The sequence below is a fragment of the Quercus suber genome, unplaced genomic scaffold (genome assembly GCF_002906115.3).
Source record: "Quercus suber isolate HL8 unplaced genomic scaffold, Cork oak 2.0 scaffold_9, whole genome shotgun sequence".
Lineage (NCBI taxonomy): Eukaryota > Viridiplantae > Streptophyta > Magnoliopsida > Fagales > Fagaceae > Quercus > Quercus suber.
The window spans coordinates 2,270,948-2,343,036 of record NW_027069475.1 but is presented as its reverse complement, the minus strand read 5'-3'; the positions used below and the strand labels follow the sequence as shown (position 1 = coordinate 2,343,036).

Below are 72,089 nucleotides of genomic sequence, written 5' to 3'. Positions count from 1 at the left end.
AGCCTGAGTACCAACCCTTGGGATCTGAAGATCGGCTTCGGATGAATAAGGGTCCCCCAGGTCACCAGAGGGGTCCTCGGACTGATCGGCTCGGTCAAATGCCCCAAATTCGTCCTCAGACAAGCTTAGTTCGACCACTTCTCCCCCCTTCTTCAAACTCTTTTCCTCGGCCTTTGCAACTTGATGGGACGAGGAAGAACCTGCCAACGAGATGCCCTCCGGAATAGAAGTTCCTTCGGAAAATGAAAACCCGTCCTCTACCACAGTGATTTGCCTAAGCCGAGGGTCACGAGCCCTGATAACGTGCTTCGGGACCGGGAACGGCTTCTGGGCCGGGTCACGTCTGAGGATCTTATGGGCGCTTTGACTTGGTTATCGGCCTTGTTCAGAAAGAGCTCCGCCCTAAGAACGGCTTCCAAGTCCGCCTTGTTGACCAGGTGAAAATGACGTGCGAAGGCGTGTTGATCTGCAAAAATAGAAACAAAACTCCTATGGTCAATCAAACGAAAAAGATATACGACAAAGAAAAAAGAAAAGAAGTTAGGCCATCTCCTTCTTCGAATACCCTACTTGGCTTTCCCTCTACTGTTGGGCAGTGGAGACCGTCGTGCCACTCCCTAGACATAATGAGAAAATCTTGAGTCAGCCCTTTACTAGAATCGGGGAGGCACTGGATAAGCCGAACCCTATTGTCCCTCGTTTTCATATAGTACGACTTACCCTTCAGGTGCTGAAGATTGTAGTACCAGTTCACATCATGGTGGGTTAACCTCAACCTCATCTTCTCATTTAAGGCGTCTACGCACCCTAGTATCCTAAACATGTTAACGACGCACTGGGTAGGAGCTAGCCGAAAATGCTTAAGGTAACCACTCGTCACTGACCCCATAGGGATTCTCATGCCTCCTTCTACGAAGGAGACTATGGGAATCACAACTTCGCCCTCGTTCCTACTAATGTACCACTCTCCCTCCTGGCAATACCTTAAGCTGACGTTACGAGGTATCCCGTAATCAGCGATGAACTTCTCTATCATCTCTTCAGACTCAACTAATTTCTTAAATTTACCCATCCCTAGCAATGACTTAAAGACTCGAAAGAAAGTGCGAAGGAGAAAAAGGAATCAAAGAAGAGTTTGTGCAACAGAGAGAAGGAGACTTACAAAAACGGGGAGATTCTCCTCGGACAGGCTCTTTATGCTGGAAAGGGGTGCGGGTCAATGTAGAGATTGGACTAGATTCAGAGTATGTACGCCGAAGTTTATGAGTGCACAAATAAGGAGGCTAAGTGGTTCAAACGAGTATTTATATCCCCAATTAAAATTGACCAGGCAGAATTTCCCGCCCATAAAGGCAGCAAATCCCCACCGATGGATTGCCATCACACCGTTGGATGTGGGGAGCATGAAGCCGCAAAAATTTAATGCAAACGCGCGCCGAATATCGAGGCGCCAGAAACGTACATTGGGCAGGTGAAAAGACTCCAATGCTGACGTCGACCGAGGTTGGGCGAATCATAAAAAAGACCCAGGGATATTAAAACCCTTCTTCTCGTCTGAGGATACGGGTAGCAGGATTTTGAGGGGCTATTGTGGGGCCTGAAAGTCTAGTAGCCTCGGCCCATTTTACATCCGGCCCAAGGCCCATGCCTAGGATGGAGAACCGCTCGAGGATGTTGTATAAAGGCCTGAGCTGTAAGGACCCCTGCCAAGGATGACCCTATCCTCGGCAGACCGAGACCAACACCAAGTGGGGGAACAAGCCCAGGACAGGTTGTCACCTCCACAATAAATGCGCTTACCTAACCCTCTGACCGCACTAATGAAGATGTGACTCCTGGACAGGGCAACCTTGGCTACTGCAAATCACATGAGTACTGATAATGCAGCTGATGGGACTGACGATCAGAAGGAAAGCGTGTGGATGATCAACAGGTGGAAGAAAGAAATGGTGAAAAGAGGACTATATAAGGGGAACCAACTGAATAGTTAAGGGAGAGGGAAAAAAGGAGAAAAGGAAGAGACCTCTGTCAAGCTCCTTGGATCGATGCCGAGGAGAGACCTTAAGAAGTAACTTTGGCGCGCCAACCTTCAACAGGTGTAAATCCTGTTTTGGGCGTTATCCGTTTGTTAGGACCTAGTTCTTGAACCCACTCTCTAAAAATGTATTGTTTGGGCTTATTGGATCATTCTCCTTCCTATTTTCGGGGGCCTTTCCAAACTGAGTCTTTACATTTATATTGAGCGTGAATTTTGAAAATCTAACCGTTGGATTGCATGTTCTTATTACATCCTTAATGCTTACAAAATTTCAAGAAAATTAAAGATCAATTGCTATGTCATCAAATAAATGTTAAAATTTTAAGTTTTTGTAATATAAAATTGTATATAAAAAATAAGTTAATTGATTAAATAATAAATAATATCAAATTTGAACAAAATTTGATATGTATGTTAAGAACATAAGGAACATGAAATTCAACAATTAGATTTTCAAAATTCACACCAAAAAAATAAATATATGAGAAGTTTGAAGATAAACTTTACTCTTGTTAAAAGTAGGGGAGTCAAGTCTTATACTCCTGCAAAACGAGCCTTTGGTTCTATTATGCCACCATTAGATTGGGCACAAACATCCAAAAAAAAAAAAAAAAAAAAAGGAGAGGTAAGAGTTAGTGGATGTTTTAATATTATTAATTTAGAAAATTTTTTTGGAAAATTTTTTTTAAAAAAATTAATAAAATTTTTTGATAAATTTTTATATTTCTAATAAGAGTAGTGTTAAGATTTTTTAAAAATAGTTTATTAACCATTGGTTTAAAAGTATTAATATGACGCAAAAAAATTATATGTTATGTGAATGAAATGACATGGATTAGTCAATACTTCTCTTTTTGCAAAAAAGGTATAATAGAGTAGTTGCTCATTGCCATAAGGGAACTTATGTGATCCCAACTCTTGTAGACTTGCTGCCCAACTAGGACCAATCAAATCTAAGAGGTTTGGAATCCTATCCAAAATAGCCCGATGCCATATCCCAACAAAGGCCAAGTGAAGGAGCCAATTTAGTATATGCTTGGTATCAATTATAAGCTTAGCTTTTATACAACTTTTTAAAACCTCATTTTTTTTCATATGTTTTCAATTTTTCAAAGTACAAATATACTTTAATACACTTTAAACAAAAAATTAGATAAATTGTTCTCAAATGGACACTTAGTCGCTAATCAATTCAAGATTGTGATGAAATAGGCTTGACTTGCATCTTGTACTAGCTCTCCTTTCCTTTTTTATTTTATTTTATCTTTTTTGGGACATATGTGTTTCCCTTGCAAGCACAATAGACAAAATGGTACAATATCATATCTTCCCATCTTCTTACCAATCTTATCTCCTTGGGCCTTTGCAAGCTTTGGCTATGGATCAAGCCATTTTACTCACTTTCCAAAATAATGTTTTTTGAATGAACGATGGTCATATTGGTCATTTGCCATAGATTTTGAGGTTGTTCAGTCTTGTCAATGTTGGATCCTCATCCCCTCCCGTTCTACCACATAGACAATTCAAGGCATATGACTAGGTTTATTTCCTCATGTAAAAACAGAAACGCTGGTTTGGGTTTTTGACTTGGGCCCTTGTGGGCCTTTGTTGAGGGTCCACTTTGGAAAATTAATGTAGCAGAGAATTAGTATTGATGGCTTGATAATAGTATCGAGACTATAATCAAGATGGTGATTTGTTGATCAATAAGAACATTAATGGTTATAATTATAATATCATCTCACCATAAGCTTCACAGCTACCCTGAGGACTTGTTCCCCATAAATAATGCAATTGTTTCATCTTCACCTTTTAGCATTGCAGGATACTAACAAGCTCGACGTATAGCAAAAGCATGAAAGGGTTTGTATATTATTATAACTAGTCGCAAATTCTTGAATTTACAGGGAACTTCTTGAATATATAAGAAATTTTTTTGAAATCAACCAGATGAAAGTAAATAAACTGATTACAATTTATCATTATTTGAATCTTGGTCTACTATGTAAACACAATAGCCTAAGATTTTCACAGGATAGTTTTACCATTTACTCACCAATGAGGAGAGCCTCCTTAATTAATCTTTCAAAATTCTTGTATGATGCTCCTCCAATATCAGTTGCTTCCACTGCTTTTTTCTTCCATTCGTTAGCCTTTTGCCTCGCGGCCTTCCCCTTTTCCCCTTCCATCATTTCCTTAACAAGTACTTCAATCTCATCACGTTTAACATCCTCGTTAACCTCCACACCAATCTCCCAAGTGGTACAAGCATACCGACAATTTGTTTGTTGCTCAGCAAAGAAAGGCCAGCAAATAATAGGCACACCGGCACATACACTTTCTAACATTGAATTCCAACCACAATGTGTTAGGTAAACCCCTATAGATGGGTGTGCTAGCACTTTATCTTGGGGGCACCAACTTGTTAGCAATCCCCTATCCTTAGTCTCCTCAGAAAATCCTTCAGGCAATTTTATTAAATCTCCCATTACCACATCAGGCCTAACTATCCACAAAAAATTGTGCTTGCTATTTGCAAGTCCCCATGCAAATTCATTAAAATGTTGTTCTGTGATTGTGGTCATGCTGCCATAATTTACGTACACAACTGAGTTGGGTTCCCTTTTATCAAGCCATTGGAGACATTTTGAGTCTTCTTTCCATAAGCTTGAACTTATAGATATGAATTGGCTCTCTTGTAAATGCTGTTCTAGCAAGGAAAGTGGACCTATATTGTAAATTTGAGGGAATTTCACTGTAATTTCTTCTAGGACATCATGTTCTAACTCATCAAATGTGTTGAAGATGATCGCCGAAGAATTCAAGCAATTTCGTGCTTCTGATCCCGTATAGTCGAACAATATTTCAGTAATGTTAGTGGTTCTAACGAAGCTGGGGAGGTCCATAAACCTGATGTTTTTCATTCCTGGTATCCAACTAATTGGTGTCTCAAGAGTGCCATCATATTTAAAGCTTTCATCTGTAAACATTGAAAATACATTTTGCTTAAATTTTAGGAAAAGTTGTCACAGTGCAAGCTAAATATTTCAATTTTTACAATTAGAAATCATGTTAATATTGCATGTCCCAGACTCCCAAATACAAATTTTCACAATAGTAATCATGTTAATCACTTTTCATGTGTTTGAATGACTCATCACTCTTGGAGAAAAAGATAAATTTAGATCACATACAAAGTCAGAAATTACAATGCTCATTCTCATAAAGACATATTTGAGTGACTAGCAAATGGGACAAGGCTAGGTGTCCATGCGATTCCTTCATATGTCTGAGCTACAGTGCTACACAACAATTATCAGATGTTAGCTTGACAAAGAGTCTCATAACTGTGTTTTACTTTTACAATTCCCCAGCCTTTTTTTTAGACCAAAACTAGACTTCTTTTATTTTATTTCCGGCAATGAACTATTTATTTAGCGGCTATGTCTCGCCATCATATGATTTCTCATACAGCCCATAATATAAACTTTTTTCGCCCTTACAATTCACATAACCAGAAGAAATTGGGCCCAACACGATATGATGACATTGAAAAGTAACTTTACCAGATATGTGCTAAGTCAATAATTAACAAAAAGTTGGATTTTTTGGACGGTATTTTAACCCTAATAGGATTGCTTTTTGTCTTTCATTTTAAAACTTACCTAACCAAAAAAAAAAAAAAACAAAACAAAACTTACCCTATGTTTGGATGGACCTCCCCTCTTTCTGTCCCTTTGTTTCAAACAAACCATTAGTGTCGGTAAAAGCACTTCGAAACAAATTTTTTTTTTGGTCACCAGTGAAATGAATTTGATGCGATTGGAGTGAGTAGATATTAAAAATTTTATTTTGGGTGTATAATTTCATAGTTACATTAGGCATTGAACTACTAGACTTTTGACAATATAAGAAGAATTTACTATAAGTCTAAAGGCACAACAAATTTTACAATTATTAATGTGGTAAGTTGTGATTGATATACAATAAAAATAATATTAATTGTGATCACATGTGAAAATGATATTGCAATAATAACCATCTTATGAAATTTAAGTCTCTTATATTGACCAAGATCATCATTTTTTTTTTTTTTTTTTTGAGAAAAATATTGACCAAGACCTTAGTTTTATTGACTAACATATTAGAAAATATAACCAAAATATCCAATTAATTGATTAATAAATTATAGGAAAATCTTGATTGAGATCTCACTCTTGTTTGGCTATTGCAAAAACGTTGATAATTACTTTATAATTTTTATAAGAGTAAGTTTATTTTTTTAATTTATAATTACTTTAGGATTTGAAACTTAAGCATTTGCTTCATAATAATTGCTCAGGTCTTACTTTTAGGTTAAGACATTAGTTTTTTGTGTAGTTAAGGTTCAAATTCAGGTCCATTGTTCAACAACATGAGATTTCACCAATTGAGTAAAGTTTTTTATTTTTATTTTTTTATTTAATAATAATTTTACTATATGATTTTAATCTTAGGCATCTGATTCATGGTGATTGCTTTTAGCATCAAACTAAGATCCCAATTTTTCAAGGATATGAGACTTTACCAAATGATTTAATTGGAACAAACTTGTATTTCAATTCCTATGTAGACTTGCAACCAAAATAACAAAATATAGTAAAAGAAAAGTAAAAAAGAAGAAGAAGAAGAAAAGGACAGAGGCGCCATGTGTTTTAATTTGCAATCAAATTTATGCAGGTTACTTTGGTATTAGTGTCATCTCCATTTACGACCATACTTGTAGGTAGAATGGTATCTTGATCTCCCCAAATCTGGATGGATGATGTTTCTAGAAAAATGGGTTCGAGTTACAGGCTCAAAAACAAAATTATTTTTAACCATCTAAAAAAAGAGAGGATCATCTCCATTTGAAATAAATTCATTTAATGGTTTGAAGTAAATGACACAAGTGTAAAAGTGAAGACTAGTCAACCCGAAGGAAAATACCCGGTCTAACTTGAGTTTTTACTTGAAGTAAAAATGAGTTCAAATCAACTTACCTTAGGGTAAAATGGGGTGACCTGCTTTTTAATTTTAATTTTAATTTTTTCAAAAAAAAGAATGTATCAAATAGCCAAATGAGACAATTCACAATTGAAAATTCACAGTATTCACATCACATTCACAGTGTGATTTCTTTCGCAGGCTAGCCTAACAGTTTAGTACGCCACATCATTATTAAAAACAAACCTTAAATCTAAACCTAATAATTTGGAATGTTATTGTCTTTGTCTCTACTTCCCAGCCTCACTCTCATATCTCAAACCTCAAGTATGAAGATTTCCAGTATTAGATCTACTACTAATATTAAGTTGATTGAGGTGCAATTCATATAAAATATTTACTCATTCCTTTACCTAATATGTTATGTGTTATTCTTAAAGCTTTTTGTTTTCTGTTTTTGTTTTTGTTTTTGTTTTTTTTTTTTAAATTTAAAATTTAATTATCATTCTAGCTAATTTAACTTTATTACTGTTATTTTACATACGTACAATAGGAACATGTGCCCCCGAGTAGGTTAATAACTTGATGTGGTCCATCATCCATGACATTTAGTATTTTCTTTTGTTCTTTTATATATGGTAATGATACTATTAGTGAACTTTTTAGATTGTATAAAGTAAACTTAAGAATTTGTGCATTATTTAACTTTTATTTTTGAGCATTTTGTTAGTTGTTCTCTTATTTGTATTGACAGGAAAAAAGAAAAAAAAAAGAAAAAAGAAAAAAGAAAAAACAACAACAACGATATGATCATATGTTGTTATTATTATTATTTTACATGGGAAAAAATACGGCCTGGCCAATAATTTGATCAAACCATTAACCCATAACTCACTTGACCCGATCCACAACATATTTAAGATAACCCATTTTTAACTCGACCTAAGCTATGATCCATTTGTCAAGTCTATCAAATACCAAGCCATTTAAATGTGAAATGTGAAATTTATGAACGTGAGAAAGTTCATGTATCTTCTTTGGGCCATTCATACTTATAAAATATATGAAGAAATTAAAAAAAAAAAAAAAAAACTTAGAATCATAACTCATATATACTAAATTCAAATATTTTATACCACTTTTTATATTTCGCTTTATACTACACAAATTATAACTTGTCATGTATGTGGATTTTTTTTTTCTATTTTAAATTTTAGTTATTTTATAAAAAAAATATAAAATATAATACATGACAGATTATAATAAGTGAAGTAAAAATAATACAAATGATATGTATTCGTATTAATATACACTCATCACCGCCACAGTACCATGCAAGCCTGGGAAAAAAAAGTAGACACAGTAGTCAAGTACCTTTAAATGGAATAATGCCTCTTTTGATGAGTTCAGTGAAGTAGAGATATCCCATGAAGCCACAAGCAGAGGCAGTCCAAAATTGAACCTCCGAGATGCCTAATTCTTCACCAGCTTTAATAGCAAAACTCATGAAGCCATCAGAAATTATGCAAGTAACCAAAGGCACTTCAGACTCGGATGAGTTGAGCTTAAGCACTAGCTCTTTAAATGGGGCCAAACAATTCTTTCTTGTGGAATCACATAGTGCTGGGATATCTTGGGTTGCATCACGATCAGACGGTGGCAACCCGTCTGGTATTGTTTCAAATCGGAAATCAGGCAGGCCCTTTACGTAGTCAAGTCCTTTGGACCTGATTAAGCGTCTGTGGTTGAACTCAGTGTTAACAAAGGTTATATGAAAGCCCCTTGAGTGAACGAGCTTGGCTAGTCGCATCATGGGTGTTACATGGCCTTGTGATGGGTATGGGAGAAAAACTGCATGGGGTTTTGGGGTTTCTTCTGAACCCATGGAGACAATTTTTAAGCGTAGTATTCTCAAAAGAATCAAATACTTGGGTTTCAGAATTGTGATAGCTTTTCGAGCTTTGCGCCGTACTGCCATTTTATAGGCAAAATGCTTCAATATTAGCCGTTTGATGGGCGTACCATAATCAGAAGACCAGATGACACGAATATCTAATTTGGCCACATGCACCATATAGGATTGCGTACACAATTTGATTATTCAACAATGAGGCAAATTACCACTGCACCCTTAGCGTGATGAATATTCCATAAGAACAAAGTTTTTGTGGCTTATATACAATTATTGCAATGTTTGTTGGCCCACTCAAAAAGATGATTCAGGTACATTTTATGATTTTTCTCTTAAAATAATTCTAGACCACAAAAAGTTTTACCAATATTTTATTTTATTTTTCTGTTTTTAGTTTGGATGGAAGATTTTATAATAGAAGTTTTTGTTGAAAATACTAAAAGGTATTAGTTTAATTACAAGGCCCTTGGCACCCATAAGTTGTTATTATTAAATAAAAAAGTAATGTAAGTGGTAGATTCAAAATTCATATGAAAACTCTTTTTTTTTTTTTTTACTCATATGAAAAATTGTTGTTGTTGTTGTCGTCGTTGTTGTCAAAATGCTGAATAATTAAGTAACGGAAACATATTTCGTTTAATGGCTTATATACAATTATTGCAATGTCTGTTGACCCACTCAAAAAGATGGTTCAGGTACATTTTATGATTTTTCTCTTAAAATAATTCTAGACCACAAAAAGTTTTACCAATATTTTATTTTATTTTATTCTATTTTTTTGTTTTTAGTTTGGATGGGGGGTTTTAATATTAAAAGTTTTTGTTGAAAATACTAAAAGGTATTAGTTTAATTACAAGGCTCTTGACACCCACAAGTTGTTATTATTAAGTAAAAAAGTAATATACGTGATGGATTCAAAATTCATATGAAAATTCTTTTTCTTTTTTTTTTTTTCGATTTAACAGTTGTAAAAATTGTTACGACGGTAGCATTACCTCATTAATTAATGGAAGCATATTCCGTTTAATGGCTTATATACAATAATTGTAATGTCTGTTGGCCCACTCAAAAAAGGTACATTTTATGATTTTTCTCTTAAAATAATTCTAAATCACAACAAGTTTTACCAATATTTTATTTTATTTTATTTTTGTTTTTAGTTTGGATGGGGGATTTTAATATTAGAAGTTTTTGTTGAAAATACTAAAAGGTATTAGTTTAATTACAAGGCTCTTGGCACCCACAAGTTGTTATTATTAAGTAAAAAAGTAATGTAAGTGGTGGATTCAAAATTCATATGAAAACTTTTTTTTTTTTTTTTTGATTTAATTGTTGTAAAAATTGTTATGATGGTAGCATTATCTCATTAAGTAACGGAAGCATATTTCGTTTAATGGCTTATATACAATTATTGCAATGTCTGTTGGCCCATTAAAAAAGATGGTTCGGGTACATTTTATGATTTTTCTCTTAAAATAATTCTAGACCACAAAAAGTTTTACCAATATTTTATTTTATTTTATTCTATTTTTCTGTTTTTAGTTTGGATGGGGGATTTTAATATTAGAAGTTTTTGTTGAAAATACTAAAAGTTATTAGTTTAATTACAAGGCTCTTGGCACCCACAAGTTGTTATTATTAAGTAAAAAAGTAATATAAGTGGTGGATTCAAAATTCATATGAAAACTCTTTTTTTTTTCTTCGATTTAACTATTGTAAAAATTGTTATGACGGTAGTGTAGGGACTCAGTTTGGATTGACCCTGAGTTTGGATGGGTTTTCAGCCCAACAAGCCCAAACAATAAATTTATAGAGAGTGAGTTAAAGGTTTAGGCGCTGGCCGTCAATCACCATGCATGAACTTTCTTTTATAAAAAAAATACTAAGAGTTTCTTTACAAATGGGAGGATGCTCCTCGGCCCGTGGCCGAGGAGACCCTTTTCTTCTTTCTTTTTCCCCCCCTCTTACTTTACTTGCTTTTCTTATATAGTTTTCATCTGCCTATCTCCTTATTCCATCTGTTGATCATCCATTTGCCTTTCTTCTGGCCGTCCGTCCCATCAGAGGCCTTATCAGTACTCAAGTGGTTCACTCTGATCAACGTTGCCCTGCCAAGGGGTTATATCCCCATTAATGCGGCCAGAGGGGTTAGGTGAATGCATTAAGTGCGAATGTGACAGCTGGCTCTAGGCTTGTCCTCTCCCAAAAGTTATCTTTAGAATGCCGAGGACGAACAGGTTCTCGGCGTGGGCTACAAAAGAGGCTTTGTCTGACTTAGCCTTGGCTGGTCAGTCCTCCTCGGCGTTGGCCTTGGGCCTACTATGTGATGGGCTGTGGTTATCAGGCCCACGGGCCCCACAATAGCCCCTCAAAACCCTACTGCACGTTCCTTCGGACGGGGAGGAGGGTTTTGATACCTGCGGGCCCTCTAGACGAGCCGCCCCACTTCGGTTTGTGTTGATGCTGGCGGCTTTTTGACTGCCCGATACGCGTTTTTAGCGTTTCAAGACTTAATGGGTGCCCGCATTAAATTTTGGCGGCACCACGTTTCTCACTTTCAACGGCATGATCTTTTGCTTTTATGAGCAAGTGGTTACATTTGGGAAACCTAAGGGGGAGTATAAGTACCTGTTTGAACTGCCTGGTTTCATCATTTTTGCGCTTACAATTATTGACGCGTATGATTTGAATCTGGTTCGACTTGTACACTATCTGAAGAGTATCGTCATACTTCTGTAAGTCTTCTTTTTCTAGCGGCCCCAAATTTCCTTGATTTTACTCCTTCTTTTCTTCTTTTAGAACTTTTAGTTGTCTTTGGGGAATGGGTAAGTTTAAGAAGTTGGTCGAGTCCGACGAGATGATGAACAAATTCATTGTCGACTATGGAATACCCAATAATGTGAGTTTGAAGTACTGTGAAGAAGGGGAGTGGTATCTTAAGGGGAGAGAGGGTGAAGTCGTGATCCCGATAGTTGCTTTCGTAGAGGGAGGGATGAGAATCCCTATGAGGTCAGTGACCCTCAATTACGTTAGGCATTTTCGCCTGCCTCCTACTCAGTGTGCCGTGAATGTATTTAGGATATTAGGATGTGTAGATACCCTGAATGAGAAAATGGGGCTGAGACTAACTCACCACGATGTGAACTGGTGCTACAACCTTCACCACCTGAGGGGTAAGACGTACTATATGAAGACAAGGGACGATAGGGTTCGTCTCATCCAGTGTCTTCCTGATTCTAATAAGGGGTTGACCCAAGACTTCCTCATAGTGTCGGGGGAGTGGCACAACGGTTTTCACTGCCCAACAGTAGAGGGGGAGCCAGGTAGGGCATCCGAAGTAAAAGACAATCTAGGTTTCAGTATTTTCAAGTTTTATGACTGCATATTCAATTTGGTTAAGTAACCATAGGAGTTTCATTCTTCTTTTCGCAGATCCGCATGCCTTTGCACGTCATTTCCACCTTGTTAACAAAGCGGACTTACTGTTCTTAGGTCGGACCTTTTCCTGAACGAAACTGACAACCAGGTCAGAGTTGCTCATCAAATCCTCGGGTGCGACCCGGCTCAGAAATCATTCCCAGTCCCGAAGCATGTAATTAGAGCTCGTGATCCTCGGCTTACACAGATTACCGTGGTGGAGGACGGTTTTACATTTACTGAGGGATCTTATATACCTGAAGGCATTCCGCTATCAGTTCCCTCTTCATCTTAGCAAGTAACGGTAGCCGAGGCAGGATTATCTAAGAAGGCAAGGGAGGTGGTTGAACTGAGTTCCTCCGAGGACGAATATAGTGTGTTTGACCTAGCTGATCAGTCCGAGGATCCCCCTGGTGACCTGGGAGACCCTCATTCATCCGAAGCCGATCTCCAGTCCCTAAGAGTTGATACTCAAGCTGAGATGGGTCTAAAAAGACAGCCCCAAACCAATCTTCTTGACTTGCTCGAAGGCGGTTCCAAGAAGGGTGTACCAGAGGAGTCGCAGCCCTAGCCCCCAGCACCTCCGCCCTCGATTTTAACTATGCAAACCAGGTCGTCCTCTGCCCCCACAGTATCAGACCCTCAGACCGAGTCTCACGACCTGAAAAGGAAGAGACTTTCCAAGGGTAAGAAGCCAATGGATGGGAGCAAATCCCACTCCCCGTCCGAGGAGGGTGGGTTTCGCAGGCCTCCGAAGCAACTGAAACTCGGTGGTCAACAGAAGGGTAAGAAGGCCACCCAGCAGTCCGAGGCTCAAGCCTGGCTGCCCGCGGCCATGCTCCATGATCAGCCCCTGATGGATAACGCTTCGGTGCAGGAGTCTCAAGGAGCTGAGGGGGCTCTCGTAGCCGAGGCCCTGGAGAAATCTCTTCTTCTTCCCACTGACATGGCCGAGTTAGAGAAAATGAGTGGGTCAGAGGTTGTCCTCGACCTTAAGAAGTATCTAGGCATGGTGGGTCCTTTAGCACCTATTTACTTTATTCAAAGTTTGACGCTTAGTATCTTTCTTTCTCTTTACGGAGTTACTTGTTTTTATTGGCAGGCTATCCAGTCCCTTTTCAGGTTAGGCGAGGAGGTCGATGACCATAGCAATGCCTTAGCGCAAGAGCGCGACAAGTTCCTGGAGGCTGCCAATACTCTTAAGAGATCTGAGGCCGACCTAAAAAAGGCGACCGATGATCTGACAGAAATGACGAAGGCCAGGTATACTGCTGTCTCTGACCTAGCTGTGGCCAGGAAGCAAGCTGAGGATCAAACTAATCGCTTGCAAGACGTTGAGGGCCAATTACAAACTGTCAAAGAGAACATTACCTATGTGAAGGAACAGTTGACCAAGGCAATCCATGAAAAAGGTGTTGCCGAGTATGCCAGGGACGAGGCTGTGAGAGCCAAAGACGAGGCGGTATTTGTGAAAATAGACGCTGAGCGTTCTGTGGAAAAGGCAGAGGAGGATGCTTTCGCAGATGGGGTGGTAAGACTGAAGCCACTCTTCGGGCTCAAGTTCCTGCAGTGTGCAGGCATTACTGTTCTCAAACCTGGCATGAAGCCTTCAACCAAGCAGGGGTTGATATCTCATCTGATCTTAGAAGGGAGGACAGGGTATATTACCCTATTGCCATTCGTGAGGTTGCACCTGCTGCTCCTGAGGAGGGATCCTCATTACCATCGGTTGAAAGTCACGATAAGACCGCCGAGGATGCACCGTTAACTGACCAACCATCCGAGGAGGTTAAGCCCCAGAGAGCGTTGGGGGAAGTTGTAACCGAGGGTCAGGAAATACCTTAAGACGTGGCAAGTCCTCCGACAGACCTTTTGAAACCAAGCCCTTAGGCCTTGGCCCAAACCTTTTGATTTATTTATTGACTTAATTTGCCCACTGAATTGAGGGGACTAGTATATGATATAGGATAAATTTGTTTATTTTCTCTTTTATCTCATTTTGTTTCTTGCCTCAGTGGCGTTGTCAAAAATACTAACGTCTGTAAACTCCTAAGAACTAAATTATATGTCAATTCCTTTTTTTTTAATTACAATTTACAAAGTCTCAACCTTTACCTAAATTATTAATGTACACCTCTCATTTAATTATTTGTTCAAGTGATAGTAGTTATAGAAGATTGATGTATAGTGGTTTGGTTCAATGTATTCCAAATACACCAATATATCAATCAGAAATCTTCACTTTTATGATTAAGACAATCATTATTATTGATATGTCATAAACTGAAAAGATGAAATGTCCAATTTCATCGCACACTATAAACTAAGATTTATGAGTTTATAATTAATTGAAATTTATATCTTCTATAGGCAAATCACATTCCATACTTAAATTGCATACAATCATCTCATAAACTATTCATCAAATGAATGATGTCTAATGTTAATATAATTCACATAAAATAAAACACTTTTATTAATTCAAGAATGTGTTTAGATACAAATCCCAACAAATAAATTATTAATATGAGCCCAAACCCATCTCATATTTAAAATAAAATAAAATAAAATGATTAAGTTCAGAACTTTTTAATATTTGACTTGATTGGGTCTGCATTTGTGATGCAATTATAAGCTAATATAAGGGATCTTTTTGTTTTTGTTTATTTTTTTGTGAGTCCCACAAAAAAGAAGCCTTTTTTTTTTTCTTTGGTTAGCTTATTGCTTAAAGGCAAGGGAGGTGGTTGAACTGAGTTCCTCCGAGGACGAATATAGTGTGTTTGACCTAGCTGATCAGTCCGAGGATCCCCCTGGTGACCTGGGAGACCCTCATTCATCCGAAGCCGATCTCCAGTCCCTAAGAGTTGATACTCAAGCTGAGATGGGTCTAAAAAGACAGCCCCAAACCAATCTTCTTGACTTGCTCGAAGGCGGTTCCAAGAAGGGTGTACCAGAGAGTCGCAGCCCAGCCCCCAGCACCTCCGCCCCGATTTTAACTAGCAAACCAGGTCGTCCTCTGCCCCCACAGTATCAACCCTCAGACCGAGTCTCACGACCGAAAAGGAAGAGACTTTCCAAGGGTAAGAAGCCAATGGATGGGAGCAAATCCCACTCCCGTCCGAGGAGGGTGGGTTTCGCAGGCCTCCGAAGCAACTGAAACTGGTGGTCAACAGAAGGGTAAGAAGGCCACCCAGCAGTCCGATCAAGCCTGGTGCCCGCGGCCATGCTCCATGATCAGCCCCTGATGGATAACGCTTCGTGCAGGAGTCTCAAGGAGCTGAGGGGGCTCGTAGCCGAGGCCCTGGAGAAATCTCTTCTTCTTCCCATGACATGGCCGAGTTAGAGAAAATGAGTGGGTCAGAGGTTGTCCTCGACCTTAAGAAGTATCTAGGCATGGTGGGTCCTTTAGCACCTATTTACTTTATTCAAAGTTTGACGCTTAGTATCTTTCTTTCTCTTTACGGAGTTACTTGTTTTTATTGGCAGGCTATCCAGTCCCTTTTCAGGTTAGGCGAGGAGGTCGATGACCATAGCAATGCCTTAGCGCAAGAGCGCGACAAGTTCCTGGAGGCTGCCAATACTCTTAAGAGATCTGAGGCCGACCTAAAAAAGGCGACCGATGATCTGACAGAAATGACGAAGGCCAGGGATACTGCTGTCTCTGACCTAGCCGTGGCCAGGAAGTAAGCTGAGGATCAAACTAATCGCTTGCAAGACGTTGAGGGTCAATTACAAACTGTCAAAGAGAACATTACCTATATGAAGGAACAGTTGACCAAGGCAATCCATGAAAAAGGTGTTGCCGAGTATGCCAGGGACGAGGCTGTGAGAGCCAAAGACGAGGCGGTATTTGCAAAAATAGACGCTGAGCGTTCTGTGGAAAAGGCAGAGGAGGATGCTTTCGCAGATGGGGTGGCTAAGACTGAAGCCACTCTTCGGGCTCAAGTTCCTGCAATGTGCAGGCATTACTGTTCTCAAACCTGGCATGAAGCCCTCAACCAAGCAGGGGTTGATATCTCATCTGATCTTAGAAGGGAGGACAGGGTATATTACCTTATTGCCATTCGCGAGGTTGCACCTGCTACTCCTGAGGAGGGATCCTCATTACCATTGGTTGAAAGTCACGATAAGACCGCCGAGGATGCACCGTTAACTGACCAACCATCCGAGGAGGTTGAGCCCTAGAGAGCGTTGGGGGAAGTTGTAACCGAGGGTCAGGAAATACCTTAAGACGTGGCAAGTCCTCCGACGGACCTTTCGAAACCAAGCCCTTAGGCCTTGGCCCAAACCTTTTGATTTACTTATTGACTTAATTTGCCCACTGAATTGAGGGGACTAGTATATGACATAGGATAAATTTGTTTATTTTCTCTTTTATCTCATTTTGTTTCTTGCCTCAGTGGCGTTGTAAGGGAGTTGTATACTTTCTGTTTGAACTGAATACTTAATACTTTGCTTCTAACTAATGAGGTTTTCTTTTATTTGCTTTACTATTGTACTCTGCTCAATATTCGTATTCTATTATGGAGTTAACCTCATGAAACCATCTGTTATCCTTCAAATATAAATCTAAAGATCGTATTATAGCTTGGCTCTAAGTAACGCTTTGGTTTTTCTCCAGATAGTTATCTTCTCCATGGGTTCGAGTCCGAGGACCATGCAATACCCTGGTTATGTCTAGTACTTCTATTTTTCTATAAGTATCTAGTTTTCCATAGGTTTGGGTCCGAGGACCATGCAATACTTTGGTTATGTCTAGTACTTCCATTTATCTATAAGTATCTAGTTTTCTATAGGTTTGGGTCCGAGGACCATGCAATACCTTGGTTATGTCTAGTACTTCCATTTACCTATAAGTATCTAGTTTTCCATAGGTTTGGGTCCGAGGACCATGCAAGACCTTGGTTCTGTCTTTCTGCAAGTATCTAGTTTCCCCATAGGTTTGGGTCCGAGGACCATGCAAGACCTTGGTTCTATCTTTCTGCAAGTATCTAGTTTTCCTATAGGTTTGGGTCCGAGGACCATGCAAGACCTTGGTTCTATTTGGTACCCAGGTATAATGGTGTGTGTAGTTTTACCATAGGTTTGGGTCCGAGGACCATGCAATACTTTGGTTCTGTCTACCACTTCTATTTTTCTGTAAGTATCTAGTTTCCCCATAGGTTTGGGTCCGAGGACCATGCAAGATCTTGGTTCTGTCTAGTACCCAGATATAATGGTGTGTATAGTTTTACCATAGGCTTGGGTCCGAGGACCATGCAATACCTTGGCTCTGTCTACCACTTCTATTTTTCTGTAAGTATCTAGTTTCCCCATAGGTTGNTTTTTCTTTGGTTAGCTTATTGCTTAACCAGATAGGTACTGTTGCTCGTCCCCACTCTAACATTTTTGGTCAAAAAGTCAGGTACAATTAACTGTTTGCAAATCTCATTCTATGGTTTTTCCTCAAAATGTCAGGTCGTTTTTGTCACAAAGGAAAAAAACTAAATAAGTTATTTACAAATGAATACCGGGTCTATTTACTGTCAGACTCAAGTCATGTTGGGCCACAGCCCAAAAATGTAAAAATAGACAGAAAGAAAGAAGGCTAGGGATGAAGGGATTCACAAAATTTCACACCAGTCTCAAAGCCCAAAAGACCCTAAGCTAGTGTTCACTGTTCCTTCTTTCTTAACTAAACACAAAGACACAGCATGAACCATGGTCCACCCCAAAGAACTTTTGGAGGAGAAGGGAGTTTACGAACTCTAACTCCTACTCCTAGTCCTACTTCTACTCCTACTACTCACTGCTCTACTACTAGAATCAGAATGGCTGCTAAGGAAAACCTTCATCTTTCTCAACTCTTACTTATACCGTTTCATCATCAAGTATAGCCATATCTCATTTCTCTTTTCTTTTTTTCTTCGTCTATCTCTTAGATTACTCTATATATATGTATATATATATATGTGACCTACAAAAAGTTTCAAAACTCTAATTTAGGGTTTCCGTACAGTCCGATTAGCACGAGAGCCTCACTAGTTTACTGCGACGTCGCTCTTGCCTTTTTTTATTTATTTATTTATTTATTTTTATTTTTTACAATCTCAAGCACTACCTCACTGGACCTCCGTTTCCCAGTATGTTCATGCACTCATTGCTAGGAAGGAAAGATGATGAAATGAAACTTAATCTTGAAACAAGATAGATTTGAACTGGTAGGATAATCCTGACATATGGTAGAAAATTGCTTCTTGGCAATGCTTTAAAATGCTTTGGCTACTTTGATATTGTCAGTGAAATTGTAGGAAATCTGTAAATCTAATTGTTTTGAGGAATGTAAGCCTCACGCAATTATAAAAATTTAATTTATGTTCTTTGTCCATAATTAGACAATTTGTGTTCCCATAGCATTAGGATTAGTGTTCCTAGATTTGCACTTTTCTGAATAATTAATAATTTGGTATGTTTTATGGTATTTGGAACATGAGGTAGTGTGGCAGCATACGGAGGTTCAGTGAGGTAGTGTAGTGATAAACGGAGGTTCAGTGAGGTAGTGTGGCAGCAAATAGAGATCTAGCGAGGATTGTGGCTGGAGACGCAGGAGCTGAGGAGGGAGTGAGATTTTAGGAAAAACATGAAATAGGTTTTTTATTTTTTATTTATTTTTTATTTTAATTTTATTAGTATGTTTTTATTGGCTGGTGTAAACTAAAGGGTTTACATCTCGTCCTTATTGAATTTAATCTCATAATAATAATACCAGCAACAACAATAATTTTAAGGCAAAAATACCATTTTGGTTCCTACATTTTGAAGTCACGGTCAATTTGGTCCATACATTTTAGCAACAGTCAATTTAGTCCCTGTTATTTTGAACTTGCAATTAATTTAGTTCCCACCGTTAACACTTACATGGCTACTAAAATAATAATAAAAATTTTATTTATCATTTAAAAATGCAATTCTACATTAAATAAAAATTAAGGGATAATTACAGTAAACCCACCTGTGGTATAGTCCGTTTTCACTTTGCCTACCTGTGATTCAATCATTTACATTTTGCCCATCTGAGGTTAGTCTCGTTAGCCTTCTGTAACTTGCTTCTCCATTTGCCGTTAGAAAACAAATATAACAAGAATAGAAAAGTTTGAAATTTTAAATGCAGAGAGTCACCTGAATTTTCATATCTGAACTTCTGTAGTTCACTTGCTGTCAAATCTCTGTCCCCCTCTTACACACAACCTTCCTTGAGAGAGTAATGATTTTTGGCAAGCTCTACCCGCTTCGGCGTCTTATTTGACATTTTTTTTCCTCATCCCAATTTTAACTTCTAGTGCTTTGCATTTATACAACATACTTGACTCAAATGAGCCAGCAGGTGATCTTCGGCGACACCATTCGAAGCGTCCATCTTCAACAACGGCTTCAACCTCTCATCAGCGCAACAAGCTCCCAACACTTGCAAATCCAGAGCCTATAGCCATTGAAGAACGCGGTCCTCTCGATTGCTACACTAAAGCAACATATCTCTGTCCCCTTCGTCCACGAGAATATCCGTCAAACGCTCTGTCAGCCCAATCTCGCTCCTCATCGTTCTCCCGCGAACCGCTCAAACTCGCTCCGGATCCAACACCGCACGACAAAATCGAGTCCTCCATCGACATCGACGACGACGAGTCTTTGTATTCCTCACCGTTGTATTGGTTTCTTACTGTTTGGTTTCCACAACAATAAGAAACCAAACCCACTCTCAAAACATGTTGCTGGATTTTTCTATACCTCACACTTCAGTTGTTGGCTTATCTCTATCTCACTCTCCCTTTATTGATATCGTTGCTTGTTGTTTTGAGATGTTGGTCTTCAGGTAAAATTTGGTTCAAAATTTTGAGTTGTTGTGAAATTGTTGATATTGTTATAGATTAAAAATAATTTCATTGAGCGATTTGATTAGTGATTTGCTCTTCCACTTTGTTCTCATTGAAGTTCATGAGTAATGAAAAACCTTAGCTTTTTTATTCTTGTTATATTTGTTTTTACCTAAAAATGTGTTTTTCTAATGGCAAACAGAGAGGGGGGTTATGGAAGGCTAACAGGACTAACCTCAAGTGGGCAAAGTGTAAATGATTGAATCACGGGTAGGCAAAGTGCAAATGAGTCATACCATAGGTGAGTTTACTATAATCATCCCAAAAATTAAAAAAAAAAAAAATATATATATATATATATCCACATCAGGCCCCAAAAAAAAAAAAAAACCAAAAAAGAGTCCCCGTTTGTTCTTGCTCTTTCTTGGCAACCAAACACAACAATCAAGAAAGACAAAAATCAACCCAGAAAATTCATAATAACCAAATCCACGTCAACGAAGGCATTAGTAGAGGTAATCTTTTTCCTCTTGAGTAACTTCTCTCGAGAGAATCGTGGCAGTGGTTGCTATCTATTGGGTTGAATCCAATAGCTCAAAAACTCTATAGTTTGATTAGGCCACGTTGTGTACCTGCTTCGATTGAATCCAAGAAAGCCAAGGAGCATAAAGCCATTAGGGGTGTGCATGAGTCGGGTTGGGTCGGGTTAAGGGGATTTTTTGACCCAAAGGTCCGAGGACCATGCAAGACCTTGGTTCTATCTAGTACCCAGATATAATGGTGTGTATAGTTTTACCATAGGCTTGGGTTCGAGGACCATGCAATACCTTGGCTCTGTCTACCACTTCTATTTTTCTGTAAGTATCTAGTTTCCCCATAGGTTTGGGTCTAAGGATCATGCAAGACCTTGGTTCTGTCTAGTACCCAGGTATAATGGTGTGTGTAGTTTTACCATAGGTTTGGGTCCGAGGACCATGCAATACCTTGGTTCTGTCTACCACTTCTATTTTTCTGTAAGTATCTAGTTTCCCCATAGGTTTGGGTCCGAGGACCATGCAAGACCTTGGTTCTGTCTAGTACCCAGATATAATGGTGTGTATAGTTTTACTATAGGCTTGGGTCCGAGGACCATGCAATACCTTGGCTCTGTCTACCACTTCTATTTTTCTGTAAGTATCTAGTTTCCCCATAGGTTTGGGTCCGAGGACCATGCAAGACCTTGGTTCTGTCTAGTACCCAGGTACAATGGTGTGTATAGTTTTACCATAGGCTTGGGTCCGAGGACCATGCAATACCTTGGCTCTGTCTACCACTTCTATTTTTCTGTAAGTAGAGGTTTGTCCTCGGACTGCTTTACTGGAGATGATTCCTCCTTGGGTCAGATTATAATCTTTACACATGGCGTTGATCTCGCCTCCAGCTCAAGGCCCCATCTTTTTCATTTATGAAGCGCCCTTTGTCCGTTCGTGTTCTGCGCTTGACGCTTCGGTGCGCGAAACGCGCCTTCATTAATGTCCTCGTAAATTAACACGAGTCCAACGGTCTATGGCCTCCTTGGAAATTGGTAGCTTCATTATTAGCCCAGCTGATAATTCTCTTTTCGAACTCTGCATGAATTAGTTCTCACTAACCCCCACCCCCTATAAAAGGTGGCGAGATAGTTTCTCCACAACCCATGGACCTCTCAACACAAACAGAACAAAACACATTCTTCCAACTTCCCAAACCCTTTTAACAACCCCACTGGAACTGTTATCGGGATTGACAAAAACCGGTATGGCCGCAGCCCCCACTGGGCTTTCGGTGCGGCAGAGTCTAGGCGTAACCCCGATGGCGCCCTTCGAGGTGTCCCAGAGGGGCGTTGTTAGAGAACCTAACGTCTTTCCTCGGAGCACACCCCCGACGAGGAAGATGTGCGAATTCACCTCATGGGCGGTGCTCGAGTGTTGCCGTCTCCAACGGCCAACACTCATAAGGATCGGAGAGAATCGAGGGAACATCATGGGGGAAGGTATCCAGGAGCCCCTGCATCTGCTCCTCTCTTTGTTCCAGCTCCGCCTGGCCGAGAAGGGAGTTGTTGGTGGCCTGGAAACATGATTGCCCTTCCCCTTCTCCGCCTCTTGTCAAGCTCTCCTATTCTCTTTATACCAATAAATGGACGGCTTGACACTTCCCACCGGTTAGTTTTCTCTTAGGGCGGCTCCACCTGGGCCTCTGATTGTAATATGTACTCTTTCTATTTATGAAATAATAATATCAAGATTTCTCTTTTCACTGTCAAATCTTCCATTTTTTTTTAAACCTACTGTAAAACGAATACTTAGAACACTCGCCTGGTGCGTCGGCCAGCACCCTAATCCTCCCCACAGACGGCGCCAATTGTAGGGACTCAGTTTGGATTGACCCTGAGTTTGGATGGGTTTTCAGTCCAACAAGCCCAAACAATAAATTTATAGAGAGTGGGTTAAAGGTTTAGGCGCTGGCCGTCGATCACCATGCATGAACTTTCTTTTATAAAAAAAATACTAAGAGTTTCTTTACAAATGGGGGGATGCTCCTCGGCCCGTGGCTGAGGAGACCCTTTTCTTCTTTCTTTTTTCCCCCCTTCTTACTTTACTTGCTTTTCTTATATAGTTTTCATCTGCCTATCTCCTTATTCCATCTGTTGATCATCCATTTGCCTTTCTTCTGGCCGTCCGTCCCATCAGAGGCCTTATCAGTACTCAAGTGGTTCACTTTGATCAACGTTACCCTGCTAAGGGGTTATATCCCCATTAATGCGGCCCGAGGGGTTAGGTGAATGCATTAAGTGCGAATGTGACAGCTGGCTCTAGGCTTGTCCCCTCCCAAAAGTTATCCTTAGAATGCCGAGGACGAACAGGTTCTCGGCGTGGGTTACAAAAGAGGCTTTGTCTGACTTAGCCTTGACTGGTCAGTCCTCCTCGGCGTTGGCCTTGGGCCTACTATGCGATGGGCTGTGGTTATCAGGCCCACGGGCCCCACAGGTAGCATTACCTCTTTTTTGTTGTTGTTGCTGCCGTCGTCCCCCTTAGTGTTGATAGCAATCAAAGCTCTCCTCTCCATCTCAACATAGGTGTTAAGGGCACTCCCAAAACCTTATGATATATTTTTCTGTGTCTTTAGAACTTTTCCCCCTCCTATGTGAAGTGGGCCGTGTTCTTATGCGAGTTGTTACTTATCAGTGGCTTTCTCATAATTAAGGGTGATAGTAGAGTTTCTAGAATAAACTTAAAAATAATCTATACCACAAAAAATTACACCCACAAACTCGTTGGGAGTGAGGGAAATCTATACCCTAGATTCTTTTTTTTTTTGGAAACATCTGGAGATACCAGTTAAATTATAAGGTTCTTAAAACTAACAAGTCATTATTGTTACGTAAAAAAGTGATGTCAATGGTAGATTCAATAAGAATTGATAAAAATTTAACAATTTAATTGTTGTGAAAATTGATATGTCTATAGTAGTACCTGTTTTCTCTCCCATGTTTGACCGTATGGTTGGGGAGATGAAAAAGTGAGAGAATAGAAGATATTTTAGTTTCCCTCATTTGTATTTGGTTGGTGGTAGAAAAGTGAAGGGATGAAAAAAAAAAAAAAAAGAGTTTGTATAAATTTACTCATACGCTCTTAATAAAAAATGATGGCCAATTAAAACAAAAAAAGTGACAAAAAAATAAAAATAAAAAGGCAATCACCAATCATGCCTAGAAAAAAAAAGTAAAATCAAAAAAGAAAGAAGAAAAGAAAAAGAGCAAAACAAAAGATAACATCCACAACTTGTATCACGCAAGAAGGTATTTGATATCAAATGATACCATGTCAGTAGTATCAAAATCTAATAAGTATGAGACATGTCAGCAAAAAATAACTACCCTACTAACAAATGAAAGACATGTGTTAGTGGGTAGTTATTTTTACGTATATGTCTCTCATTTATTTAGTTTTGATGCAGATGATGTGATATTATTTGATACAAAATACTTTTTAGTATCACACGTATAACGCCCAAGAAAGCAACCAAAAAACAAAAACCCCCACAACCCGTATAAAGTTTAGACAAATCCAATCACTTAATCTCTTCAAGTTTATTCTTTTATACTAATCTCATCCTTGCCACCTATGCACAATTGAAATCCTTGAAAAATATAATTTTTTTTTTCTTAACAATATTTATCTCTAACAATGTTCAACATTTTTATTTATTTTTGTTTCAATTATTTCATAAATTAATAATATGAAAATTTACGTTTAATCTACCATTCTCTAATTATTTGATTTTGACCACTGCACATCCTTGGTGCGATGGTCACTCCACAGGTATAAGTGCTTATAGAGTGTGGGGGGTAATGACTGGAGTTCAAGTTTGCAGGAAGGAGTTTTAAACACATATACACTTAGATTAGGTTAGAGTAGAATATCTATCTTGTATTTAAAAAAAAAAAAAATTGATTTTTCAGAAAATGCCATAATGATAGCTTACAATTTGAATGAAATTCAAATCAACATCAACTTTGCCAATTTAGAATGGTCAAAACTATTCATATTAGATTAAAATAACATACCTCATGATAAGTGGGTGAATTGGCTATAATGATGGGATTAAAAAGTTCACATTATAAGAGTCTGTTTGGATACCGTTTATTGCTAAAAACTAAAAACACTGTAGTAAATTGTAGTAAAATGATTTTGAAATATGTGAATAGTATCGTGACACTTAGTTTTAAAGTTTTTTTTCTAAAAAAAAAAAAATACTTGCATACACGGGACCCACAAAAAACGCTGGACGCACAAAAATCACTGGACGTGGCCGCTATCCAAACATACACTTATGGCCTGTTTGAATGTTTAAAAAAGGAGGGGGAATAGAGTAGAGGGAGGAAGAGTAATCTAATTACCTTGTTTGGAAGTTTTTTAAGGAAGGAGGGGGGGGGATTTAGAGGGGTTTCAACTCCCTCTAACTTTTCATTTTTAATTCCCCCAAATTGGAGAGATTTGGAGGGGGAGTAGAGTACATAAACTATTGACCAAGTAAATTACCTAATTTACCCTTATTATATAAACAAAATTACACAAGAGGAAGGGCTAATTACTCCATTCCCCCTTATTAATTTTAAAAACATCCAAATAAGGTGGAGGGGAATCATTCTCCTCTACTCTCCTCCGCACTACTCCCCTCCCTTCTACTCCCCTCTACTCTCCTCCCTTTCTAAACTTCCAAACAAGCCATTAGTCAATAGATATGGTTGGCTGCGTTAGGGAACAAATCACAATCTCTTTAAATTCTAAATTTCCTACAAATCAAATCACACTGAGACATTTGTATGAAAGCTCAATGCCCCTTTTAAATTTTAATGTCTGAAAGCTCAATGCCTTTTAATGTCTGAAAGCTCAATGCCTCTTTTTTTCTTTTTGTCAATATATTGATTTATTCCATTGATAGATTGAGTAACAAATGAGAAAGATGCAACTTGGCCACAATATTAATGGTCTAGAATTATAGAGAAAAATAGATTGAATTCTCCGTCCCTATCATTTAGCTGTTTGCTTTTTGTACGCATTGGAATGGATGGAGCCACGGAGATTCCAGGTTCCAAGCTAAAACAGATATTTACAGTATTATATTGATGGCTTGTTGAATCCACTGAATATGTTAAAATACAGATATTATTATTAACAGCATTATACTGGTGACTTTATGAAAAATCTATGCCGAACTAGTTGGCAGATGATAAATATTATCTCAAGCGGATTGCGTCATAAAACACTCATGAGTTTTTGAGGAAAAGGATATTTTGAAAAGGGACTCTCTCATGAGTTTTTGAAGAAAAAGGATTTTGGTGGAAAAACCTAAAACCTTAAAGGATGACTAATCTTTTTTGGAAAGGTAATGTTTAATTTACTTTAGAGAATCGTTTTCATTATTAAGGGTGTGTTTGGATACCGTTTATTTTATTGAAAACTGAAAACTGAAAACACTGTAGCAAAATAATTTTTAAATGTGTGAATAGTGCTGTGGTACCAATTTTTAATGAAAATTATGTTAAAAAAAGAGGTTTGTGGGTCCTGTGAACAGGTATGGGACCCACTAGAAACACCAAAATCCTGCTGAAACGCACTTCCAGGAAAAAAAGAAGAAAAAAGAAGAAGGAAAACGCAGACGTAGGATAGTGCTTTCAGCACTATCCAAATGCACACCAAATGTGAAGACTTTTTGAAAAATGGGTTTTAAAAAAACATACAATTTCCATGGACTTTTGTAGTAAAAATTCTTTTGGTGATTAAATTTCACGGCTTTTTAAAGTTTTTTTTATTTTTTTATTTTTTAAGAAATCCAAAATTTAGGGCTCTTGAGACTTAATTTAAAAAGTACATCTATCAAATGATTTAATTTTTAAAATAATTTTTTAGAGTTTTAAAAATCAACTTGAACAACCTTTTTGAAAACAAATTTAAAGCAAAGATTTAGGTAGCTATTTGGAAAGCATTTTGTAAAACAATTTAATAAAAGCCTTTTACAAACACTTTTATTTTTTAGAGAGTTTCTTTGGACCAAGCTTTTTATTCTTGAATAATGCTAGAGATACAAACTATTTTACAAAAAAATTTACAAACTGCTGATGTGGTGAGTGATTATTAGTATATGAAAAAGAGATATTAATGGTGAGTCTAGATGAAAACTAATAAGAAGTTAGCCACATCAATATTTTGTAAAAATGTTGTAAAAGATTTGTGACTATAGCATTACTCTTTATTCTTTGGTAGCTAAAAAGCTAGCAACATTAACACTTCCACCCATGAGAAATCATTCAAAAATTACAAAGTTCAAATAAATAAATAAATAAATAAATATGTAAGGGCACATTTTGGTTCCTAAGCCCAAAAGATAAAAGGTTTAAGGCTCAAAGAGCTTAACACAATGAATTTGTAGAGAATGGGCTAGAAATTGGACTTCAATGAGTTAAACAACAATCATAGTAGGTTAATGATGACAAGAAAATAAAGATAAACAAGTTTTGTGCAAGGAAATTCTTTCTCGGCAAATTCCGAGGAGAATAGTTCTTGTATATATTTCTCTGGACTTGGATTACAATTACTGTTCTTATTACTACAATGTTTTCTTTTCTCTACAGACTCTCAATTGCCCCTTTTGTAATGGGGTCTTTCCTCTTTATATTACCTTGTTTTGCTTCATCTCAACCTTCCACATATAGATCAAGTTACTGGCTTTGATCCTTATCCCATCAGCACTTTCTTGAAATCTTTGGGGGTAGCTGTAAGGCTGAATATTACTGTTCATGTATCACCTCCACATTCTTGCGGTTAGGGAGTTAGCTGCAGAGTATTTAATATGGCGGTAGCAGCTTTCTCCTAGATATTTCTTAACTTTCCTTTGTCCTGTTTCATCCTGATGTTTATCCTTACCAGTAGAATTGTCTGGAGTGTTGCTCTTGATGGCAGGTTAAACCTTCTGACCTCTATTCTGCTTAGTCGAGGAGGCATTTATCCTCGGACTACCTTCCCAAACCTTCATGACCAGAATCCCTTCATAAACTATTGATTTGTATGTCTTCGCTAATGTCTAACTGTTCTCGAACTGCTAAATGTCCTCGGACAAGGCCCACAGCCCAATATACATTTTTGGGCCTTTCATCCCTACAATTTATATATATATATATATATATATATATAAATGAGATAAAAATCACACATTCATTTACTTTGTAACATTAGTTCAATATCCATATAAACATGTGAATATCAAGATCAAAGGACTTAAATACATAAATCATAGGTGATCTCGATATTTAAACACATAGAACATGGATATATAAACTAAAAGTATATAAATATCAATATGGATAAATTTATTCAAAAAAGCATAGATGCACAACTTGGTTAAAAACTCTATTCCCATGGATCTATCAATATATTATATATGATTGTGTACATCAAGGTGTATGTGAGAATATAGCCATATATATGAAAGCAATAAAATAAGAGCAAATCATCTATTTAATATACATTAATCTAAGCTTAAAAGCATAGAGATAATATATTACTCACATAAATTATATAAGCATTAATATATAAACATAGCATTATGAAAAAAAAAGAATATATATATATATATATATAAACATAGCATACATAAAGCAATATATGAAATTTATTTGCTTAAATGGAAATCTAGACTAATAAAGCAATAAAAGGGGTAAGAGGGTTACTTTAGGGGTGATTAGAAGGCTAAAGACTCCTTAATTTATTGCTGGAAATTTTAGGAAAAGAGGATTTGGAATCCTAGGACTTGGTTCAAAAAAGGTAAAAACAGATGATATTTGATGATGGGTAAAGATTGATGATCAAATAAATGGGGGAATCGGGGGAAATCTTTAAAGGGAAATGGAATGGTCATTAGGCTCAACCCTACCATGAGCCAGGCACATGCCAGGGCTGGGTCTGCTGGTCATCTCATTTTTCTACAAGCTTCTAGGCCTTTCCGGTCCCATTTTTCTCCTCTTTCGAGTCCTATTTTTGAGCAACTGTTTGGAGGTCTTCTAGAACTTGGATTTTTGTGTTCTTGCTGTCCTTAAAAATTTCTTGCAATCTACTTTCTAAATGTTCCGGCTTTATTCAATTCAGAGCAGTGGTCATGAAGATATTCCAAATTTCCAATTGGAAGGGTGGTTTCAGCGTAGAAATTTGCAAAGCTGATTTTTTGCCTATCTTGTATATATAATATCTCTCAATCCAAAAAAGATATTGTCAAGCCATTTGTCCTATGACATACATAATTGATCCTAATTCAATAAAGTTAGGGCTTTTTGCATAAATTATGGCTGAAACGAAACAGTTATTTGTGCAAAGATGCCCAAAAAATGTAGAGTTTTTGACTCGGGGAAAAAAAATAATTGTGAACATACTATATGGTCTTGCTGACCTCCTTTTTGGACAATTAAGGTGTAGTTGGAAGAATTATGATGACTATTTTCTAAAGATGTTTGTTTTGCTATCCCATTCCTCTAATTTTGCAAGTTGGTGGCTTTGGAAAATGGTGATAAAATTAATCATGATTTTGCATAAAGATTCCAGTTTTTGTAAATTTTCTTTATTCAAGTGGGGACTTTTGCAATCCATGCTAAATTGAAGTACAACATGAGACCTTACCAATGACTCCTCACTTGAACCAATTTGTGGTCATTTGATTATAATTTAACTGAGATTAAATTATAATCAAACGTTCCAAAAATGACTGTTTAAAATATATATATATATATATATCAAAGATGGAATGTTTTCGCAATATCTTTTTTTTTTCAACTACAATCTTGGTCCATGAACTATCATTTCAAAGAGAATTTCATGATCCTTAACATGAGCACAAATTTATTACAATTGGATGGTTGGACTTTTGATCAAATCTTGATTAAACCTTGATTAGGGTTGGTCAACCTTAGTTAAAATTGGCGAAATGGTTTGAAATGGTGATTAGGTCGAAGTAAAGTGGAATTTGGGGGTTGGATGAATTTTGAGGTAATTTGAATGTTGAACAGCTTTGTTAAACTCAATCAAACCTGGTTAAAATGATGAGGTAATTTTGGGATTTTGGGCTCTCGAACCATTGGAATAATTTATCCACATCTAATTGGGAAAAATAAATTTATTTCATGTAATTCCTTATTTTTCCATGTTAGAAACGTAATTTTTTGGATTTTAAAGCTCAAATTGACATTTCAAAATGCAAATCAAGGTCAAACAAAATATGACATCTCCGAGTTTCTATTTCTTTAATCTTCTCCTCTAGTTCTCTCTTGAGATCCTTGCAACAACGCGAATTGGGGATCTTTAACGTGATCTCGGCCATGACAAATGAGCTAGATTTTGGTGTAGTGCTAGCGGTGGCATGGCAGTTTGGGTCTTCGATTCACCAGATATTAGGTTCTTTTCTGTCAAGTTGAAATTTGTGGGCTTATGGATGGGTTCTCTTGGTGGCTTGGGTTCTGGGTAGTGGGGTTTTGTCAGGTGACAGCTATAGTGGTTATCAATGGTGGTTGGGATGAAATCGGTGTTGTGATGTGACGTAGTATAAGGGGTTTGTGGTGGTGCCAAGGTGGTTGAGGGAGGCGACAACAATTGGGATTTTGTCTGTGGTGTTTTCTATTTGGCTTGAAAATTTGAGTATATGGGTGGGGTTTATGGTTAAGGAGGAGAAAGTTTCTCCTCCAAACTAATTTAGAGAGGAACCCTATAAACTCCTGATATATCTTTATATTGAATGTGAATTTTGAAAATCTAACCGTTTGATTGCATTTTCTTAATATATTGTTCATGCTTGCAAAATTTTAAAAAGATCAAAGATTAATTGCTATGTCATCAACAAATGTTGAAATTTCAAGTTTTTGTGATCTAAAATTGTGTATAAAAAATAAGTTTATTGATTGAATAGTAAATAACGTTTGATTTAAACAAAATTTGATATGCATGCTAAGAATATAAAGAACTTTAAATTCAATGGTTAGATTTTCAAAATTCTCACCTAAAAAAGATCTGTATGAAAAGTTTGAAGAGAGAAACTTTGTTTAGAGGTTAGGAGTTGTGATTGGTGGTGGTGTTGTGACTTTAGAATAGAGATAAGAGTGAAGGAGATGATTTGTCAAAAATATTAGTAAAATATTATATGAAGAAATAGTATTTGAATAAAAATAGAATAGACAAATTTTTTTGAAAAATGGTTATATAAAATAGAAAAAATAAGTTTTTATATTAAAATAGACAGAATGTTTTGCAAGTATTGATGCGAATACTTTATCATCTCTGGAGCTATAGGAGTTGTTTCCAATAGTACTTGATACATAAAAGATAGGGTAAATTGCGAATTTAGTCCTTGACATTTTATGTGTTTTTCAATTTAGTTTTTAACATTTTAAATGTGTCAATTTAATCCCTAATCTTTTGGTATTATGTCAAATTGGTCATAACCATTAAGTGATCGATAAAAAATGCTAATGTGGCTAATGGCAAAAAAAAAAAAAAAAAAGAAAAAAAAAGTCAACTCAGATGCCACCTAACATGGATTGAACTTAAAAAATATAAAACAAAAAACAAAACAAACAAAGCCCAACTTAAGGTAGACGCCAAATTATAACAACTTCACTAATATCGATTGACAAATAATTCTATTCTTATTTTTATTTTTGAGGGATTTGTTTTTTCATCTCTTTTCTTCGATACGTGGATATTCAATCCCACTCTTTATAGGAAGTTTTTGGGGAAGACAAGTCATAGATTATTGTAACTAGTCACATATTCTTAAATCCATCAAATAATTAAAAAAAAAAAAACCTTCTTATATACAAGAATTTTAAATCAATAGGCGAAAGTAAATAAACTAATTGCAAATTTATTTACTATATATTTGAAGTTTGGATTTACTTTTAAACACCATAGAATTTATTTATTTAATTTTATTACTAAACAATTGTGATTAACAATTGCATAAAAGATTTATGAAATCATCTAAAATCAAGGAAATAAAACCTTAAATTATAATCTTTAAAAAATTTCATAATCAATCAATCTATATATATATATATATATAAAAGCAAAGATCTCACGTGAGAGAGATTGAGCTTCTGCCAAGCACCACATTTTTTGCAAAGAAAATTGAAATATTCTCAAGTGCCACATAAGGGATAAAAAAATAATAATTAACTTTTTGTTTCATTTGGTTCAATGTATTAAGACTTTTCATATTAAAAATTATTCTTTGTTTCTTTTGGTTCAATTTTATAAAACATTTCCTCATTCACACATACACACAAAATTCTTTGCATTTCAATTCACAATTTTTACCTCTTGCACTTCTACTCCTTCATATATATCTACCTATAGCTCTTCATGTCATCCCATGTCAAATATACATAAACAAAAAACGATGTCATTTACCTTCAATTTTTCTATGACACTTACCTAGATCCAACATTATTGTCTCATTTAATCCTGTTCCATATGAGTTAGCTACAACTAAGAAAGGGGACTAGCATTTTATATTGGGTGGCAGTGGCAATAATGATTTTGAAGTTAAGGTCGAATGTTGTGAGCTTGTGGGTTTTATAAAGGATGTGATTGATTGTGTGTGTTTGATATGTGTATTTTATTTTAGAATCAAGGAGAAAAAGAAAGGCATATTCTATATCAACTTTTATTCTACAATATTTCTCATTACTTGAATTGAATAATTATAATGGATATGAGTGTGTAATTTATAATTGTTGCTTCTTATAATAAACTCATTACTAACAAAATTCTATAACAATTATGCTATAATACATATACAATATTCTCCAAGACCATCTTACATAAAACATTTAAACATTATCCGTGTATCGTACAAGCAAATTACTAGTAAATATTAACAAGCTGAACTCATGTTCTATTCTACCACACTAATGGGGAAATATGATATGATGATATGAATATAGATATTGTTAGGACATATGTGGTTCACTTGTTAAGAATATATGTTATTCTTTTATGTAATTGACTAATCTTTTGACAAAACGCACTTTACTTGTAATTAGGTAGATCTAGGTGTTTTTAATACTTCAAGAAACTGTGTTTCAAAATCAAGTGTTGAAATCATCAAGGCTGTCCAAGAAACAAGCTGAGAAGTGCAAGTTTACTAAAGCTCGACTACTAGCATATGTTGAAGTTTAAGAAGCTGTTCAACCCTGTGTGCTCGACACCTGCTCGACAGTTGCTTGACACCTCCCATCTGTCAAGGTTTAAGAAATAAACAGAAATTCTGATCTGTTTTCTTGGAATCCGTGAATGTGTCTTTGGGCCTTTTTTTCTCCTAACCCTAGACATATAAAATAATTATTTTAAGGGTCGTCAAAGAGTACACAAGTTTTGAGAAAAGTTTGCTCAAGCAAATTGTGACCGGAGACAAAGTTTTGCCCTAGTTCATCTCTTCTGAAGAAGTTGCTGTGTTTGTACACCAAAGGGTTTTGTGACCAAGCATATTCTTGATCTTCATCATGTGGATGAACTGAAGAACTTTGCAGCCAACAATCTTCTCTAGTTGGTGATTGAAGTCTCATACTAAGATCCGCGCATTGGTTAGTCACGTACTTGGGAGCCGTGCATCAAAATGAGAAATTGTCACTACAGAACAAGTCCAATTAGGTATTGGGGTAAGGGTTCAACTGTAGGTTGGTATAAGGTACTGGGATTCCTTTACTTGTAACCGTTTGTTATGATAATAGTGGAATTTCAGGAGTGGTGACTTGAAAATCACCCGGTGGGGTTTTTGCTGTGTAGGTTTTTCCCATTCGTAAATAAATCACCGTGTCAAATTTATTTTCCACTGCACTTAGATTAATTGGTGATTTGTTTGTGTTACCATGCGTTTTGCATGTTAATTTGATTAATTAATAACTTGGCTAATTAATCAATTAATTTAATCACAAGGGGTCAATACGTTTTTGGCCTATCAGATGTAAACACAATAGTATAGCTTTCTCACAAGATAATTTGTCTCTTCACTCACGAACGAGGAGAGCCTCCTTAATTAATCTTTCAAAATTCTTATATGATGATCCTTCAAAATTAGTTGCTTCCATTGCTTTCTTCTTTCATTCCCTAGCTTTTTGCCTCGTGGCCTTACCTTTTTCCCCTTTCATCATTTCCTTAACAAGTGCTTCAATCTCATGACGTTTAACATCCTCATTAACCTCCACACCAATCTCTCAAGTGGTATAAGCATACCGACAATTTCTTTGTTGCTTGGCATAGAAGGGCCAACTAATAATAGGCACGCCAGCAAATACAGTTTCTAATGTAGAATTCCAATCACAATGTGTAAGGAAAACCGATGGGTGAGCTAGCACTTTATCTTGTGGGCAACAACTTGCTAGCAATCCCCTATCCTTAGTTTCCTCAAAAAATTCTTCAGGCAAAATTGTTGAATCTCCCATTACCACATCAGGCCTAACTACCCACAAAAATGAGTGCTTGCTATTTGCAAGCCCCCATGCAAATTCATTAAAATGTTGGTCTGTCATCGTTGTCATGCTGCCATAATTTACATACACAACCGAGTTGGGTTCCCTTTTATCAAGCCATTAATTGGAGACATTTTGAGTCTTCTTTCCATAAGCTTGCACTTAGAGACATGAATTGACTCTCAGGCAAATGTCGTTCTTGCAAGGGAAGTTGACCTATATTGTAAATTCGAGGGAATTTGGCTGCAATTTCTTCTAGGACATCATGTTCAAACTCTTCAAATGCGTTGAAGATGATTGCCAGAGAATTGAAGCAATTTCATGCTTCTAATCCCATAAAGTCGAACATTATTTCAATAATGTCTGTGGTTTTAATGAAGTTAGGAAGGTTTATAGGCCTGATATTTTTCATTCTTGGTATATATCAAGTCATTTTACTCACCTTCCAATATGTTGTTTTTTGAATGAACGATGGTCATATTGGTCATTTGCCATAGATTTTGAGGTTGTTCAGTCTTATGTTGGATCCCCTCCCGTTCTGCCACATAGATACACTCTTAATTCAAGGCATATGACTAGGTTGATTTCCTCATCAATCATCATGATATACAGAAATGCTGGTTTGGGTTTTTGACTTGGGCCCTTGTGGGCCTTTTTTGAGGGTCCACTTTGGAAAGTTAATGTAGCAGAGAATTAGTATTGATGGGCTTTGATAATAGTATCAAGACTATAATCAAGAGAAAACTATTGAATACTTTGAGAATATTATAAATGTGTATTTTTTCTCTTATATAAATTGTGAGTCCCACTATAAATTTAATTAGTAAAAGCTACAATTATATAAAAGGGAGAAGTACATATTTATAATACTTCTAGAATACTCAATAATTAGCCATAATCTAGATGGCGATTTGTTGACCAATAAGAACATTAATGGTTATAATTATAATATCATCTCACCATTAGCTTCACAGCCACCCTGAGGACTTGTACCCCATAAATATTGAAATTGTTTCATTTTCACCTTTTAGCATTGCAGGATCGACGTATGGCAAAAGCATGAAATGGTTTGTATATTATTCCAACTAGTCGCAAATTCTTGAATTTACAAGGAACTTCTTGAATATATAAGAAAAAAAAAATTGAAATCAACCAGATGAAAGTAAATAAACTGATTACAATTTATCATTATTTGAATCTTGGTCTACTATTTAAAGTTTTAAACACTCTATAAATCTTTTTTTTAATTAAAAAAAATTGCGATTAAAACAATATCATAAAATACTATACATTAACTTGTAAACTTATGAAAGCATCTAAAATTAAGCAAATAAAATCTTAAATCTTAAACTTCTAAAAATGACATAATAAAAATGAACAAACTGAACCCATATTATGTCCTACATTATAAATGGGGAACATGATCTTTTAAATGAAGAGAGCTCATTTCATAGTTAAGATTTTAATTATGGGATCTAATAATGTACAGATTGTCAAGTCATTTAAAAGTTTAAATAAGGTGGCAAACTTACATTTTTAGATCAACGATATTTAATTTGAAATATGAAATGAATCCATTTCAAATAGAGATGACCACTTTCCCGCATGTAAAACATGATAGGATGACATTAATATAGATGTAAACACAATAGCCTAATCCATTTCAAATAGAGATGACCACTTTCCCACATATAAAACATGAGAGGATGACATTAATATAGATGTAAACACAATAGCTTAAGATTTTCACGGGATAGTTTGACCATTCACTCACCAATAAGGAGAGCCTCCTTAATTAATCTTTCAAAATTCTTGTATGATGATCCTTCAATATCAGTTGCTTCCATTGCTTTTTTCTTCCACTCGCTAGCCTTTTGCCTCGCGGCCTTCCCCTTTTCCCCTTCCATCATTTCCTTAACAAGTACTTCAATCTCATCATGTTTAACATCCTTGTTAACCTCCACACCAATCTCCCAAGTGGTACAAGCATACCGACAATTTGTTTGTTGCTCAGCAAAGAAAGGCCAGCAAATAATAGGCACACCAGCACATACACTTTCTAACATCGAATTCCAACCACAATGTGTTAGGTAAACCCCTATAGATGGGTGTGCTAGCACTTTCTCTTGGGGGCACCAAGTTGTTAGCAATCCCCTATCCTTAGTCTCCTCAAAAAATTCTTCAGGCAAAATTGTTGAATCTCCCATTACCACATCAGGCCTAACTACCCACAAAAAAGTGTGCTTGCTATTTGCAAGTCCCCATGCAAATTCATTAAAATGTTGTTCTGTGATCATGGTCATGCTGCCATAATTTACGTACACAACAGAGTTGGGTTCTCTTTTATCAAGCCATTGGAGGCATTTTGAGTCTTCTTTCCATAAGCTTGAACTTACAGACATGAATTGGCTCTCTGGTAAATGCCGTTCTAGCAAGGAAAGTGGACCTATATTGTAAATTTGAGGGAATTTTGCTGTAATTTCTTCTAGGACATCATGTTCTAACTCATCAAATGTGTTGAAGATGATCGCTGAAGAATTCAAGCAGTTTCGTGTTTCTGATCCCGCATAGTCGAACAGTATTTCAGTAATGTCAGTGGTTCTAATGAAGCTAGGGAGGTCCATAAGCCTGATATTTTTCATTCCTGGTATCCAACTGATTGGTGTCTCAAGAGTGCCATCATATTTAAAGCTTTCATCTGTAAACATTGAAAATACATTTTGCTTAAATTTTAGGAAAAGTTGTCACAGTTGTGCAAGCTAAATATTTCAATTTTTACAAATAGAAATCATGTTGATATTGCATGTCCTAGTCTCCAAATACAAATTTTCACCGTAGTAATCACTTTTCATGTGTCTTGTGAACGCAAATTTAACTTGTGTATATTTTTTTGGAACATAAGATCATTACTCATCACTCTAGGAGAAAAAGATAAATTTATGATCACATACAAAGTTAGAAATTACAATGCTCATTCTCATATTTAAGTGACCAGAAATGGGACAAGACTAGGTGTACATGTGATCCCTTCAGATGTATGAGCTACAGTGCTACACAACAATGATCAGATGTTAGCTAGACAAAAAGAGTCTCATAACTGTGTTTTACAATTCCTCAACCTCTTTATTATTAGAACAAAACTAGACTTCTTTATTTTATTTCCGGCAATCACTATATATTTATCGGTTTTCTCGCTATTATATGATTTCTCGTACTCATACAGCCCATTATAAGATAAACTTCCCCCCCCGCCCTTTTTAATTCACATCACCAGGACAAATTGGGCCCAACACGATATAATGACATTGGAAAGTAACTTTACCAGATATGTGCCAAGCCAATAATAAACAAAAGTTGGATTTTTTGGACAGTTTTTTTTTTTTTTTTTTTTACCCTGATAGTATTGCTTTTGTCTTTCTTTAAAACTTACCCTTGGTATTGAGCTATAATGCTGTTGACAATATAAAAAGAATTAATGGTAAATCTAAAGGCACAATAAATTTTATAATTATTAAGGTGGTAGCTAGGTTGTGCTTAATATACAATAAAAATAATATTAATTGTAGTCATATGTGAAAATGATATTGCAATAATTAACAGTCTACCCTTTCAATACCCATGAAATTTATAGTCTCTAATACTGACCGAGATCTTAGTTTTATTGACTATCATATTAGAAAATGTAATCAAAGTATCCAATTAATCTTTAATTGATAAATAAATTATAGGAAAATATTGATTGAGATTTCACTCTTGTTTGGCTATCACGAAAACATTGATAATTACTATAGGATTTTTATAAGAGTAAGTTTATTTTTATTTTTTAATTTATAATTACTTTACGTTTATTCTTTTTTATAGGAATTACTTTAGGATTTGAAACATAAGCATCCATTTCATAATAATTGCTCTTATGGTTTTACCATTAGGCCAATGTACTAATTAGTTTTTGGTGTAGGTGAGGTTCAAATTCAGGTCCATTGTTCAACAACATGATATTTTACCAATTAAGTAAAGGTTTTTTTTTTTTTTTAATAATAATTTTACTATATGATTTCAATCTTAGGCATCCAATCCAGGGTGATTGTTTCTAACATTAGACCATGACACCTATTGACTTTTAATGTAAGCGAGATTTGAATTTAAGTATATGAGACTTTACCAATAAAGTTAATTGGAACAAACTTGTATTTCAGCTCCTATGCAGACTTGCAACCAAAATAGAAAAATAAAAAAATAAAAAAGAAAAAAAAGAAAAGAAAAGGATAGAGACGCCATGTGTTTTAATTTGCAATCAACTTTAAGCAAGTTACTTTGTTATTAGTGTCATCTCAATTTACCACCATACTTGTAGGTAGAATGGTACTTTGGTCTCCCCACATATAGGTGCATGAAGTTTCTAGGAGAAAGAGTTCGAGTTGCAGAGTTAGCAACAAAATTATTTTTAACCATCTAAAAAAAAGAGGATCATCTCCATTTAAAATAGATTCATTTAATGATTTAGAGTAAATGACACAAGTCTAAAGGTGTATCAAATGTTAGACCTAGCAAAAGTGAACCTGAAGGAAAATTCCTAACCTAACTTGAGTTTTTATTTGAAGTAAAAATGGGTTTGAATCAACTTACCTTAAGGTCAAATGGGTTGACCCACTTTTAAAAAATTTCTTTTAAAAAAAATGTATCAAATAGCCAAATGGGACAATTCACAATTAAAAATTCACTGTATTCACATCACATTTATGGAGTGTGATTTCTTTTACAGGCTAACCTAATAGTTTAGTACACCGCATCATTATTAAAAACAAACCTTAAACCTAAACCTAAACATTTGGAATGTTATTATCTTTGTCTCTACTTTTGAGCCTCACTCTCACATCTCAAATCTTAAGTATATATGAATATTTCTAGTATTAGATCTATTGCTAACATTAAGTTGATTGAGTTGTAATTCATATTAAATATTTACTCATTCTTCTTTACCTAATATGTTATATGTTATTTATAAAGCTATTTTTTAATAAAAAATAAAAAATAAATTATCGTTCTAGCTAATTTAACTTATTATTGTTATTTTACATGCAACAGGATTAGGTGCATATGATTAGGTGATAACTTGATGTGCCCATGACATTTAGTATTTTCTTTTGTTCTTTTATGGTGATGATACCTGTAGGGTCTAATTTCTCTACGTAAACCCAAAGACAATTAATTTGTAGAGTATGGGTTGAAGAACTAGAGTTGACAAGGGATTCACAGCAAAAGATTATCACTTCTTTTATTATTTATTGATCAGGTTCTCCTACATTCCATGCCCCGTTTCATACCCTCTCCCTCTATTATATAGCCACTCTCACTCTCATCCCTACCGTCCACGTGCTCCCCATCCATGGACGTGCTCAAGTACCTGTCACGTCAGGCAGCTGCTTTTCATCTCTGTGTGAGTGGCGGTAGGTCATGAAGTTACGTAAACCCAAAGACAATTAATTTGTAGAGTATGGGTTGAAGAACTAGAGTTGACAAGGGATTCACAGCAAAAGATTATCACTTCTTTTATTATTTATTGATCAGGTTCTCCTACATTCCATGCCCCGTTTCATACCCTCTCCCTCTATTATATAGCCACTCTCACTCTCATCCCTACCGTCCATGTGCTCCCTATCCATGGACGTGCTCAAGTACCTGTCACGTCAGGCAGCTGCTTTTCATCTCTGTGTGAGTGGCGGTAGGTCATGAAGCGCTGTTCAGATGTCTTCTCCACATAAATGCGGCCAGAAAAGCTGTTGCAATGCATTGAATACGGTGGCAGCAGCCTTCCCCTCAGATATTTCTTCATCCTTATCGTTCTTGAGTGTGCTTTGAGCTTATCTTGATCAGGTGGGCTCTTCGGACGATCAACCAGGCTTCTCTCCTGCTCAATTAGTCTCCGCTATCATACCAGGGTAAAACATCCTCCTCGGACAGGAGATGTCCTCCTCGGACTGGAGACATCTTCCTCGGAAAGCGATGATCCTCTACCCAGAGGATTCCGCTCCAATCTGGACTTCGCATTCTATTCATCCTTCTCTTCGGATGTAAAACAGTTCTCTCGTGGGTGTTCGGCCCATTAACTTGGGCCTGATCCTTTTATCCCCCACAATACCATTATTGAACTTTAGATTGTATAAAGTAAACTCAAGAATTTGTGCATTATTTAACTTCTATTTTTGAGTATTTTTTTTAGTTGTTCTCTTATTTGTACTGACAGAAGAGAAAGAAAAAACAATATGATCATATGTTGTTGTTATTATTATTATTATTATTATTATCATTATCATTTATGTATATGAAAAAATACGGGCTGACTAGTACCTGAACAAACTAACCCACAACTTATTTGACCTGATCTTCAATATGTTTAGAATGATCTGTTTTCTACTTGACCTCAATAAACCTGACCCAAGTCGACCCATTGGTCAAGTCTATCTAATATCAAGCCATTTAAACGTGAAATGTGAAGTTTATGAAAATGAAAAAGTTCATGTATCTTCTTAATTAGTGCCTTTCATACTTATAAAATAAGTGAAATTAAAGATTTAAAAAAAAAAAAAAAAACTTATAATCATAACCCATTTATATTGGATTCAAAAAACCTGTATTCCACTTTATAGTACTACACCAATTACAACTTGTCGTGTATATATATATATATATATATTTTCTACTAATTTTAAACTTAAGTTATTTTATAAAAAAAAAAATGTAAAAAATTCGTGTATATATATATATATATATATTTTCTACTAATTTTAAACTTAAGTTATTTTATAAAAAAAAAAATGTAAAAAATAATATAAGATAAATGGTAATTGGTGGAGTAAAAATCATAAGCTATATGATTTGTATTTTTAGTACCATCCAAGCTTGGAAAAACAAAAGTAGATAAATTTGTCAAGTACCTTTAAATGGAATAATGCCTCTTTTGATGAGTTCAGTGAAGTAGAGATATCCCAAGAAGCCACAAGCAGAGGCAGTCCAAAATTGAACCTCCGGGATGCCTAATTCCTCACCAGCTTTAATAGCAAAACTCATGAAGCCATCAGAGATCATGCAAGTAACCAAAGGCACCTCAGACTCGGATGAGTTAAGCTTAAGGACTAGCTCTTTAAACGGGGCCAAACAATTCTTTCTTGCGGAATCACATAGCGCTGGGAGATCTTGGGTTGCATCACGATCGGACGGTGGCAACCCGTCTGGTATTGTTTCAAATCGGAAATCAGGCAGGCCCTTTACATAGTCAAGTCCTTTGGACCTGATTAAGCGTCTGTGGTTGAACTCAGTGTTAACAAAGGTTATATGAAAGCCCCTTGAGTGAAGGAGCTTGGCTAGTCGCATCATGGGTGTTACGTGGCCTTGTGATGGGTATGGGAGAAAAACTGCATGGGGTTTTGGGGTTTCTTTTGAACCCATGGAGCCAATTTTTAAGCTATTAGAATCAGATACTTGGGTTTCAGAATTGGGATAGCTTTCCGAGCTTTGTGCCTGACAGCCATTTTATAGGCCAAATGCTTCAATATTAGCCGTTAGATGGGTGTAGCATAGTCAGAAGATGAGATGACATGAATATCTAATTTGGTCACATGCATGCCCCGTATAGGATTGCATAAACAGTTCGATTGTTCATCAATGAGATAAATTACTACCGTACCCTTTGCATGTTGTCCATTTTACAAGTACAAAATTTTTGTAAGGTAGAAGAAGGCAAGAAGTTGGGTTCAAGTTATCAAAAAAGAGCTTCACATATATATTCACCTGGATTAGTTTAGAATAGAATTACTAAATAAGTTGAGATTGATGGTGTCAAAGTAATTGTTAGATAGTTTAGACCTTGGTTGTGCCAATTAACCAATTATTAAGGGTTCGTTTGGATATAACTTATTTTTGCTGAAACTGAAAATTGAAAATATTGTGCAAAATAATTTTTTAAATATGTGAATAGTACTATGAAACCAATTTTTAATAATTTTTTTGAATAAAGTGACTATAGATCTCATGAACAGTGCGTGAACAGTGACATTTGTCTCATGAACAGTAAGTTTTATCTTCCTGAAACGAGTGAAAGCTTTTTTTTTTTTTTTTTTGGAAAAAAAGAGAAAAACGCAACACAGGATTCAGCGTTTCCGCTGAATCCAAACCCACACTAAGCCGAGTACATTACTTTGTTTAGAACTTGTTAGATAGTTAAGAACTTGGTTGCAAGGAAAATCGATTTAGGTACCCATTTGAAGCTTTCTTCCAGTAGCTTGACTGCTTGACATCATCTGGATGCAACAACTTCTATTGATCATTGGATCTTCGGAGTACTGCAATCTTGATCTCTAGATGACATTTTGAGCGAGCTTGGGACAACCTGCACACGCATGGCTCTCAAAAAGTCTTCCACACAACATAAACAAGATAATGGATATTTATTTCCAGCAAGTAACTAGCTAATAACTTCCTGTAACCGCTCCAAAGTTACATATTTTGACACAATTTGTCCTCGTATTAGCTAGGCATTCAAACAATTTTTACCTAGATTGCCAAATCAATATCACATAATCATTAATTTTCTGGTTATTCTAATTATCAAAATTGTTATTTATATTAGCCTTTGATCATGCGATTACGCATTACATTTTTTTATTACAAAAAAATCTGGGGGTGTGATGAAAAAAATATTCCACCCGCAAGTTTATAACACTCATCAGACCCTCTAGGTATTTTTGTAATTGGAAAATGTAGTAGTTCCTAATTATAATTGATGAAAATTATTAACTTTTACTTAAAAATATGCATGTGCTTAGATGCTAGTACCACTTTACCACTATATGTAGAAGGAGTGATGCGATGGAATTCCCCCTCCAAAATACCACTATAACAATTATAAGAAACATATTATCTGCAAATTGTTTCTTAAGAGAAATGTATATTACACACATTGACAAATACTATCACAATTAAGGTCTTTGTTTTACGGAGTTAATTTCTAATAAAAACTACATAATTGTCTTTGAAGTTGTACAATCAAGAAATAGTGCCTCTCACTCAAATGAATCCAATTTGGCCTTTATTTATACTACTATTTAAGAGGCTTCCTCTGTTTGGATTGAACATTTTTTTGGTTCCAAAATACTCCTATAATCTACGTTTAAATAGGGGCAAAATTTGGTAAAAATGCTTTTTTAACTCTCACATAAATCATTATTTACAAAATAGGACCACACTTCTAGTACACTCACGTTGGTTTTCAAACTCAAATTACTTCTTCTACAGTTCTCCAATTCTCTCAATTTTTTGTTATTCTTTTTTTCTTTTCACCATTATCATCATTTTTTCTATTTGCTCTGCTCAAATTCGCTCCTGCTCATGGTATTTGTATGTCAATGTACATTGGTCTTTTCTATTTTGGTTTTCTAATTCATAAACCACTTCTTATATTCTAGAAACAAGTAAAAAAAATATATATATATATATATTTTTTTTTTTTGTGTAAAATAACCCTTCTATTTCAACCTCACCTTTAATTTCTTTCACATATTTCTTCAAGAAACATGCACTGGTAATTCTTTCCCATATTTCTTCATGGAACCCACACTGGGGTATATTTCAAGGAACGTGCATTAGGGTGTCTATCTTCAAGATTTTTGTATCTAAACTTCAAGGAAATGAGTTTCCATTCAGTATTTGCTTCCTGAATATGGTTATATATATTTGGTTTCCTTACTTTGTTATCATATCCTTTCATAAATATCTTATCTTATCTTTTCTTTTATTTGTTTACTTGGGGAAGAAGGCAAAGTTTAATTAAGTCAAGGGTCTAAGCTTAGACCCTTGACTTAATTTGTTTTAGACCCTTGACTTAATTTGTTTCAATTTTTTACCAAAAATTTTATTGATGCAAAAATTTAATCAGAATAATAGTATTACGTATAACTTGGTTCATCTCTCCATGACGACATAGCTTAGGCTGCGGTCAATTACTGAGAATTTGCGTAGCATCAAAGCATCATGCATGCATTATGACAAAACGATCAATAAATTTAATTATCAATGACCTAAAGTCCTAGGCCTTGAGTTTAATACTGACACGCTTAATAGAATAATCTAATGATAATGATATATTTTTTTTAATTTTTAATTTTATTTATGAGTGTTTAATATTTTCTCTAATTAATGAGTCTTTTTTAAAGAATGGAAATGATATATATATATATATATAGTTTATTTTTTTTACTGTTATCAGGTTTAACTAATTATTGTAGTGTATGTGTTCAAAGTGGTGCTCTATCTTCATCATATTATTTGTCTTTTGTTTTTCTTATATATAAGCCTTACTCTCTATTTTTTTGTATTTTTTTTAGGGTGACATATCAACAATTTTGTTAGATTGCATAGCTAGCATATTGGATGAATTTGGGTGAGCGAAGTAATAGTCAATCTATAAAATAGTTGTTAAAGGCTATTTTTTTGTTAATATCCTACCATGTGAAATTTAATATTGTCATTTGTTGTGCTTTTCATTGCACATTAAATTAAAAAAAAAAATTTAAATTAAATGAATGGTAATGTTGACGACCCTTCTTGGTTTTATTTTTTTATAGCTTTTTTAAGCATCCTAAAATTTAGTTATGGATGTGTACTAAGTGCCTATCTTTTAGGATTAAATACAATTACATAATTACCATTTAAAAAAATTGAATAAAAAAAATTCTGTGTTTACAATGTGAGAGTCTTTAGTATTTGAAATTTTTGTTATAGTTATGGATACAAAATAATTAGCTACCTTTTAGGACTAAGTGGCTGCCTTTTAGGATTTTAAAGAAAAATTGATAACTCTCATTTAAAAAAAAAAAAAAGGAAAATACATTTTTTTTTCTTAAAATTAAAGCAATGGTAGCTTTGACAGCCCTTCTTAGTGTTTTTTTTTTTTTTTGGGTGGGGGGGGGGGGGGGGGCGCTTTTTAAAGCATCCTAAACTTTAGTTATGGATGTGTACTAAGTGCCTATATTTTAGGATTAAATAACTATCAATTTAAAAAAATTCAATAAAAAAATTCTGAGTTTACAACTTGAGAGTCTTTAGCATTTGAAAATTTTGTTATGGATGTGCAATAACTAGCTACCTTCTAGGATTAAGTGGCCGCCTTTTAGGATTTAAAAAAAGAAATTGATAACTCTCATTTAAGAAAAATGATAATTGTGACACTCTGTGACCAGTATATCTTTTATGTCATTACAAAGTTCACAATCCAAAAGAAATAATTTTGATTCATTAAACTTTTGGGCTTGGGTTCAAAAAAATAATAGATGCACAAAAAAAAAAAAAAAAACTTACATCGCTTGATATTAAACTTAGAGAATAGGTGGACTTCTCAAACGGTATTTTTGGTGTTTTAAGAAATTAATACTATTTAAATTTTCTTTTACTTCAACTGAGCCTTAATCCTATTTCCAGCTTTGTGAAAATTAAATCTAAGGGTGTGAAAGACATTGAAAATTATACATTACACTGAAAATCAGCTACCAATCAATTTTAATCCAACCTAAAAATTAAATAAAATGCTATACAAATTAAATCAAACAAAAAACCATATGCACAATGAAAAATACACAAATGTATGTATCCAAAACCAAGGTACTATACAAATATATTCAAAACCTACTATCCTTTCCGTATTCAAGGTGTTTTAAAAAATTTAATACAAATTTAATAATTTATTTATTTAGTTATTTTTATGGATTTTTTTTACTAAATGACTATCTTTTAAGATTATAAATAACTTCATATATAACTCCCATTAAAAATTTATTAAGAAAAAAAAATTAATAACATGAAAGACTTTTCTATATTTAAAAAAATAAAAAAATTAATACCCTTCAATAGATGGGGGAGGGAAATTGCAACCAATTAAGCTATTACTAAAGAAAAACATTATATTACAGCTAAAATATTGTGTTTACTTATTTTTAGTGTCAAACCATCACAACTCAAAAATAATGTTGAAATATTATTTTGCGAAACTTTTATATAACAAATTATTTTGAAATTTTGTTATGTCCATAAATTTTAACATAGCACATGCTTCCACTTTTACTAATATTTAATTAGAATTGCACATATTACTACAATTCTTACATGTAATTGGGCAAATGCCTTGCATTTAAAATTTACTTCAATGTTTACAGGTTTAAATACACCCTATTTGGACTAGTCTTTGAGCATGCCCTTACGCGTGTGCTTAGTGACTCTTCTATATATATATATATATATATATTGGTGGTAAATATTAATAATTTGAATACATTATAATTTGGATTACTAACACTCATCCAAAACACACTAACACTCTTCACACACGTGCTCAAAAGCTAGTACTTTTATTACGCAAGTATTTGTTGGAAGGGTGTTACATGGCCTAGTGCGGGGAATGAGACACGTACATACTGCATCTTGCAAGTTAAGCTACATATTAGATGGAATCAATTTAAATTTGGGCTTGGCATATTAGATGGAATCAATTTAAATTTGGGCTTGTAATCCCTTCCGGCTCTGTGCTATTCAAAGGAAATATAAATAGAAAGGCTATAGGTTTTTACAATAAATCCAATTGCGGGAAAAATTATTTACTTTTACATCAGAGTAAGTGGTATTTGTTAAGCAAAAATATCATTTTGGTCTTTATATTTTGGGATTACTATTAATTTGATCCTTATATTTTGGTAGTAATCTATTTGGTCTATATTATTTGAAATTTATAGTCAATTTCTGTTAGTAAGTTGACGGCAAAAAGCAAATTACTGCAAATTGATAATAGCAAAAATCAAATTAACTGTTACCAAAATGTAGGTACTAAATTAACAGTAATTACAAAATATAAGGGGCCAAAATAGTATTTTTGATGATTAGTTATAACCGAAAGGAAAAAAAGTAGCATTTGTCAAAATGCTGAAAAATTAACGGAAGCAAATTTCGTTTAATGGTTTATACAATTATTGCAATGTCTGTTGGGCCACTCAAAAAGCAGGTTCAGGTACATTTTATGATTTTTCTCTTAAAATAATTCTAGACCACAAAAAGTTTTACCAACATTTTATTTTATTTTCTATTTTTCTGCTTTTAGTTTGGATGGAGGATTTTAATATTAGAAGTTTCCTTCGGAAATACTAGAAAGTATTAATTGAATTATAAGGCTCTTGATACCCATAAGTTGTTATTGTTTAAGTAAAAAAGTATTATAAGCAGTAAATTCAAAATTCATACTAGAACTCATAAATTTTTTTCGATTCAACTGTTGTAAAAATTGTTATGATCTGTCTCCCTTAGAGCATCCACAGCAGTGTAGCTATAATGCTATAATGCTAAATTTTAGCTCCAAAAACACAAAAAAACGCATACAGCAGTGGTGCCATAGGTAAATATTATAGATGAATTGCTACAGTGCACATCTATAAATAGATGTGCACTGTAGCACACATCTAAAAAAAAAAATTAATTTTTTATTCAATCCTCTATTAAAATAATCTCACCGTCTCTCATCAGCTCTCATCTCTCTCATCTCTCTCTTCAAGCTCTCATCTCCCAGTCCACGCCGTCGCCGTCGCCGTCGCCGTCCACGCCGTCCCAGCCCACACCGTCCCAGCCCATGCCGTCCCACGTCGTCGCCCTCCCAGCCCACGCCTCAGCCCACGCCGTCCCACGCCATCCTGTCCCAGGCCGTCGCCGTCCATGCCGTTGCCGTCCCAGGCCGTCGCCGTCCACGCCGTTGCCGTCCCACGCCATCCCGTCCCACGCTGATCAGCACTTTTTGTTTTTTTTTTTTTTCCTGGTGTGGGCTGTGGTGTGGTAGGTGGTTGGTTGAAAAAAAAAAAAAGAAAACAACCCACCACCACCACCACCACGTGGTGGTGGTTGTTGTGGTTGTGGTTGTGTGTGTGGGGCTGTGATGTGTGGACTTGGTTAATTTTTTTTTTTCTTTTGTTGTGGGCTGTGGTGGTGGTGGTGGTGGTGGTGGCGGCGGTGGTTGTGGTTGTGTGTGGCTGTGATGTATGAGTGTAGTGAATATATTATTTTATTATAGTGAGATATTATTTTATTGTAGTAGATATATTATTTTATTGTGATATTTATATTATTTTATTGTATTGAAAGCTAAAATAGATCCACTGCTGCAGCATGTGTATAAGTATAATAGATAAAGTAACTTTTGGTGGAGCTAAAAAGCTAAATTTTTAGCTCCACTGCTGTGGATGCTCTTAATATTGATAATTTGATAGCAATCAAAGCTCTCCTCTATTTGTGGGATTGGATCCACGTTTCAAGTTTCCAGTTTCATGTTTTACGCAAATGCGTGTTTTACTCTTTTTTTTTTTTTTTTTTTTTGCAAGCGTTTAGCTCAGCAAAACTGTAGGTGTGGCTACTGTTCATGCACTGTTCATGAACAGTAGCCGCACTATTTGACTTTTCAACTCATTTTCAGTCACATTAGTGGGTTCCATGCACTGTTCACGAGACCCACAAACTCCACTATTCAGCAACTTTTTCATTAAAAATAGGTCTCACAGCATTATTCACACATTTAAAAATTATTTTGCTACAGTGTTTTCAGATTTTAGTAAAATAAGTCGTATCCAAACAGACAGAGATTGTTTGTTTGGTTTGGGCCCACCCAAAAAAGCCCCATTGTATATATCTTTATCACTTTCCGCCTCCTAGATCAAGTCGGCCGTGTTCTTATGCGTGTTGTCACCTCTCAGTGTGTTTCTCATAATTAAGGGTGTAGTAGAGTGGCTAGAATAAACTTAAAAATGATCATAAAGAAAAGAATAACTTAAAAATAGTCTAGACCACAAAAAATTCCACCCACAAACTCGTTGGCAGCAAGGGAAATTTAAACTTTGGATACTTCTTTTTGGACCACGTCATAAAGATTTGTTAAGGAAATGATGAGGGTGTAATCCTAGAATTTTTCTTGAGTAAACGAGTGTATCAAATCCATAACTAGAGATGTCAAATTAACTTCTTGTTAGGCATAGTTTGCATGTTGTATAATAAGAGGGTGCTGGTGCTGGGATACAGTACAGGTTGTGATGCAAAGGGTGCTGTGATGCAGTGCAGGCTGTGATGCAGAGCTATGATGCAGCAGTGATGGCTGCTGTGATGCAGAAGCTATGATGCAGCGGTGACTAGTCTGGCTGTGATAGTGTGCTAGGGGAAAAACTTAGATAGTCCCGGAGCAGTGCTCTGGGACTACCTAAGTGTTACCCGTGTGCTAGTTGTATAAGTGCCTAAGCGTCTATATGTGAGGTACACTAGAGTTGCTTAGTGATTGTGTAAGTCAGTTAGAGTTAGCTAGAGACTGATGGTCATTGACAGTTGTTTTGGTGTTGTATAAGAGACCAATGAGTTGTATAATGGGTAATCAAGCAAAGTGTATTTTCCAATGCAACCTTTTCTTTTCTCTGTTCTTTCCTTTCTCTCAATTCTAGAGGCCTAGCTGTCCTCGAATCCAGCTACACAATAAATCCACAAATCCAATCCTAACACTTGTTATCCAAATTGATTTAAAGAAAAAAAAATAGAAACTAATTACTTACTCAACAATTTAAAATGAGTGAAAATTTTTTAGTTAAATGGTGGACGGATAACGTGGTCCACCAGAAAACTATATAATTTCTCCATCAGTAGGGAGCATGATCTTTGAAATGAAGAGAATCCATTTCAAAGTTCAGATTTTATTTATTGAATTTAATAGTGTATAAATTGTCCTATCATTAAAAGTTTAAATAATATGGTAGCTTATTCTCTTTTAGATAACCAGAATCATGAAATGATTCTATTTCAAATGCAGATGACATTTTACCACAAGTAGAACATGACATGAGGACATAGAACATAGATGTAAACACAATTGCTTAACTTTCCCGCAACATAGTTTTACTATTCATTCACCAGTGAGAAGGGCCTCCTTAATTAATCTTTCAAAATTCTTGCATGATGATCCTTCAATATCAATTGCTTTCATTGCTTTCTTCTTCCATTCCCTAGCCATTGTCTCATAGCTTTACCCTTATCCCCTTCCATCATTTCCTTAACAAGAGCTTCAATCTCATCACGTTTAACATCATCGTTAACCTCCACACCAATCTCCTAAGTGGTACAAGCATACCGACAATTTGTTTGTTGCTTAGCAAAGAAAGGCCAGCAAATAATAGGCACACCAGTACTTACACTTTCTAATGTTGAATTCCAACCACAATGTGTTAGGTAAACCCCTATAGGTGGGTAAGCTAGCACTTTATCTTGGGGGCACCAACTTGCTAGCAATCCCCTATCCTTAGTTTCCTCAAAAAATTCTTCAGGCACAATTGTTGAATCTCCCATTACCATGTCAGGCCTAACTGCCCATAAAAATGCGTGCTTGCTATTTGCAAGCCCCCATGCAAATTCATTAAAATTTTGTTTTGTCATCATGGTCACGTTGCCATAATTTACATACATAATTGAGTTGAGTTCCCTTTTATCAAGCCATTGGAGACATTTTGAGTCTTCTTTCCATAAGCTTGCACTTAGAGACATGAATTGCTCTCAGGCAAATGTTGTTCTAGCAAGGGAAGTGGGCCTATATTATAAATTCGAGGGAATTTGGCTGCAATTGCTTCTAGGACATCATGTTCAAACTCTTCAAATGTGTTGAAGATGATTGCCAGAGAATTGAAGCAATTTCGTGCTTCTGATCCCATAAAGTTGAACACTGTTTTAGTAATGTCTGTGGTTCTAATAAACTAGGGAGGTACATAAGCCTGATATTTTTCATTCTTGGTATCCAATTGATTGATGTCTCAAGAGTGCCGTCATATCTAAAGCTTTCATCTGTAATACATTGAAATTACAATTTGCTTAAATTTTAGGAAATGTCATAGTTCAAGCTAAATATTTCAATATTTACAAATTGAAATCATTTTTTTTAATTGAAAACTGAGATCATGTTGATATTATCAAATTGCGTGTCCTTGATCCAATTTCACAATATTAAACATTTTTTATGTGTCTTTTAAACACAAATTTAACTTGTAAATATTTTTTGGGACATAAGATCCATTACTCATCACTCTAGGGGAAAATAATAAAATTATGATCACATTTAGAGGTAAAAAAATAAAAGGCTCATATTAAGTGACTAGCAAATGAGACAAGACTAGGTGTACATGTGATCCTTTTAGAAATTATCCAAATGTATGAGCTACAATGTTACACAACAAAATATGCCTCTTACCAAAAAAAAAAAAAAAAAAAAAGGCTCTCCCACCTAGGTCTATTGTGTCACTTCTAAGCCGATGCTATAAAGCACCAACATAGAAAGCACTAACAAATGTGTGAGCCTATTTGGTTTTAGGGATAATTATACTTTACCCACCTGTGGTTTGCCACTAATTTGATTTTCCTACTCGTGGTTTAAATTTTGACACTTTACCCACCTGTGATTCCCACTGTTACTGTGCCGTAACCTTCCTCTCCCTCAACCATTACTCTAACACATAATATGTAAAAAAACAAAAGCCCAAATAGATCAAAACACTCTCACTCCTAAAACTCACTCCCATTCGGCTTGCTCACCAAACTAAGATCCTACAATGGGCTTCACTTGAGATAACTGGGTTTTGATCATGTATGCAAACCGAGCTGAGGAAGAAGGAGACAAAGTTGCTCCTTTGTTCAGCTGTGGCAGGTAGATCAGAATCACCTAAGACAATGCAATGCGCTTCGCTTCGCTTGAGATAACTAGGTTTTGATCGTGCATGCAAACTGAGCCCAGGAAGAAGGAGATAATTGCTCATCTGTTTAGCTGTTGTAGGTAGATCAAGATTATTACTTTTTAATTTTTGAAACCTAGGGTTTTAAATTGAGTTTTAAAATTCTTTCTTCCAAATTGGGTTTTTGCTTAAGCATGGAAGTAGTAGTGCTTGTTAAAGTGGGTTTCTGCTTCCTAAAGTACATGCTGTTTCAATTTCAAGCTGTGGCTTTTTGCTTCCTAAAGTACAAGCTGTGATCTACCATGGAACTTGTTAAACATCTAGTTTTTGCTTACTAAAGTACAAGCTTTTTGTTCTGTTAAACTTGAGGATTACTATGTTTTACATACTGTGAATATGTTCTGTGCCAACATATATACTCTGATTTTCAAACCAAATGTGATGGAAATTTTTGTTCCAATTACATCCATTTTGAGTCACCAACAAAGGAATATGCTTGTCATAAAATTTTTAAAAAAATGAAAAAAATGGCCAAAGTCGACAGGTTCAATTCTAAGCTATGCTTTCTCATGAAATTGGGTTTCTACTTGTATTCTTCAATGTGGAGCTGCTGGACCATAGTATTGATTATTGCTTTTCTACTTTCCCTTTCCATGGGTTTGTCTCCCAAAAACAGAACAAAAACTTTTAATAATATTGTCTATTTCTGTGTTGTGCTTTGTGTGGACCGCAAGACCACATGATACTTTTCCATATGCAAGCCCATCTCATACTTTATTCTGTTGTATTTTATATGCAAATGGCTAAATTGACATTCAATTTTGAGATTCATCATGGTGGCTAGTTTTTGTGGAACCCAAATTTGGTATATTTAGGAGGTAGTACTTCTTTTATTGATAAGGTTGACCCATATAAACTTAGTTATTTTGAAATACAAGATATTTGTTCTGATGTGCGGGCAGTTAGTACAAGTAGAATTCATTATCTTATTCCTGGAGATAATTGGAGCAAGGGTTAAGGCTTATAAATGGAGATGATGATGTAGTTTATATGTGTGAGACTCATGCTGCATGGCTTACAGATAAGATAACACTATATGTTGAGGGTGATGAGGAGCCACTTGCAGTTGAACAACCATGTGGTAATGAGGAAGTAGCAAATGATGATGATGTGCATGAGCCACCTCAGAATGGTGATGATGTATCAAATATTACAAGTCTAATGGTGTATCAAATACTAGACTTGGAAAAATTGAACTGGAATTAACCTGATTTGATCTAACTTGTTTGTCAAGTACATCAAATGGCATGCCATTTAAAATTTTAAATGCCGTGATGTCTTATACACTATCAGGTTCAAAAAATAAAATATTGATGGAGAAAATTGATCACTCCCTCAATTTCACTTGACAAAGAGAGTAAATGTTAAATTTTTGAATATGAGAAAATTAATATATCTTCTTCGGCCATCCCTACCTTATAGGATTGTGGAGGACTAAATTTCTCAGTTCGAAATAAGTCAAACCAATAAAATAGTTTCACAAATGCAAATTTGTATTGATGAATATGTGGTGCAATTCTCTGTGATTACAAAAGAGTGATCCTCTGGTTTGATCTCCTAGAAAGATTTGTTGATTGGAATTGTGGTAATGTGATTTTGATTCGAACACCAAATATACTTCAATTTGGCTGAAGAATGGATCGAAGATCTATGAAACAGAATTACAATGAATCTCTAGCTATGAGCTTGTTAGAAATCCTTTGTTCTTCACGTTCTTTGTGTACTCTTCATTTTCGAAGGCTTGTGGTGGAAGTTCTTTGGTGCTTTGAAGGCTTGAATCCTTAGAGCTTTGTTGATTTATGACTTGTTGAGGTTTTTGGAGGCTTTTAAACTTGATTCCAGTGAACTTTGAGATCTAGAAATATGATTTGGATGATTCCTCTTCGAATGTTCTTCATATTTGAAGGTTTGTGATGGAAGTTCTTCGGTGCTTTAGAGGTTTGAATCCGTAGAACTTCACTGATTTGTGGTTTGTTGAGCCTTTTGGAGGCTTTTGAGCTTGATTCCAGTACCTTTGAGATCTAGGCAGGTAGTTTAGATGATTCTGCTTTGAATGTTCCTTGCATTTGAGGTTAAAGTTCTTGAAGTTCCTAGAGGCTTCAAGGCTTGATTCCAGCAGAGTTTCAGTACTTTTGAATCTTCTTTGATGCTGCTTATGTTCTAGATGGCTTGGTGTCCTCTTAAATGCCTTAGGAAGGCTTCTATTTATAGGAATTTGGGGGTGGGTGAGCGACACGTGGCGGAGTCTAATTGGTGACACATGTCACAGCCTGATTAGTCCACTTATGTCATCGCTTACACATGCGAGGCTGCTTGTGTCATCGCTTACATGCGCCAATGTGTGATTGGTTTTTGCATGACACTTGGCAAATTTTTGTTAGTTTCTGAGTAGTGATAGCAAAACCTAGCAACAATACATGGAGCTTTGTAATTGGTTGTATTTTGTGAACTTAGTAATATGTTGCGTTAGCTTTTGATAGGTCGGAAAATTTCCCTCTCTACAAGGATAAAAAGGAAAAAAAATTCAAAAGAGGTTACAATCATAACTCATATATATAGTCATCACCGCCATAATATAGGAGCATGGAAAACAAAAGTAGACAAAGTAGTCAAGTAGCTTCGAATGGAAGAATGCCTCTTTTGACAAGTTCAATGGAGTAGACATATCCCATGAAGCCACAAACTGAGGCCGTCCAAAATTGAACCTCTGGGATGCCTAATTCTTCTCCAGCTTTGATAGCAAAACTCATAACCCCGTCAGAATCTATGCAAGTAACCAAAGGCACTTTAGAGGATGAGTTAAGCTTAAGCAGTAGCTCTTTAAAAGGGGCCAAACAATTCTTTCTTGTGGAATCACATAGTGCTGGAACATCTTGGGTTGCATCACGATTAGAATGTGGCAACCTATCTGGTATTGTTTCAAACCGAAAATCATGTAAACCCTTTAGGTAGTCAAGTCCTTTGGACCTAATTAAGCGTCTGTGGTTGAACTCAGTGTTAACAAAGGTTATATGAAAGCCCTTTGAGTGAAGGACCTTGGCTAGTCGCATCATGGGTGTTACATGGCCTTGTGATGGGTATGGGAAAAAACTGCATGGGGTTTTCGAGTTTCTGCAGAACTCATAATTAAAGCAAAGTTTAAGCCTATTTTAGAATCAAATATGAAGGGGTTTAAGAATTGTGATAGCTTTTGGACACTACAAAAAACGCGGTTTTAAGCCGTGTTTTTTAGTCGCACTTTTGTAAAACGCGGCTACAGGCTGGAGTTTTAGCCCCGTTTATGAAAAACACGGCTCCAGGCTAGACTTAGAGCCGCATTTATAAAAAACGCGGCTCCAAGTTAGCCTTTGAGCCGCGTTTTCTAAAAAACGCAGCTATAGCTACTCTTTAGCCATGTTAAAATGCAGCTAAAGGTTACCTATAGCCGCGTTTTCAAAAAACGCGGCTATAGGTCCAGCTGTATAACCGAAAGCTGCGTTTTTTAAACACGGCTTATAGGGATACTCGAATTTATAGGGAAAATGCTTCAATATTAGCCGATTGATTAGATGAGTTGAATAATATTTAATTTGGTCACATGCACAAATAAAGGATTACCTATGTAGCTGTCAATTTCTCGTTCAGATCGAGAATCTTAAAATGAACGGCCGCTGCTAATGAACAGTTCGTAGCAGTTTATTTAACATTTAACAAATGAGTTAAGTTTAAGGTTATTAAACTCTTTCTTTCTTTCTCTTTTTTGTTTTTGTTTTTTTGTTTTTTTTTTTTTTTTTTTGTTTTGTGTGTTGAGAATGCTTAAATATTAGATTTTGAGTACTAAATTAGTAGGGCTCAAATATTATAATATATTTATAACCAAGTTCATGAATATAAGAGTTGATTTAAGTATATATGTGTGTGTGTGTTTTATTTTATTATTACAAATATACATATATAAATTTGAGATTAGATTGTGTAAATTTGTAGATAAGTTGATATAAATAATATAAATTATTCATTTTGTACATGATAAAATTTAACAATATAAAATTAGTGAATCTAATATTTATTAATTTAGAAACCCAAATCATTATATCTAATTAATTTAAATAATAAAATTTCAAATTTCATAAAAAATAAAAAAAAAACTTTTTAACTATCATTCAATTTTAAATTTTTAGTATAGACTTTTGAATGGTTAATTTTTTTTTATTAGTAGTATTTACTATATATATATATATAAATAGTAATCAAAAAATTTGTGAATAAACTTGAACTAGATCGATATGAAAATGAAACCAAACTTAAACATGCAATTTAATTTGACGATGAGCTTAAGCTAGACATATTTTTGAAATAAAATTAAATGAATAATTTTGAATTTCATTACTCACTTAGCTTGGTGTTTGTTCTTATCTCCTTCACATTAATTATTTCAAAAAATTCATCAAAGGAATGGAAAGAGTTTAACTTTTAGAGAAAGAATTCTAATAAGACTTTGTTTCAGTGTAAAAGATTGTCGATGGCTACTTTTGCTAAAAGCCCTACAAGCCCACATAAAACAATGCCTAAATCCTTTTGGCTCTACTATCTCTATTTGTAATGTTTTATTTTTCATGTATTACCCAAATTTATGTATTTTTTTTTATTTATGGGAAATCAAAGAAGTGTGATATGGATGGTAAATATTTACTCTATCTTAATCTTTTGAACCATAAGAAGTAGCAAATCATTGCAGCACAGTAGTGCTCTCTCTCATCCCGTTGAATTTATGACTAATAAAGATTCAAAGTATTCTTTTGTCTATTTTTCCCTTTTGTGAGTTACTGCCTTTAATTTGCATCCCTTTTTTCCTAGACACCACTAGTGTCTATTTAATACTAAAGTGTGTTTGTGCTATGGGCTTGACTTTGTTTTATGTCAAACTTGAGTTTGACAGGCTTAATTTATCTTCCTTTCTAAAAATCGATCCAACAAAGATTTTTCATAAAAACATTTTCCTCGTTTTTGGGTGCTTGAGGCAGTTGAAAAAATTGGTCAAATTGAAATAATTTTTCATTGACTAAGAAAAACGCCCTTTTTGGAGTTGAAATTATTTTAATCCCCTTGCACCCCAAAGAAATAGAAGCCTCCAAAATGAAATAAATGCCTCCAAAATGAAATAAATATACCTAAAATTTCCAACATTAGTAAAATACCCTCAACCTCCAAAATTCCATTGAAAGCTTCAAAAGGACTAAAATTCCATAAAAGTTCTAAAATGATAAAAACGCCATTTGAAACTTCTAAAATAACCAAAATACTTGTTCACTAACAAAAATAAAAACCAAAATACTTTTGAATACTCTAAAATGACAAAAATACACAAATTTTTTTAAAATGACCTAAAATACTCTCAAAACTTTTACAATGCTATTGAAACCTTCAAAATAGCAGAAATACCCTCAAAACTTTTAAAATGATAAAATTCCTCTCGAAAACCTCTAAAACCTTAAAAATGACTAAAACACCATTCAAAACCTCAAATATTGTCAAAACACCTCTAAAGCCATTAAAATGACAAAAATTGCCCCCCAAATCATCAAAATGACAACAATACACCTTGAAAGCTCCTTAATGAGCAAAATATACTGCAAAACTTTGGGAGTCGTCCCCAAACTTTTAAGAATCACATAAAACAACTTTTAAGAGTTTGTAATTTTGTGTGAAAATGTAAGCTTGTTTAGTTTATAGTTTTTGTTAATTGTTTTGAAGATTTTTGTATTGTTACACTTGTATTTTGATTGTGCTAATGAGTGTAGTTTTTATTAATTTATTTTGAATAAAATTTTTTAGGTTGATTTTTTTTTTTTTTTGTAGAAATATTTTAAAGTGATGAATTAAAGTTTTTATTTATTATATAAAAAAAAAGGAAAAATCGTGATTTTTGTACGACCCAAATGCTAAAATATTTTTCTAAAATATTTCCAAAAGTACAAACCACAATAGAAAGCAATCCATTTTCCTTAAAAATTTCCAATTGAAAATAATTTCCAACAAAAACTAATTTATGCCAAAATAAACGGAGCAAAATAGTGGTTCAAATGGTCTACCATTTCTATAATGGATTTAGTGTCCATTTAGGAATTATTTATTTCTGGTAGCTTATTTATATAGTGTCTATTAAAAGATATGATTTTTGGTAAATTTTATTTTAAATGTGTTACAAAAACTTAAAAGCTATTTTATTTCAACACATTAAAAAAAAAAAAAAAAAAAAAAAAAAAAAAAAGAAGAAGAAGAAGAAGATAGATTATTTGGGAAAAAAAAAGCTAATTTTTTCAACAATTCCAAAAGCACACTTAAATAATATAAGGCTTCTTACACAACCTTAAGTTTTACCATCCAATTTTTAGTCTACACATTACATTTTTAAAATAAAAAGAAGGTAGAATCAGTATGAATCATTTAGACATTAGATGCTTGGGGTTAGCTCAATTAGATTAGCCTTTATCCAGAGTTGATTATCCTTATAACTTGAAACTCATTGCAAACATATACTCATGGCAATATGCTCAATTAGTTTCAATCATCCAAATATGCGTGAGATCTATATATATGGATGCTTGAGATCTATATTGGCGTCTGGGTAAGTTCGGTTAGTTCCATTTCTTTAGTATCTCTTTGGTTTATTTATTTATTGTACAATAAAACCCCATATTTTATAAGTAAAAATCCAAATCTTCTATTTGCTTTGTCATTCTTAATAGAATATATATGTTACATGATTTTTGTTTTTTAATTAATAATTTTAATATATTATTTACATAATTTTATAAGTTGTTTCTCACCGTTTTATCTCCTTAATCATTAATATAATCCCAAGGAGTTTGTGTAGTAATTCTAAGGATTCATGTGATCCTATGAGATCTTAGACTAGACTTTCTAACCAATACTTTGCGACCACTTATTGCACACACCCGACTGATAAGTTTTTTTTTTTTTTTTTTTTTTTTTTTTGATAGGAAATACTAACATTGTATTCAAAGGTTAAACAGTAGAAGTTACATCAAAATCCTGGGCACAAGCCTGCATAATATGGCTCGGGCAGGACTCAAGCCAAGCAGCATAACTATCTAGAGACTTGGAATACTGAGCTAACATGTGGGCAGGGACATTTCCCTGCCTTTTCGTGTGAGTGAAACAACAAGACCGAAACAAGCAAGCTTGCTGGTGGATGCCATCCACGAGGAACTGGGTTGAAGAGCTCGACAGCGTTATCCCTTGTACTGCATTGACGACTTCCAGCGCATCACTCTCAAACACCGCATCGCGGATGCCAACGTCTAGAGCGAACCGCATGCCAATCTCTAAGGCTTTTGTTTCAGTCTCCAGCGCTCCAAGGAGGCCCACCATGGGACTGCTTAGAGCAGCGATTACAGCCCCACTGCAATCACGGATCAATACGCCCAGCCCCACTTTCCTCTGGTTTGCAAACACGGCCCCATCAGTGTTCACCTTGTATTGCCCTTGCGATGGTGGCTTCCACCCAATTTGTTCGGGAGGCCCAGCGGCGGGGTTCCTCGACCCCTCATTGGCCAACTGGTACTCATTCATTAAGCCGAGGGAATTCTTCAGGGTGACCCGCCCAGGTTTGCTACTCCCACCGGTACGAATAATATTTCTTTCTTTCCAAATACCCCAGCACACAGAGATGAACCGTTCAGTCAGCCCAGGTTGCACATCCTCAAACCTTTGAAGGTTTTCCAAAACATCCAAAAAACTCCAAGTGGGCCCGATATCAAAAGGGAGATAGAACTTGCTTGAGTTCCACACATGCTTGGCGTGAGCACAGAACCAGAGTATGTGTAGAATATTTTCCGTCGGGTTTCGGCATAAAGCACAGCCACCATCCACCTCGATATGCCTCTGCCGTAAAGCTTCATTGGAAGCCAGAATGTTCCTAGCTGCCTTCCAAGCAAAATGCTTGACCTTTTGGGGTAAGTTCAACCCCCATAGACCCCTCCACGCTTTTTTCCTTGCCGAGGGGTCCGAGCAGCCCACTTTGCCACCACCCCTGTTTTCCTCATAGGCGAGCCTATAAGCGCTTTTAACGGAAAATTTTCCATTTGGAGTTTCTGCCCATACCCTCCTGTCTTTGGGTCTATGCAAGCTTAAAGGGATGCTTAGGATCGCATCGGCATCCTCCACTGTGAAGCAGCTACGGATTAGCTCTGTTTTCCATTCCATGGATGCCCTGTTTATGAGATCACAGACTAGAGAAACGTTCGGGCAAGCATCCTCCCTTGTAACAATACTGTATGAGGACGGCTTAGGGATCCATTTGTCGCACCAAACTCTCACCCCCTCCCCCGAGCCTATTTGCCACCTCGTGCCCCTTCTCACCACCCCTTGAGCTGCCATTATGCTTCGCCAAGCATAAGAAGGGTGACGACCTAAATCTGCCTCAGTGAACGAGCAGTGGGGGAAGTATTTCGCCTTGAAAACACGGGCAAACAAAGAAGTGGAATTAGTCTGCAACCTCCACCCTTGCTTCGCCAAAAGCGCCAGGTTGAAAGACCTCAAATCTCTAAAACCCATGCCTCCCATTTCCTTCGGCATGCACAGCTTGTCCCAACTTAGCCAGGCTAGTTTTTTCTCATCTTTAACCTGACCCCACCAGAACTGCCGAATTAAGCTAGTAAGTTCATCACATAATTTCTTAGGCAGGAGAAAGCAAGACATAGAGTACGACAGAGCAGCTAGTGCCACCGCTTTAATTAGAATTTCTTTCCCAGCAGTCGTCAAGAGTTTTTCCTTCCATCCCGACACTTTTTTTGCAACCCTCTGTTTTAAGTTGGCAAACGTATTATTTTTTGACCGACCCACCAAGGATGGGAGCCCGAGATAGGACTCATGAGGCCGAATCTCACTTGCACCAAACATTGCCTTGATAGACTCTTTTAGCCCATCCGCTGTGTTAGGGCTGAAGAAAAGGGAGGTTTTCGACCGATTTAGCTGTTGCCCAGATGATTGTTCGTAAACCAAAAGCACCCTTTGTATTTCGGTGCAATCCTCCAACGTGGCCCTCCCAAAGATAAGGCTATCATCGGCGAAAAAGAGGTGAGACACCCTAGGGCCCCCTCTTGAAGCAGCCACCCCTCTTAAACTTTGCCGTTGGACAGAGCTGTGGAGTAAGGCAGACAGACCCTCCGCACAAATAAGAAAGAGATATGGGGAGAGTGGGTCGCCTTGTCGAAGGCCACGAGACGGATGTATTTCCCCGCATGGCTTGCCATTAATTCTCACTGCATAAGAAACCGACGATACGCATCTCATGAAAATTTGCACCCATTGTTCATGGAACCCAAGTTTTAGCATTATCTGCTTTAAGCACTCCCACTCCACCCGGTCGTAAGCTTTGCTCATGTCAAGTTTCAATGCCATTTCCCCACATTTGGCTTTTCGGAGCTTGCCAATATGATTCATTACTTCATGAGCCACCAAAATATTATCTGTGATTAACCTCTCTGCCACAAAAGCACTTTGATTTTCACACACCACTTCCTGCAACACAACCTTCATTCTGTTTGCCACCACTTTAGACGCCAGTTTGTAAGCCACATTACACAGGCTTATTGGACGGTAATCTGTGACCCTTTCCGGATTTTTCGTTTTTGGGATAAGCACAATATGTGTCTCATGAAATTTGGGTGGTGCAATGCCGTGGTTAAGAAAATTCAGTGTTGTACAAATGACAGTAGTACGAACAATAGGCCAAAAGTGTTGGTAAAATAAAGGAGGCATACCGTCGGGACCCGGAGCCGTCGTTGGATGCATCTGCTTCAAAGCTTTCTCAACTTCCGTTGCCAGGAACTCCCTGTTCAGTAAAGCATTCATCCTGTTCGAAACTTTTGGTTGGATGGCATCGATAAGCTCCCCCCCAACCCGAGGTTCGGCGGAGGTAAAGAGGCCTCCAAAGTACTGAACAAACTCACGACCAATCTGCTCCTCATCTTCCAGCCACACGTTGTTGGAGTCCAGCACCCCAGATATAGTGTTCCGCTGCAGGCGGTTGGATGCTTTGGTGTGAAAAAAATTTGTATTTTTATCCCCTGCTTTCAACCAACTATTCCTTGACCTCTGACGCCACATATCTTCCTCAATAGCTAATGCTTTGTTTAACTCTAGTCTAGTCTCATGAAGATCATCCAACACCGCACCCCCCATGTTCAAATTCTCCAATATTTGGAGCTTCCGTTGCAAAGCAGAGACCCTACTACCCACATGGCCAAACACATTTTTGTTCCACGATGCCAAAGCGGATTGGCATTCTTCTAAGCAGCAAGCCAGAGGCCATTGAGAACCCCTGTTTTCACCTCTAGCCCAAGCATCCTGAACCACTTCACTACACGCCTCACCTCTAAGCCACATGGCTTCAAAACGAAATAGTTTTGACCTCGTGAACTTCTGCCGAGAAGAGGTGGGAGCCTTAAGGAGCAGTATACTATGGTCAGAAGTAGAGGAAGCAATATGGAAAAGTTTGGTGTGTGGGAACAACCCCACCCAATTAGTTGAGACCAAAGCACGGTCAAGCCGTTCTTGAATCCACCCACGACTGCCCAACCTCCTCCGCCATGTAAATGCCGAGCCCTTGTACCCCAAATCTCTAAGATTACACCTATTAATCGTTTCTCGGAATTGTTTCATTTGACCCTCAGGTCTAGCATTGCCGCCATCCTTTTCACTTGCAAACATGAGTTCATTATAATCTCCCATACACACCCAAGGAAGGTCACTGCGAGAACTGAGGCATGATAGCAAAGCCCACGATTCACTACGTCTACCAGTTTCGGGGTGACCGTAAAAACCGGTGAACCTCCATTTCCTAGTCCCCTGACCATCAGAAATGATCGCATCAATATGATTGGGAGAGTAGGTTTGCACCTCCACAGTTGTCGAACACCTCCATAGAAGGGCAAGACCACCTCCCCTACGAGCACAAGGAACCACTAGCCCCTGTTTTCTGTCCAACTTCTTTTGAATCCATTTCATCTCCGTAACATCAAATTTCGTCTCCATTAAGAAGACTAAAGTGGGATCTTCCTCCAACACAATTTTGTGGAGTGCTTTAACTGTGAGGGGGTTCCCAAGCCCCCTACAGTTCCAACTTATAGCACTCATTGGCCCCGGCGGTGCTGACCTGCAGCCACCGCCGATCCCAACTCTTGAGCCATGAGTTTACTAAGGGCCATGACATCCCCTTCTACCTTATTTCTTTTGACATTCTCCACAGTACCCAATATTTCTTTCAACGGAGAGCGCGCTCTACGCTTACCGCTTTTCTCAATTTGCTCTACGTCCATCTTAGCACCCATCCCCAGTCCACTGCTTTTCTCCATAACTAACCCTCTACGTGCATTATTCTCTTTTCTTTGCATGGCTGGCCCCACTCGGCCTTTCTTTAAGATTGTTTGGTTGTGTTTTTTCAATTTGGGCTTAATTGAGTTGGTTGGTGAAGTTGGGCCCATATTGAAAGGAAAGAGTGATGGAGGACTTACTTGGGCTTGAGTTGCTGGATTGTTGAGCCCATGTGGCCCAAATAAAGTCATCGTGTTGTTTTTGAACTCTTCCTGGGACCCATTGTGATTTGCAGAGCCTTTCTCCTCCCCCTGCGCAGACGAGAGCTGAACATTTGTTTGTAAAGTCTTTGTCATATCCGTGATCTGCTCAGCATGATGGAGATTTGTTGTGTCAGTCGTATCCCCACAAAGCGCTGCGTCAATCTCCCTTAGCTGCTCCTCAAACTGACAGCCTCGCTGCGCGTGAGGGATTCTCGGGATTTCCACCTCGGAACCCGCGACCACTAATCCCACGTCAGCCGTACCTTTTTCCTTGACTTTTTCCTCCGTCGTTTGGAAATGGGTTTCCCCCACTGCACTTCGCGGGGGCCGGTTCAATACTATGGCAGCCCGAGCAGAGGAGACGGTGTTTCTTTGTACCTCCCTGTCACTGTCGCAAGATGGAGCCAAGACCAGCTGCGGTTTTTGTAGTCTTTCCTGCGTTGCCCTCAGCCATGTACCGTACGGCTTGTCCTCTGCTTTCAACCGTTCAGAACGTCGAAGTCCCACCAGGCAGTCGTTTTCGTCGTGGGTCACCATGCCGCAGAGGTAGCAAAATATTGGCATGCGTTCATATTTGAAGTCAACCCAAAACTGACTAGAACCTCCCAGTCGAACCTTCCGTCCTCTGCACAGTGGGTTTGAAATATCTATCGTAACCCTTATTCGCATGTAGTTTCCAAGGCAGAAGCCCTTCTCGTCCACATCAACACTTTCCACAGATCCAATGGTGGCCCCTATGCTATACCCCACCTCCTTGGTTTGGAACATGGTTGGGATGCCGTGGAGTTGTATCCAAAGAGCCATCCTGTCAAATCTGATCTTTCCCACTGCCTCCCCTGTTTTCAACTTGTGTAAGGCAAGGAGGTATTTATCACTCACCTCAAAGTTTTGAGTCGTTTTCCAAATAGACCTCAGGACCCGCGCCACCGATTCCAGGTTAACTCGCCGTTTCGTGTAAAACTTCCCAGCCAACACTCTATTATTTTCTGTCACTGGGGCACCAATAACAATCTCTGTTCCCTCCCTTTCTGAGAGCTGTAAGCCCGCACATCTATTCAGGATATCATCCATAGATTCCTTACCAAAATGTTAAAATCAAACTACAAATTTCTACCTTCGAGAGGAGAGAGCTATTCGTACAGGGACGAAAAAGTTTCACCTCTGGGCCTCCTGAGAGCGCCTAGAGAGAAAAAACCCCGACTGATAAGTTAGTTGTTCTTAAAACTAACTTTTTAAACACCCAAAAAAAGAAAAAGAAAAAAAAAAAGAAAAAAAAAAGCAATTGAGCATTGATCAACTATACAATCAATTATTTCGTAAATTAATAATATGAAAATTGACGTTTAATCTACCCTTCTCTAATTATTTGATTTTTCAGAAAATGCCATAACGATAGCTTACAATTTGAAAGAAATTCAAGTCAACATCAGCTTTGCCAAATTTAGAATGGTCAAAAAACTATTCATATTAGATTAAAATAACATACCTCATGATAAGTCGGTGAATTGGCTATATCGATGGGATTATAAAGTTTGCAATAGTCAATAGATATGGTCGGCTGCGTGAGGGAACAAATCACACCGAGATATTTGTATGAAAGCTCAATGCCCCTTTTTTTTTTCTTTTTGTCAATATATTGATTTATTCCATTGATAGATTGAGTAACAAATGAGAAAGATGCAACTTGACTACAATATTTATGGTCTAGAATTACAGAGAAAAATAGATTGAATTCTCCGTCTCTATTATTTAACTGTTTGCTTTTTGTACGCATTGGATGGAGCCACCGAGATTCCAGGTTCCAACTTCCAAGAAGCTAAAACAGTCAGACAAATCGTTCTAGTTTGGAAATTGGAATATTATTCGCCATTTTATATTGGTGCCGGCAACAAACGTGTGCTTCACATATACATGCTACTTCAGCAGAAGTACCACGTGTGACAGAATCACTGTTCAAGTGTTCAAACTTCAATGCACCGATGCTAAACTTTCAGTCAACCTTTTTTACAGCAGCTGGTCAGTGCTTTGAACACGTTATGATATGGACATATTGCTTCCATTGTTATATTGATGACTTTTATCTATGAAAAATCTATGCCGAACTGGTTGGAAGATAATGCATATTATCTCAAGCGGATTGCGTCATAAAACACTCATGGGTTTTTGAGGAAGAGGATATTTTGAAAAGGGACTCTCTTTGAAGAAAAATATGATGTATATAACATTTTTACAATATTTTTACAACAAATTTAAAGTGGTAGATTGTTACTGATTCTTATTGTTGGGGTAAAAAAGTAATTTTAATGATAGTTTAAAATTTGAGCCAATAACAATTAATTACTTATAATTTGTTGTGAAAATGTTGTAGATGTATCATTTAAAAAAAAAACATACATTTCCACGAGTTTTTGTAGTAAAAATTCTTTCGATGATTAAATTTCATGGCTTTTTAAAGTCCCTTTTTTTTTTTTTTAGAAATCCAAAATTTAAGGTTCTTGAGACTTGATTTAGAAAGTACATCTATCAAATGATTTAGTTTTTAAAATAATTTTTTAGAGTTTTAGAAATCAACTTGAAAACAAATTTTAAAGCAAAGATTTAGGAAGCTATTTGGAAAGCATTTTGTAAAACAATTTAATAAAAGCCTTTTGAAAACACTTTTTATTTTTTAGAGAGTTCCTTTGGACCAAGCCTTTTATTCTTTGGTAGATAAAAAGCTAGCATCATTAACACTTCTACCCATGAGAAAACATTCAAGGATTACAAAAGTTCAAATATATATATATATATGGAAAGAAGATAAAAATCACACATTCATTTACTTTGCAATATTAGTTCAATATCCATATAGCTATAAACAATTAAACATATGAATATCAAGATCAAAGGACTTAAATACATAAATCATAGGTGATCTCGATATTTAAACACATAGAACATGGATATATAAACTAAAAGTATACATAAATATCAGTATGGATAAATTTATTCAAAAAAAGCATAGATCCAAAACTTGGTCAAAAACTCTACACCCGTGGATCTATCAATATATGATTGTGTACATCTAGGTGATGTTAAGTTTTTTCTAGATCTTTTTTTAAATTACTTTATTCTCATACTAGGAGAGAAGGTAATAAGTTAGTTCATTGTCTAGCTAGGCATGCAATAAATGATTTTAGCTTTGCTGTTGGATGGAGTTTGTTCCTCCTTTTTCTTTTGATGTTTTTCAAGCTGACTTAGCCAATCTTTCTTAATAAGATGATTCATAGTTTTCACCCTAAAAAAAAAAAAGGTGTATGTGAGAATATAGCCATATATATGAAAGCAATAATATAAGAGCAAATTACTCATGTAGTTACTATAAACTAATCTAAGCTTAAAAGCATAGAGATAATATAATACTCACATAAATTATATAAGCATTAATATATAAACATAGCATACACAAAGCAAAATATGAAATTTATTTGCTTAAATGGAAATCTAGACTAATAAAGCAATAAAAGGGGGTAAGAGGGTTACTTTAGGGGTGATTAGAAGGCTAAAGACTCCTTAATTTATTGCTGGAAATTTTAGGAAAAGAGGATTTGGATTTTTTTTTTTTTTTTGGTTTCAACTGCAATCTAGGCCCATGAACTATCATTTCAAAGAGAATTTCATGATCTTTAACATGAGCACAAATTTATTACAATTGGATGGTTGGACTTTTGGTCAAATCTTGATTAAACATTGATTAGGGTTGGTCAAACTTAGTTAAATTTGGCCAAATGGTTTGAAATGGTGATTAGGTCCAAGTAAAGTGGAATTTGGAGGTTGGATGAATTTCGAGCTAATTTGAATGTGGCAAATTTTTTTTCTTTTTTTTCATGTTTGAAAGGTAATTTTTTGGATCTTAAAGCTCAAATTGACATTTCGGCATGCAAAGTGAGGTCAAACAAAATACGACATCTCCGAGTTTCTATTTCATCAATCTTTTCCTCTAGTTCTCTCTTGAGATCCTTGCAACAACGCGATTTGGGGATCTCTAACGTGACCTTGGCCATGACAGACGAGCTAGATTTTGGTGTAGTGCTAGCGGTGGCATGGCAGTTTGGGTCTTAGATTCACCAGATCTTGGGTTCTTTTCTGTGAAGTTGAGATTTGTGGGCTTATGGATGGGCTTTTCTGGTGGCTTGGGTTTTGGGTATTGGGGTTTTGTTAGGTGATAGCTATAGTGGTTCTCGATGGTGGTTGGGATGAAATTGGTGTTGTGATGTGACGTGGTATGAGGGGTTTGTGGTGGCGCCAAGGTGGTTGACGGTGGTGGCAGTAGTTGGAATTTTGTTTGTGGCGTTTTCTGTTTGGCTTGAAAATTTGAGTATATGGGTTGGGTTTATGGTTGAGGAGGAGGAATAAAGTTTCTCTCCAAACTAGTTTAAAGAGAAATTCTACAAACTCCTCATATATCTTTATATTGAATGTGAAATTTGAAAATCTAATCGTTTGATTGGATTTTCTTATTATATTATTCATGCTTACAAAATTTTAAGAAGATCAAAGATTAATTACTTTGTCATAAAAAAAATGTTAAAATTTCAAATTTTTGTAATCTAAAATTGTGTATAAAAAATAAGTTTATTGATTAAATAATAAATAGCATTTGATTTAAACAAAATTTGATATGCATGCTAAGAACACAAAGAACTTTAAATTCAATGGATAGATTTTCAAAATTCACTCCCAAAAAAGATCTGTATGAAAAGTTTGAAGAGAAAAATTTTGTTCAGAGGATAGGAGTCGTGTTTGGTGGTGGTGTTGTGATTTTAGAATAGAGATAAGAGTGAAAGAGATGATTTGTCAAAATATTAGTAAAATATTAGATGAAGAAACAGTATTTGAATAAAATAGACAATGAAAATACCAATGTTTTTGAAAAATAGTTATGTAAAATAGAAAAAATAAGTTCTTATGTAAAACTAGATAGAATTTTTTTGCAAGTATTGATGCAAATACTTTACCATCTCTAGAGCTACAGGAGTTGTTGCCAATAGTACTTAATACATAAATGATAGGGTAAACTACGAATTTAGTTCTTGACATTTTTTGTGTTTTTCAATTTAGTTTTTAACATTTCAAATATGTCAATTTAATCCATAATCTTTTGGTATTGTGTCAAATTATTCATAACCATTAAGTGAATGATAAAAATGCTAATGTGGCTAATGGAAAAAAAAAAAAAAAAAATTGTATGTCAACTCAAATGCCACCTAACATGGATTAAACTTAAAAAATAAGAAACAAAAAACAAAACAAACAAAGCCCAGCTTAAGGAAGACGCCAAATTATAACAACTTCTTTAATACGATTGACAAATAAAGGCTATGACATTCATTCTATATTTACTTACCAACTTCACTAATATCGGTCCCTCTAAAAAAAAAAAAAAAAAAAACTTCATTAATATCGATTGACAAATAATTCTGTTCTTATTTTTATTTTTGAGGGATTTGTTTTTTCATCTCTTTTCTCCTATGCGTGGATATTCTTTTGAGAACTGATTTAAAACTTTCAAAAAAAAAAAAAAGGAAAGAAAAAGAAAACGTATAATTCCCAGGCTTAACTACATGCACTTAGCCAAGGAAAACAGCTAATCCAAGTGCAGGAAAAAAAACAAAACTACAAATCCCACTCTTTATAGGAAATTTTTGGGGAAGACAAGTCATAGATTATTGTAACTAGTCACATATTCTTAAATCCATAATTTTTTTTTTAAACCTTCTTATATACAAGAATTTTAAATCAATAGGCGAATTGCAATTTTATTTACTATATATTTGAAGTTTGGATTTACTTTTTAAACACTATAGAATTTATTTATTTAATTTTATTACTAAACAATTGTGACTAACAATACCATAAAAGATTTATGAAAACATCTAAAATCAAGGAAATAAAACTTTAAATCATAATCTTTAAAAAATTACATTATATATATATATATATAAAAGCAGAGACCTCATCTAAGAGAACATGAGATTTTGCTAAGTAACACATTCTTTGTAAAGAAAATTGAAATATTCTCAAGTGCCATATAAGAGATAAAATCAAATTAAATATTAACTTTTTGTTTAATTTAGTTCAATGTATCAAGACTTTCATATTAAAAAATAAATATTCTTTATTTTTTTGGTTCAATATTGTCAGGCGTTTCTTCTTTCACACATACACACAAAATTCTTTGCATTTCAGTTCACCATTTTTACCTCTTGCACTTCTACTCCTTTATATATATCTACCTATAGTTTTTCATGTTATCTCATGTCAAATATACACAAACCAAAAACGATGTCATTTACCTTCAATTTTTCGATGACACTTTCCTAGCTCAAACATTATTGTCTCATCTAATCGTATTTCGTATGAGTTAACTACAGCCAAGAAAAGGGACTTGCATTTTATATTGAGTGACGGTGGCAATAATGATTTTGATGTTAAGGTCAAATGTTGTGAGCTTGTGGGTTTTATAAAAAAATGTGATTGACTGTGTGTGTTTGACATGTGTATTTTATTTTAGAATTAAGGAGAAAAAGAAAGTGTAGGGACTGGGTTTGAGCACTTTTACTACTGGATGAGTTAACTCAGGCCCAAATAGCCCAATACAATAAATTTATAGATAATGGGTTTAAGAACTAGGCTTTAGTGAGAGTTACAACAATTAGATACAATTATAGGCTGATTTGAATAACAAGGACGCGGACTAAAGTATGAAATTCTGTCCTCGGCCCTTACCTAAGGAGCTTGTAGTTCTTATTATTTCTTCAGTGCTCTATTACAAAAGTTTCAAAGATCATACAAATGGCTACTGTATTTTTTGTTTCTAAATTCCCAATCCCCCCTTTCATGGAGGATTTCTTACATTATATATTCCCTTTCGGTTGATCTTGGCCCTACACTTGTTGATCATATAGGTCATTACTTGAGTGCTTATTCCATTAGCCGACTTACCAAACCTTCTGTGAGTTGCAGTGGCCAAGGCAACGCTATTCAGGGGTCATTTCTTCATTTATGCGGTCAGAATATTAGTTGTGGGCATTTAATACAGAGGTGACAGTTTCTCCTTGAATTACTCCTCCACCATGCTCCCATGGCTGACTCATTGCACTTGTCCTTTTTCTTGGGATGCTCTGGGAGGCTACTTTTGATAGTGTGCCACTTTTTCCTTCTATGATCTCAGTTTACCGATGACAGGTTTGTCCTCGACAGTGTCTCTTGGTAATTTGGATGTTCTTCGTTCATCCTAGGACATTTCTTCCTCATCGGCGTGGGCCTTGGGCTTGATATAAAATGGGCTGGGGTTGCTAAATTCTTTGACCCCACAGAAAGATATATTCTATATCAACTTTTATTCTTCAATATTTTTCTAAATATTTGTTTTATATTTCTCATTACTTGAATTGAATAATTATAATGAATATATGAATTTATAATTGTTGCTTCTTATAATGAACTCATTACTAACAAAATTCTAAAATAATTATGCTATAATACATATACAATATTCTATAGAACCATCTTACATAAAATATTAAAACATTATCCGTGTATCGCACGGTCAACTTACTACTAAAATATTAACAAGCTGAACTCATGTTCTATTCTACCACACTAATGGGGAAATATGATATGATGATATGAATATAGATGTAAGCACAATAGTATAGATTTCTCACAAGACAGTTTGACTCTTCACTCATCAACGAGGAGAGCCTCCTTAATAAATCTTTCAAAATTCTTATATGATGATCCTTCAAAATCAGTTGCTTCCATTGCTTTCTTCTTCCATTCCCTAGCTTTTTGTCTCATGGCCTTACCCTTTTCCCCTTCCATCATTTCCTTAACAAGTGCTTCAATCTCATGACGTTTAACATCCTCATTAACCTCCACACCAGTCTCCCAAGTGGTACAAGCATACCGACAATTTGTTTGTTGCTCGGCAAAGAAGGGCCAACAAATAATAGGCACGCCAGCAGATACACTTTCTAATGTAGAATTCCAACCACAATGTGTTAGGAAAGCCCCTATGGATGGGTGTGCTAGCACTTTATCTTGGGGGCACCAACTTGTTAGCAATCCCCTATCCTTAGTCTCCTCAAAAAATTCTTCAGGCAAGATTGCCGAATCTCCCATTACTACATCAGGCCTAATTATCCACAAAAAGGTGTGCTTGCTATTTGCAAGACCCCATGCAAATTCTTTTAAGTGTTGGTCTGACATCACAGTTATGCTGCCATAATTTACGTACACAACTGAGTTGGGTTCCTTTTTATCAAGCCATTGGAGACATTTGGAGTCTTCTTTCCATAAGCTTGAACCTTGAGACATGAAATGGCTCTTAGGTACATGCCGACCTAGCAAGTGAAGGGGGCCTATCGTGTAAACATGAGGGAATCTGGCTGAAATGACTTCTAGGACTTCATGTTCAAACTCCTCAA

At 35.9% G+C, this 72,089-nt stretch overlaps 4 protein-coding genes and 2 pseudogenes across 4 annotated transcripts in view; all 6 read right to left on the bottom strand.

Moving 5' to 3' along the window:
* Window positions 1–3,881: 3,881 nt before the first annotated feature.
* On the bottom strand, window positions 3,882–9,012 carry LOC112039595 (linamarin synthase 2). Its single transcript, XM_024072484.2, has 2 exons — window positions 8,378–9,012; window positions 3,882–5,018 (listed from the first exon to the last, which is right to left on the bottom strand). Exons 1-2 carry the CDS (start codon window positions 8,979–8,981, stop codon window positions 4,087–4,089), a joined length of 1,536 nt encoding a protein of 511 aa, XP_023928252.2. The 5' UTR covers window positions 8,982–9,012; the 3' UTR covers window positions 3,882–4,086.
* Window positions 9,013–33,746: 24,734 nt separating this feature from the next.
* LOC112039584 (linamarin synthase 2-like) lies at window positions 33,747–34,620 on the bottom strand (annotated as a pseudogene).
* A 1,192-nt stretch (window positions 34,621–35,812) lies between these two features.
* On the bottom strand, window positions 35,813–41,724 carry LOC112039597 (linamarin synthase 2). Its single transcript, XM_065776928.1, has 2 exons — window positions 41,144–41,724; window positions 35,813–36,906 (listed from the first exon to the last, which is right to left on the bottom strand). Exons 1-2 carry the CDS (start codon window positions 41,652–41,654, stop codon window positions 35,975–35,977), a joined length of 1,443 nt encoding a protein of 480 aa, XP_065633000.1. The 5' UTR covers window positions 41,655–41,724; the 3' UTR covers window positions 35,813–35,974.
* An 8,442-nt stretch (window positions 41,725–50,166) lies between these two features.
* Window positions 50,167–55,160, bottom strand: LOC112020262 (linamarin synthase 2-like; annotated as a pseudogene).
* A 7,929-nt stretch (window positions 55,161–63,089) lies between these two features.
* LOC112020317 (uncharacterized) lies at window positions 63,090–64,907 on the bottom strand. Its single transcript, XM_065776919.1, has one exon. The coding sequence runs from the start codon at window positions 64,687–64,689 to the stop codon at window positions 63,175–63,177; it is 1,515 nt and encodes a 504-aa protein (XP_065632991.1). The 5' UTR covers window positions 64,690–64,907; the 3' UTR covers window positions 63,090–63,174.
* Window positions 64,908–71,120: 6,213 nt separating this feature from the next.
* LOC112020220 (linamarin synthase 2) overlaps window positions 71,121–72,089 on the bottom strand; it is a 6,885-nt gene continuing 5,916 nt past the window's right edge. Inside the window, exon 2 of the mRNA XM_024052787.2 lies at window positions 71,121–72,089. This exon is cut by the window's right edge and continues 186 nt beyond it. Within this exon, the coding sequence (XP_023908555.1) occupies window positions 71,344–72,089 (746 nt within the window). The 3' untranslated portion in view covers window positions 71,121–71,343.

Coding starts and splice junctions, on each gene's coding strand:
- LOC112020317 (XM_065776919.1), bottom strand. CDS start 64,689: ATGGATGATATCCTGAATAGATGTGCGGGCTTACAGCTCTCAGAAAGG.
- LOC112039595 (XM_024072484.2), bottom strand. CDS start 8,981: ATGGCAGTACGGCGCAAAGCTCGAAAAGCTATCACAATTCTGAAACCC. Junction 5,019..8,377: donor AGGCATTATTCCATTTAAAG/GTACTTGACTAC, acceptor CAATGTTTACAG/ATGAAAGCTTTAAATATGAT.
- LOC112039597 (XM_065776928.1), bottom strand. CDS start 41,654: ATGGGTTCAAAAGAAACCCCAAAACCCCATGCAGTTTTTCTCCCATAC. Junction 36,907..41,143: donor AGGCATTATTCCATTTAAAG/GTACTTGACAAA, acceptor CAATGTTTACAG/ATGAAAGCTTTAAATATGAT.